The 57,791-nt window shown below is 37.5% G+C and overlaps 4 protein-coding genes, 1 non-coding gene and 1 pseudogene across 11 annotated transcripts; 3 read left to right on the forward strand and 3 right to left on the reverse strand.

Annotated features, from left to right (window-relative positions):
• The first annotated feature begins 6,909 nt into the window (after positions 1-6,909).
• LOC126611652 (two-component response regulator ORR9-like) lies at positions 6,910-8,622 on the forward strand (annotated as a pseudogene).
• Positions 8,623-9,613: 991 nt separating this feature from the next.
• LOC126591414 (PH, RCC1 and FYVE domains-containing protein 1-like) lies at positions 9,614-18,019 on the forward strand. Of its 3 annotated transcripts, none has more exons than XR_007612388.1 (10): positions 9,614-10,213; positions 11,169-11,255; positions 12,546-12,635; positions 12,912-12,992; positions 13,179-13,370; positions 13,452-15,524; positions 15,885-16,031; positions 16,730-17,094; positions 17,541-17,761; positions 17,847-18,019. XR_007612388.1 is itself a non-coding variant. In XM_050257092.1 (9 exons), the coding sequence occupies exons 1-9, from the start codon at positions 10,145-10,147 to the stop codon at positions 17,671-17,673; spliced, it is 3,237 nt and encodes a 1,078-aa protein (XP_050113049.1). In that variant the 5' UTR covers positions 9,614-10,144; the 3' UTR covers positions 17,674-18,019. The 3 variants fall into 3 exon arrangements, 1 of the variants encoding a protein (XP_050113049.1); XR_007612387.1 differs by having other exon boundaries at positions 17,541-17,752; XM_050257092.1 differs by having other exon boundaries at positions 17,541-18,019.
• A 283-nt stretch (positions 18,020-18,302) lies between these two features.
• Positions 18,303-24,599, reverse strand: LOC126591404 (F-box protein At3g54460-like). Of its 2 annotated transcripts, XM_050257081.1 has the most exons (9): positions 23,889-24,597; positions 20,698-23,214; positions 20,400-20,613; positions 20,024-20,305; positions 19,877-19,936; positions 19,644-19,774; positions 19,257-19,371; positions 18,924-19,073; positions 18,303-18,565 (listed from the first exon to the last, which is right to left on the reverse strand). In XM_050257081.1, the coding sequence occupies exons 1-8, from the start codon at positions 24,377-24,379 to the stop codon at positions 18,927-18,929; spliced, it is 3,957 nt and encodes a 1,318-aa protein (XP_050113038.1). In that variant the 5' UTR covers positions 24,380-24,597; the 3' UTR covers positions 18,303-18,565; positions 18,924-18,926. The 2 variants fall into 2 exon arrangements, 1 of the variants encoding a protein (XP_050113038.1); XR_007612383.1 differs by lacking the exons at positions 18,303-18,565; positions 18,924-19,073; positions 19,257-19,371 and having other exon boundaries at positions 19,722-19,774; positions 19,877-19,961; positions 20,069-20,305; positions 23,889-24,599.
• Positions 24,600-27,771: 3,172 nt separating this feature from the next.
• On the forward strand, positions 27,772-32,346 carry LOC126605254 (putative disease resistance RPP13-like protein 1). Of its 3 annotated transcripts, none has more exons than XM_050272639.1 (2): positions 27,772-31,485; positions 31,593-31,813. In XM_050272639.1, the coding sequence occupies exons 1-2, from the start codon at positions 27,918-27,920 to the stop codon at positions 31,676-31,678; spliced, it is 3,654 nt and encodes a 1,217-aa protein (XP_050128596.1). In that variant the 5' UTR covers positions 27,772-27,917; the 3' UTR covers positions 31,679-31,813. The 3 variants fall into 3 exon arrangements, with proteins under 3 accessions (XP_050128596.1, XP_050128585.1, XP_050128590.1); XM_050272633.1 differs by having other exon boundaries at positions 28,091-28,229; positions 28,405-32,346; XM_050272628.1 differs by having other exon boundaries at positions 27,772-32,346.
• A 1,307-nt stretch (positions 32,347-33,653) lies between these two features.
• On the reverse strand, positions 33,654-45,353 carry LOC126605272 (flowering time control protein FY-like). Of its 2 annotated transcripts, XR_007616896.1 has the most exons (20): positions 45,104-45,353; positions 44,317-44,628; positions 43,785-43,876; positions 43,049-43,117; positions 42,805-42,909; positions 41,221-41,316; positions 40,781-40,863; positions 40,615-40,686; positions 40,447-40,544; positions 39,090-39,149; positions 38,939-38,999; positions 38,769-38,856; positions 38,584-38,647; positions 37,297-37,375; positions 36,609-36,698; positions 35,622-35,710; positions 34,717-35,234; positions 34,269-34,505; positions 33,992-34,171; positions 33,654-33,901 (listed from the first exon to the last, which is right to left on the reverse strand). XR_007616896.1 is itself a non-coding variant. In XM_050272648.1 (19 exons), the coding sequence occupies exons 2-19, from the start codon at positions 44,606-44,608 to the stop codon at positions 34,103-34,105; spliced, it is 2,262 nt and encodes a 753-aa protein (XP_050128605.1). In that variant the 5' UTR covers positions 44,609-44,628; positions 45,104-45,353; the 3' UTR covers positions 33,654-34,102. The 2 variants fall into 2 exon arrangements, 1 of the variants encoding a protein (XP_050128605.1); XM_050272648.1 differs by having other exon boundaries at positions 33,654-34,171.
• TRNAM-CAU (transfer RNA methionine (anticodon CAU)) lies at positions 43,537-43,621 on the reverse strand. The gene is given in 2 exon segments: positions 43,537-43,572; positions 43,584-43,621. It is a non-coding gene; the product is annotated as a tRNA-Met (tRNA).
• Positions 45,354-57,791: the final 12,438 nt, after the last annotated feature.

The following is a 57,791-nucleotide window of genomic DNA, read 5'->3' on the forward strand; positions in this document are numbered from 1 at the left end:
TTTTTTAGATAGTTTCCTAGTTGTAATGTATTACTTTTTTTAATAATATTATCTACACTAAGGGGTGAGGAAGTGGGCTATGCCTCACAATGAGCTAGTAATAATGTGGTTCAAATTCTCCTTTGGCGAAAATCAAACCTAAGACCTCTAACTTACAAGTGAAGAGGAATACCACTAGACCATAGTACTAACTGGCAGTTGTAATGTATTTACTTGAAAGACAATTATTTTCTCTTCCTTACTACATTATATAAAGACACAGTGGAGTGAGATAATATACACCACATAATTCACTAATTCTCTCCTTTCTCTTCTGTCACCGGCCTCCTTTTCGTTATAATTCTTCAATAAAATAAGCCTATAACACTCCTTAATTTCTAATTGGATTTCATTCAAATTAATTTCTAATTGGATTTCATTCAAATCCAAATCTACCCAATTAAACTAAACTAAAAAATGATGATGCATTTGATTTGAGCCTCCAAATCCAATCCACATCCCCTCTTATTGAACAACAAACTCCTTTATTTACACATGGTTTTTTTATGTACTTCATTTTTTTATATTGAAAGTCAAAATTTTATGAACTTTAAAACATGGCACAATTGTCCGCCAATTTTTCAATTCCTTCTTGTGGAAGGGGATACAAGAGGTTTGAGATGTTTTGGTGGTATTAGAGGAATATATGGATTTGACTATGTTGATGCACAAAATCAGCGAGGACTTTGGTACAACAGAAAGTGTTAAGTTTGTGACCTTCGCTAGATTGCTCCGGTCACTAGTGTGGATAAGTAAGTAAATGGATAGGGACAGAGAAGCAAACACAAGATGTACGTGGTTCACCCAAATTGGCTACGTCCACGGAATAAAGGAGTTCTCATTAATTGTGAAAGGTTTACACAAGTACATAGGTTCAAGCTCTCATTTAGTGAGTACTAGTGAATGATTTAGTACAAATGACATTATGAAATATTGTGAGAGAATGATCTCTATTTATAGAAGAGAGTTTCTAGTTTCGTTCTGACATTGACACGTGTCGTGTTGTGATTGGCTTTTGATATTGACACGTGTGATTGGCTTCTGATGTCGACACGTGTCGCGCTGTGATTGGCCTCCTGGTTGGAGGGAAACTCTTCTGGGTCCTTGACGGTATAACGTTAACCGGTACTCAGTAGTTTCGGGATTGGTCAAGTATGGTACAAACAGACTACAATACTTATGTGTATTAGAGAAATTTATATACTTATTTGTAAGTCACAACCGGATTTAGTTCTATGAAAGTGAAGAAAGAAATGCAAAGTTGGAAGGGTGGAAAGAAAGGATTCAAGTAATTTAAACAATGGAAAGAGAGGATTCAAGTAATTTAAACAAAGTTCATTGTTTAAGCTTTCCATAGGTCACTATAAAAAGACTCTTGATACAATGGTATAAGCATATCCCAACCAACATTCTCATCAAGCAATAGCTCAGTTAACTCTACCATTATCACTTGTAAAATGGCTAGAGTTCCAACACTCCAAAGTTTTGGTGCTCCAATTCTTCTTTTACTATTGAGTTTTATGTTTCTTGAAATCAATGCCCGACCATTAGGTCCCTTTGAATTGGTTGGAACTAATCATGAGGGGAAAGAAGGCTTATTCGACCAATTGTCACAAGGGATTAAGGATTCGGGACCAATCGATGGTGGTCTAAAAATGCCACTAGTTGGGATTACGAAGGAAGGGCCAAGCAAAGGTGGCGAAGGAAATGAAACTCCACCACTATCCAAATACACTTCACTAATCGGAATTACTGACCAAGGAAGGGCCAAACAATGGTGGCAAAGGACATCAAATTCCACCACCAGCCAAATATTCGACCAATTGTCACAAGGGATTAAGGATTCGGGACCAATCGATGGTGGTCTAAAAATGCCACTAGTTGGGATTACGAAGGAAGGGCCAAGCAAAGGTGGCGAAGGAAATGAAACTCCACCACTAGCCAAATACACTTCACTAATCGGAATTACTGACCAAGGAAGGGCCAAACAATGGTGGCAAAGGACATCAAATTCCACCACCAGCCAAATACAATTCATTAATCGAAATTAGTGAGCAAGGGCCAAGCAATGGTGGCAAAGGACATCAAATTCCATCATCAGCCAAATACGCTTCACTAATCAGGATTATGTCAAAAAGGCAAAGCAATGGTGGCGAAGGACATCAAATTCCACCACTAGCCAAATACACTTCATTAATCAGAATTAGTGAGGAAGGGCCAAGCAATGGTGGCAAAGGACATCAAATTCCACCACCAGCCAAATACAATTCAATAATCGGAATAAGTGATGAAGGGCCAATCAATGGTGGCGGACATCAAATTCCACCACCAGCCAAATACACATCACCAATCATAATTAGTGAGAAAGGGCCAAGCAATGGTGGGAATGGACATCAAATTCCACCACCAACCAAATACAATTCATAAATCGGAATTAGTGAGGAAGGGCCAGGCAATGGTGGCGGACATCAAATTCCATCGCCAGCCAAATACACATCACCAATCGGAGTTAGTGAGGAAGGGCCAAGCAATGGTGGCAAATGACATTACATTCCACCACCAGCCAATTCATTAATCGGAATTAGTGAGGAAGGGCTAAGCAATGCTGGGGGACATCAAATTCCACCACCAGACAAATACACATCACTAATAAGAATTAGTGAGGAAGGGCCAAGCAATGGTGGTGGTGGACATCAAATTCCACCACCAGCCAAATACACATTACTAATTGGAATTAGTGAGGAAGGGCCAAACAATGGTGGCAAAGGACGTCAAATTCCACCACCAACCAAATACAATTCATTAATTGGAATTAGTGAGGAAGGGCCAAGCAATGGTGGAAAAAAGACATCAAATTCCACCACCAGCCAAATACAATTCACTAATCGGGAGTACGGCGGAAGGGCCAAGCGATGGTGATGAATGAAATTAAATCCACCGGCATCAACCAAAGAAAATTTTGGTTTGGTACCTCACGAGTGTGACACCAGTATCTTGGTACTTCGGATTACCTAGTGCAGGTCAAATAAGGGATTAAACCCCATATGTAATAAGTTAAAAAATAACAAAAGCATACATATTTTAGTCTTAATTTCACATAGGAGGTGATTATTAAAAGGCCAAATGCACAAGTTTATTCAAATTTTCACCTTTTTTTCTTGCATTTTCATCTTTGTAGTTTGGTTCCGTTTTTGCTTTATTCAATTTCCTTTTGAACTCGGAGGACAGATGGGTATAAACTTAATACCTTATCTACTAGGATATTGGACCACATGCAAAAGATGATATGGTGTGAATCTATTTGAATAGCCTTAGTCCAATTTCAAATACTTTTAATTTGGGAAAAGCATTTTATCTTAAGGTAGTCTTTGAGATTGCCATTACTCCTAACTTTGATCCCTGACCATGAAAACCGATAACAGTTGTCCATGAGTTTGTCTATCGTGAATCAATTGGTCCCTCAATGAAAAATCTATCAATATCCTCGTCAAATAGAGGAGGTTGGTTTGATAAAAATACCCTTAAAAAGGTGGTTACGTGGTCGTTTAAGTAACAATTTAATGAAGTTATTGACAAATTTTTCATAGAAAGACCAAAATAAATTATGTTAGACAAACTTAGGGATAATTCTATTGTTTTTCTTTGTCAGTTTTGCCAACTTATAATTTTTTTCACCAAACTCCCAAATTTGCCCTCAATTAGTAGCAAAGAAAAAGGCTTATTATATTAACACCCCACAAATTGTTGAATAAACCTCACATACTTAATACACCACACATTTACTTTTTCAATTAAAAGTTATCTTTATACACCTCACATACCTCTCCATAATACCCTCTCACCCCACATTCTCAAAACACACATTATATTTCTATATACACCCCAATTTCTTCAAGTTTTATAATACTCATTTTTAATTTTGATGGATTGAATCTAGATACCCTACTGTTCCCAGGCTAATTACTTCTATAATTGACTTGTTTTTTGTTTCCAGCTTGAGAGCATATTATCATTAACTGATTTGAATGCTAACACTTATCTTAAATTTTTTTATCTTTGTGCAAATTGGAAAATCTTATGTCACTTCTAGACTCAAGAATTATCCAAACTCAAGATCTTATGTAACTTTTCTATAACAAAAGAAATAAAAAATAAAAAAGAATTATCGAAAGTTTCAAGCTGTTGGCATTGCAATTCACAGAGCTGGTTCAAAGGCATAAGTTCTGAAGTTTTTCGACATAGTAAATGCCGGGATGTGATAAAATGTGTGGTTGGAGAGAAAATAATTTCTTGCAGTCACAGTGATCAATAGCATTGGCATATTCATAGACATTTTGTTAGGGTTTTCTCAATCAATGTGTTTGTAGTTTCATTAGTTAGGATTTTGTTCAATAATGGAGGGTGGAAGGGTTTTGATAATTGAAGAAGATAAATAATACGTTAAAAGTGATGTGGGGTGTATTTGGAATTTTTTTTTTAACTTAATAAGGTTGAAATTGTCATTGCATAGTAGAATAAATAAGTAATTTAATATTGAATTTTTTGTGGGGTGCATTCAACAATATGTGGGATGCTAATAAAAAAAACCAAGAAAAATTAGCATTAAACTAAAACCCACGGAAAGAAAAAGCGCCATGACAGTAATTGTACATAGAGAAAATACATAGAGAAAATGTCTATATTTGAAAAATCGAAGCAACTTTGGTATATAACACAACCGTAAACTGGACCGAAATGGTCAATTTTTTCAAAGGTCAAATGAGTATAAAATGAACGATTTCATTTTTTTTTCTTTTTTGAATAAACGATATTATCTACATATTACATGGGTGGAGGAATTGGCTAAACTTTACAATGAGCTAATAATAATATGGTTCAAATTCGCTTTTGGCGAGAATCGTACTTAACCTCTTACTTACAAGTGAAGAGGAATACCATTAGATCGTAATACTAAGTGTTGAATGAGTTCAAATATTAAAAAAGAAAACAAAAATAGCACATTCTTTGCTTGTTCACTAATTCAAAAAGCAACCTATAAGGTCATCTCCAACCGAATGGTCTAGAGGGCCAGATGACCGAAAATAGCCCGAAAATCATCTGTAACCGAGGGCCAGGCCACAGAGCTCGTGTGCCCCATTGAATCTGAAAAGGCCAAAAGGCTGGCCACATGCAGCTAGCCAGCCAGCCCTGGGCTGGTTGGAATTTTTTTATTGGTGTTGGTTATAACCGACAACAATGCTTCTAATAGTGTTGTTTCTATCTGATAAAAATTTAAAAACAAAAATTTGAATCCAACGGCTAGCTGGCGCCAGCTACCGTTGGATTCAAAAAAAAAATTTCCAGTTTTTTGGGCCAATTTTTTTTCTTTAAATTCTTAAAAATTCTAAATTTTTTTCTATAAATACCTAAACCATTCATTCACCATTCCTCACAAAATTTTCACCATTTCAATTCTCATATTTTCTTACCTCTTTCAAAAATATTTCCTTCAATTATTTAAATAATTTTCAAATGGCCTCGTCTGCAATAAAAGGTAGGGCTTGGATCCGAAAAGAAGATGCAGCTCTTTGCAGGGCTTATAGATGGGTGTCAGAAGATAGTGTGAGGGGGAGTTCTCAAACAAGTGAAGGTGTTTGGACTCGTGTATCAAAAAAATACTTAGAGTTCTACGAAAGCACCGTTCCACTGAATGTCCGAAACCACGAGAGTTGTTCTTCAAGATGGAAGAAACATCTTCACCCAAGTTTGAACAAATGGCTTCAAGAACTGTTAACAACTGCAAGTAGACATGAAAGCGGCATTAACTACTACGACGAAGTAAGTGTTTTCATAATTTATTTTAAATATTTAATTATATTACATTTAATTTCATGAATTACTTTCCTTTAATTTTTGTAAATACATTTAATTATATTACATTTAATTTCCTTTAATTTTTGTAATTATATTTTCTAGGTACGCCAAGCGAAGGAATTGTATATGGAGGGCAGCTCGAAACCCTTTCAGTTTCACAGTTGTTGAAAAATTTGTAAAGGATGTGTGTTATTTGAAGATCCACCTCAACATAGAGTATGTCCTATGCCGGTGTTTGGAACTGCATCCTCATCTGCAGATATGGATGAAGATGGATCTCCTACCATTCAACAAATAAGGGTAGAAAATCCGTCTTTGGGTGATACCTAGGGCTATGGGATGAAACAAGGGACGAAAGTTGATGGAAAAGGGTAAGGCAAATGATGATTACGCCGCTCAACTCGAAGTGGTGGCCTCATTGCGCTTAATAGCGGAGCAAACTGCCTTTGAGGTGGAAGAAAGGAACCGTAGGAATGAATTACGGGCCAAACAAATACAAGAAGAGATGGATGACAAGAATATGAAAAGGAACACTTAAAATTACACTCCAATGAGTAAGACCTATTTTGATAGGAAAAAAAAAAGAAATTATGACCCGACGACAGTTGTTTACCTCTGACTATACTTCTACAATGACGGATGATGAAGATGATGTTGATTATGGATATTAAATTTAAGTTGTTATAGTTTTTAAATTTAAGTTAATGTTGTTTTCAAATTTAATTTGTAGTTTTTAAATTTAATTTGTCGTTTTTAAATTTAAATTGTAGTTTTTAAAAATAAGTTGTAGTTTTTAAATTTAAGTTGTTGTTGTTTTTAAATTTAAATAATAAATTATGTTTGGCCCTATGACCCTTTAGCCCTCGGGTTGGAGACAGTTTTTTGTAACAGGGCTAAAACGAGCCCTATGACCCTTTGGTCATAGGTTGGAGATTGAAGCAAATATGATCATGTACCGTTCATTAAAATATTAATTTTTTGGAGGACCAGAGGGCTAAAATGAGCCATCTGGTCAGCCTCGGTTGGAGATGGCCTAAGATCCTCCAGATTTTGAACGAAATCTGTCGCATCTTTCTTTCCAAACTATCAGATTTCCAAGTGGATTTTCTCTATCGCTCTTACTCCGATGGCTTCCCCATTTAAATCCCACCCACGCTTTCTCTCTCTTCACCATCGCCATAACGTTCATCTCGTTCTTCTTCCTTCTGTGTTGCTTTTGAGATTACAAGATTGGAATTATGGGTTTGGCAGCTGCAGAGGTTCATCAGTTTCATGTTCTTGCTGTTGATGATTGGCATTATTGACAGAAAGTTGATTGAGAGACTTCTCAAGACTTCTTCTTACCAAGGTAAACATATAATTAATTTGATCAATAAGCACGATGATATCAAAGTTTGGATGCGTTCCTTTGCTGCTTTGCATGCTCGTCATGCTTATCGATACGTCAGTATGATATGTTATTAGATTGGCCAAACTGGCTTTGTTTTTCGCTTTCGAGTCTTTTTAGTTTGAGAACCTTTTGGATTTTAACCAGGGCACCTTTTTTTAAGTTTGTACCTTATTTTTAAGAAAGTTTGTACTTTTCTTTACATTCTATTAAACCACTATCGTTTTACCTAAAAACAAATAAGATTTTGATTTATTTTATGGAAAATATTGATTATTTTTATTTACTTTTGTTTAATTGATTGCTAAATCTTTAGGGCTTATCTCTTGTTGCATTGTTTTGCAGTTACTGCTGTTGACTCTGGAAGCAAGGCTTTGGAATTTTTACGTTTGCATGAACAAGGTGATCAAAGTGCTGCAGATATTCCCTCTTTTTCTCCAGATAATCATCACTAAGATGTTGATGTAAATTTGATCATTACAGATTACTGCATGCCAGGAATGATGACTGGCTATGATCTCCTCAGAAAGATTAAGGTAAAACACAGGACCGAAATCTTCAGCAAATCATTATGATTTAAATTAAAATCAAAATCCAAATATTTTAGATGAAAATTTTGCTATGCTCCCCCTTTTTGGGAGAATCCTCTCGCTCTGCATGCAAATTCAAAACCCTAATTTAGATCCCACTTTTGGAGAATCTTTAATTTTCTATGATTGAATGATTAAATTTGGTGCATCATATAGTGTAGAGAAATATTGATCTTCAAGGCTTGTAAATTCAATTCCAAATAATTCTTGATTGTTCCAAATCCTAAGGCAATTAGCAGATCCATAGAAGGTGATAGTTTTTCCTCAGAAAACTAATAAAAATTTATTTGATTTGCAGGAATCTAATGTGTTTAAAGACATACCAGTTGTTATAATGTCCTCAGAGAATGAGCCATCAAGGATCAACAGGTAATTAGGAGAATATTTTAGTATACACTTAATTCATTACACACACACACACACACACACACACATATCTGTATATAATTATATATATGATCATGATCTGACTTGTGGGTTGATGGGTTATTATTGATCAGATGCTTGGAGGAAGGAGCAGAAGAGTTTTTTGTTAAACCAATGCAATTATCAGATATGAACAAGCTTAGACCTCACATGTTGAAGGGCAGAAGCAGTATGGATATGGAGGACCAATCCAACTTCAATAAGAGAGAACAAGAACAAAATATAATGACTTGATCACTTCATGAGCATTTCATCAGTTTTTTTTTCCTTGTTTAGTGGAAGTATCACGTAGGAACGATGGTGGATGGATTGTCAAACGTTAATATATGTGGGTTTCACGTTACATGTTATGACATAGATGAGTTACTAACAGCTGAAAGAAAAAAACTTGATCTTTAGAGTTCATTTCTGAGAGATTCTTTTATTTTCTCTACTAACAGCCAAAATAAACTAATAGAGGAAAAAAAATTTAATTTTTTACTTTCAATCTTAACGATGTTTTTTTCAGTATCATTTAGTGCTATTGGAGATTTTGCAAACATGGACAACTTTTGTTTGGAAACTTGAACATGTAGCCATGTAGGGAAATCCATGTTAAGTGGGTTGTTGGAGAAAAAAAATTGTCTATTCTCTTGCCCAAGCCATTTCGTGGCACTAAGACCGAAAACAACACTTGGAGCATATCATGTGTTGAGCCTAGTCGGGCTCTAACTGAGTTTTAACACCAACAATCTATATATGCTTTTATGCCATTAGATTAGATCCCTTGAGGGGATTTGCTTCCCATTTATTGGAGGTTAAGATGTATGTATTTATTTAATCATAGTATAAATAGATTTAATGAGACAATTTCCCCTATCAATTGGTGATCAATTGGTTCGAGAGTGGCCGTTACCACCTCTATGATCGCCGCAATCACCTCTACGATCACCGCCACCACTCTTACTACTGTTGTCACCACCACCACCCACCAGAATCACTATTGCAACCACCACTAGCACATTTGCTAACTAATAACTATTGCCTCATTTATATATTAGCAACTCTACGTTCTTATCAAATTCTTATTTAAATCTCATTGTACTTTTAAATTAAGCAAATAAATTTTTTTTACAAATTCTAAAAAATTAAATCCATAAATTTTCCCATCCAAGCGTCCAAACACAAGGTAATAAAAAAGGTAAAAAGAACCAAAAAAGTGGTGTTCCCCTCTGTCCCATTAAGTCGTGGCAATTTCTGAATGGCTGTTGACCACAATAGTCAGTAGTTGACTTCACAGCTACAAAATAGAAACACCAAAATATGATTATAAATTAAAAAAAAAAAAAAAAAAGAAGCAGCCAAAGCCACAGTCTACGACTCCAGAGTCCCACCGGATCAATCAATCACTTTCGACACCTTCACTCACTCAGATTCTCTCTCTCTCTCTCACTATTTTCCCCGCATATTCGGTCCCTTTCCTTGTGGCGCACTGCCCGAATTAATCTCCCATACAAACACTGTGCCTCGAAGTAAACGACGCCGAGAATCTTGGAAATCACCACCGCTGCCAATACCACTCTTGGCCGCATTGCCTCGTCGTTTAGGGACAAACTTGGTGCTTTTCCGCCGCCGTTCTTGTTATTCGTTCCTCTTCTCCGAGCTCGATTCCGAGCTGCCTCGAATTCGGAAGTGAATGAACTTCAATCCGAATCAGTGATCTCCATCGAGAAGTTCAATCGACGGCTCTGATTGAGTCTCCGGCGAGGGAGAGGGCGAGAGTATTGGAGTTGCGGAAGGAGGCAGTGGGAGGTGCAGTGGTGGCGATGGAGGTTAGGGTTTCGGAAGGGAAAGGGGGATTGAATCGTTGATGCTGCGTATGGACAGGATGACTGCGGATCAGGCAAAGGCGGGCCCACTCGAAAGGGACATTGACTTGGTGAACTTTCATTCGCTTTGGAATTTATTTTATTTTTATTTATTTTGATTAAATTTATTTATTTTTATTTGAAGTTGAAATTGCAGTTGATGAATGAATTAGAAGCGTCATTAGTGACTATTTTTTGTTAATTATTCATTTCATTAGTGTTTCGTGGTTTTGATAAGTTTTTCCAATAATTTGTTATTAAAATTTGCAAGCTCTTATAGTTTGTAAGCTTAGCTGTGTTGATGAGAAAATGCAATGCAAGAAACTTAAATATGACGATACTTATAGTCACCGAAGCAACTGTTATTCCGCAACGTAATCTCATGCCGCATTTGTTGTTGAATTGCCTTATTGCTTATTGAATATGTAAGAAGTTGTGTGTGCACTCAGGAGATCACTCACTGTTCGTGTCTACATTGCCGTGTTACATAGACAGTTGTATTGATTATTTCCTATGCTTATGCGCACATGTTTTTGTGTGTGTGTGTGCGCGCACTTGAAATAAATGAGAAAGGATGAATGAGAACAACGATAGTTTATTGCCGCAACCAATTTGCCACAAATAAAGTTCTTGGTTAATATTTGATGAACTTAAGAGGTGTAGCATGGTGCTTTGACAAAATTAAAGTCGACGAATAGCTGTGTCATATGCCTCGAAACACAGATGCTGTATTAGAAGTGACTTGATAAGTTTTTGCTCAAGAGAATAAATTTTCTGACGTAACATAGATAGATGTGGCAACATATGCCTCTGCAGAAGGAAGTGAATGCTTCTCAGATGTGCTAAATATGTTTAATATTCATACATTTAGTTGGATGTTCTTGTAATTAACTGTGCACTGTTTTCTAATCCACAGTGATTCATCTTGTTCTGCAGTGATATTAATATCGTTCTTTTCCATACAGTTATCAGTTTGGAGAACATCTGTAGTTTTTTTTAATTCATGTTCTGCTTATTCCCAAACAGGCCATCACTGCTCTGAAAAAGGGGGCACAATTGCTCAAGTATGGACGCAGAGGGAAACCCAAATTTTGTCCTTTCAGGCTGTCCAATGTATGTCCAATTGTATTTGAAGAGCAACATACATTCTTTTATCTATTTTGCTTGTTTCTTTTTTCTAAATTGCTTATTGTTCTTTCTTGGAACCGAGCGCAATGGCGTTCAAGGATTCATATAGCCGACCCCACTTAGTGGGAAAAGGCTTTGTTGTTGTTGTTGTTGCTTATTGTTCTTTCTTGGAGTTTTCAAATGTGAATCAGAATTTTTATGAACGACTGGTCTTGCATTCATGCTTGTTTATATTGATTATCTATTTCTTGCTTCACTAAGCTTATGTTACGCCTTTAAGGTATGTCAAAAGGGATTTGCAGTGAAGTATTTGATGGCTTTATAATGTTTTAGACTTGTATATAGACTATAGAGCAATAGTCTCTAGTTATATCATATGTTTGGCATGTTATGCCTCTAGATGGTGAATTAGGTCTGGATTGATAGTCTACAACAACAACAACAACAAAGCCTGTGTCTGGATTGATAGTCTAGCGAGAAAAAATTACTTGGTAGAGTAAAGTAGGCAGGGCACAGTAAGTGAAGCGAAATGTCTACAATATCTGTATGCCTTAGGCATTATCTTTCATATTCCAGAACAATTTGTTAAGAGTAAACTAGGCTGGGCTTATAGGGTGAAACAACTCAAAAAAAATTTCATTTTAAAGAAAAATGGTTACAGTTAACTGGAATGTAGTGAGAAGGATACCCCTATGAGAAGTAACCAAGAAATGGCTATCAGATTTGCTAGTACCTCTCCTTAAAGTAATTTTGCTGGGTTCAGAGAGAGACTGGTCTCCAGTGCATCTATGGCTTACTTTTTAATATGATCCCAAGGCTACATATAGACAAACACCATGAAAACCATCTTATATGCTATTGATATGATTAATAAAGTAAAAAACCTGAACAACTGGTTCACTCAGAGGGTTTAGACAGTGTGGAACATATTCTTCATACTGCTCGGTATTCACATTCTACTAAATCTGCTACGTGGTGCTTGTTTCAGTTGAATATAGGATTAGCATCATTAGTAATAAGGTTTGGGTGCTTGCTCATGTCTAGTTCTAACCTTCTTGATGTTGCAGTAAATTCTTCATCTGAAGTTCTACTGTTACTCAGCCTTAAAAAACTATTATTCCTTTATGATAATTTTGTTAAGCTTTATGAAATCTAATAACATGATTTTTATGAGTCATTTATTGCAGTTTCAAGTGATGTACTGGGCAAAGAATATTGCCGTCTATTCCATTTTTTACTTGGATTTTCAATGTTATTCCATGTTTCTTCTTTCAGGATGAATCTTTTCTAATATGGTACTCAGGGAAAGAGGAGAAATATGTTAAACTAACCCAAGTCTCAAGAATTGTACCTGGTCAGCGCACTGTAAGTTTCTCATGTTGTGGTCTCCTACACCTCTTCAATGGTGAATACTTCAATAGTATGCCAGATATAGATGACAAGAACATACAAATAGTATAAATCACTTATTTGTTTTCCTGTAGATTTATCTTTAGTTCTTTCTAGAACTATATTTCCTCCAGATTATATTTGGTTTCCTGTTGATAAGGATTTTAATGTTGTATTGCTTGTTTAATTCTCTTTGTAATTTATTTCTCAGTTATGAATGTAACTGAACATTTTGTTTTGATATTATTGCAGCAAACCTTTCAGAGGTATCCTCGGCCTGAAAAGGAATATCAGTCATTTTCTCTTATATATAATGATAGGTCTTTGGATTTGGTAAGCATCTTCTTCGTTGTTGATTTCTGCTGCATCTGATTCTTAGATATTTTGTTCTTTCTTTTCTTTTATCCAATCCATTTACTTATTTTCTTTTAACTTTCCTATGTATTAGTTATGTATCGTACCCCGTGTGCTCTTCCATAAATTTCATTTACTTTTTTTAATGTCACTTGTTTATGCCAGATATGCAAGGATAAAGATGAAGCTGAAGTTTGGTTTACTGGTCTAAAAGCATTAATATCACGTGGCCTTCACCAGAAGCGGAGAGCAGAATCAAGAAGTGGAGTTACATCTGAGGCAAATAGTCCTAGATCACACACCCAACAAAGTTCTCCATTGAGCTCTCCATTTTGTAGTGGTGATAGTTCGCAGAAGGTGATCTATTTTTGTTTCTCTTGTTATTGCCATCCCTAAACTGTGATATAGAAGTAAATTGTCTTCTTGTCACTGCTGCAGGATGGCGTGGAACCGTTTCATCTTCATGCTGCATTTGAAAGCCCTCCTAAAATTGGTTTAGAGAAGGCTTTGTCGGATGTCATGTTGTATGCCCTGCCTCCAAAAATTCCCTTCCCTTCAGATGCTTCTTGTGGCTCAGTCCCGTCTTCGGGAGGCTCAGATGGAATGAACGGACGAACAAAGGGTGCAGGTGTGGATGCATTTAGAGTAAGTTTATCAAGTGCTGTTAGCTCATCAAGTCAAGGCTCTGGTCATGATGAAGGTGATGCTTTAGCTTTAGGGGATGTTTTCATTTGGGGGGAAGGCGTTGGTGATTGCTTTCTCGGTGGAGGATCACATAGAGTTGGAAGTTCTTCTGGTTGTAAGATGGATTCTTTTGTGCCTAAAGTCTTGGAATCTGCCGTAGTGCTTGATGTCCAAAGCATAGCTTGTGGTGGACGGCATGCTGCTTTTGTAACCAAGCAAGGGGAGGTATTTTCTTGGGGTGAAGAATTAGGAGGCAGACTTGGACAAGGTGTGGATGCTGATGTTTCACATCCAAAACTCATAGATGCTCTGAAAAACATGAATATTGAATTATTAGCATGTGGAGAATACCATTCTTGTGCTGTCACACTTTCCGGTGACATGTACACATGGGGTGGCAGTAATTCCAATTTTGCACTCCTTGGTCATGGGTCTGAATCAAGTCAATGGGTCCCAAAAAAGCTAAATGGACCTTTAGAGGGAATTCATGTCTCATCGGTTTCATGTGGACCATGGCACACAGCTGTTGTGACCTCTGCTGGGCAACTGTTTACTTTTGGCGATGGCACATTTGGTGTTCTAGGTCATGGGGATCGAAAGAGCACTTCGGTGCCCAGGGAGGTTGATTCCCTTAAAGGTCTCCGCACTGTGCGAGTAGCTTGTGGTGTTTGGCACACTGCAGCAGTAATTGAAGTTATGGTGGGGTCATCAAGTTCCAGCAATTGCTCTTCTGGAAAGATTTTTACATGGGGAGATGGAGATAAAGGTCGACTTGGACACGGTGATAAGGAAGCAAGACTTGTGCCCACTTGTGTTGCTGCTTTGGTTGAACCCAACTTCTGTAAAGTTGCCTGCGGACAAAGCATGACTGTTGCACTTACAACTACGGGCCATGTTTACACTATGGGAAGCCCTGTTTTTGGTCAATTAGGGGTCCCTAAAGCTGATGGGAAACTTCCAAGACGTGTCGAGGGAAAGCTAATGAAGAGTTTTGTTGAAGAAATTGCTTGTGGTGCTAATCATGTTGCAGTTTTAACTTCAAGAACTGAAGTTTACACTTGGGGAAAGGGTGCAAATGGTCGATTAGGTCATGGGGATACAGAAGACAAATTTTCACCAACACTAGTTGAAGCTTTAAAAGACAAACAAGTCAAGAGTATTGTCTGTGGCGCTAACTTTACTGCTGCTATCTGTCTTCACAAATGGGTCTCTGGTATTGATCAATCAATGTGTTCTGGCTGTCGCCTTCCCTTTAATTTTAAAAGAAAAAGACACAATTGTTATAATTGTGGACTTGTGCTATGTCATTCATGCAGCAGCAACAAGTGTCTCAAGGCGTCCATGGCACCAAACCCAAACAAACCTTATCGTGTCTGTGATAACTGTTTTGCAAAACTTAGGAAGGCCACTGAAACCAACTCTTCATCTGGGTCTGCTATCAGTAGAAGGGGAAGTATGAATCAGGGATTCAACGAACTGATTGAAAACAATGTTAAAGAAATGGAAAATGGATCTTCCAAAAGCAACAAGAAAATGGATTTCAGCAGCAATTGTGTTACTCCCATTGCAAATGGAGTTTCTGAGCGTCGCGCACTCAATGGGACTAAATCTTTCAACCCTGGATCATCCAAAAAGTTCTTCTCTGCTTCGCTTCCTGGATCCAGAATTGCATCTCGAGCAACATCACCAACATCGAGACGATCTAGTCCACCTCGTTCCACAACACCAACCCCAGCTCTTTCAGGGCTTACTTTTCCAAAAATTGGGGCTGATGCTAAAAGGAAAAATGTCAATCTGAGTGAAGAAGTTCTAAAATTAAAAGCTCAGGTATGTTGCTTGTCTTTTTTTGAATGTCAATAACTGTATGAAAATTCACTTTTCTGTTCAATATCTAGTTTTCCCTGCATTTCGGTCAAAGCAAATTTACTTTCTCCCGAGGATAACTTGCCTTTCTGTTTGAGTAACAATTTGATTCTGTATGCAACTCTGCAATATCTCGATGTCTAAGAGGGACAAAGACTGCTAGATGTCGATGGCATTTTCTCTACTTTGTGTGTCAGTACTATGTATACAATAATTTTAGGGCAATGAGCAGTACTGAAATATTTCTCTTATATTTTCTTCATCTCCTTCATTCTAGTTTACCATGGTGATTACCTTTTTATTCTGTTTTTTTTTATGGTGTAGGTTGAAGATCTTACTCATAAAGCTCAACTTCAAGACATTGAGATGGAAAAAACTACCCAACAGTTGAAGGAGGCTCTGAAAGTAGCAGGGGAAGAAACTCTGAAATGCAAAGCAGCGAAGGAAGTAATTAAGTCACTCACAGCCCAAGTAGGTTTCATTCTTATGTTTATAGTGAGTATGCATTCTGCATTTAAACAGTTAGTGTTTGAAATAAAGATTGTGGTCAGTTTGATTTTTCAAGCACATGCAGTAATTTATCTGGATATTAACATTCTGTGGGAAATGCAAAAGAAAAGAATATAATGATGAAATCAATGCGTTTTTTGTATCAGTGAGGATGTATGGAATTTCGTAACAAACAGCAACCTTACTTAGGTGCTATGTGCATATGATCAAGTTTACAGTTCGTAATCAATAATATGGAAATAATGATAAACAGCTAATAGATATATAACTAACAATTTACACTTTTTGAAGTTTATTTAGGTCCTCTGTAGATTATCCTATTTAGGACTGCTGTACTAAAATTCAAGTTTTGAGGGTGACGTGTCTAATATGGAAATTTTAGTGCGGGATCGGTCATGCAAGTTAGATTTATTATGTCGGTTTCATGTCTACTACTGAAAAAATGCATACTTTATCCCTTTCAGAAGTGCATTACAGTCCTAATCTCATATTATGCATTGATTGTTTCAAACTTGTTTAATCCAAGGATAGACTTTTGACATTTTAAGTTCTTTGTCGTGACATTTCGGAACCCCTTTATGCAAGTAAGCATTACAGTAGCTGAAATAATACTGTTCGATAGAAAGGTCTGAATTAGTACCTTGTTTCATTTATGTTAGTTAAAGGAAATGGCTGAAAGGTTACCAATTGGAACGGCAAGAAACATGGATACCCGTCCGTTAGACTCTTCCAGTCCCACTCATGAAGTTTCTACTACAGCCGTCGAGAAAACAAGCAGTCTATTGAATTTCCATGAACCTTATTCAGTTGTATCGGACAGTGTGATGATTTCTGGTGTGCCACGGGCCACTTCGAATCACACAGAAGTGACACATTCAGAAGCAACAGCTAGGCATAAAAACAGAGGAACAAAGACTGAAATAGCACAAGGGGACGAGTGGGTTGAGCAAGATGAGCCTGGTGTATATATTTCCCTTGTTTCCTTGCCTGGAGGTGTCAAAGATCTCAAGCGTGTTCGTTTCAGGTATGCCCCTTTTTCCAGATTACTTCATGCACCCAAATTCAAAAAAAAGGTCCTCAGGTATCGAAAATGAATGTGTTTGTGTTTTCAAAGGTGGATTGAATGGTGTCATCACGTGCATCTTAGTTGCATATCACAAATTAGGAGGAGCTGTCTAATCTAGTCCAGGAAACTAATGAAAGGGTTCCCATATTGCACATATTATGTCCAAATTTTAGTACGGATTCGTGCTGATATCTAAAGTCTGAATGTCGATACGTATTTCACATGTCAATGTTAATCTTTTATTCATTTTTCTACTTTTCCTAATAGTAACGTTACTTTCAAGGGATCCTAAATGTTATGTCCTTCGCTTACGAGGCCTGCATGTTCCAAACTATAATTTAACGTACACTGTCAATCATATTTAATTGACGATGACTAACTTTCAAGTGCCTCAATTCTTTCAGTCGAAAGCGGTTCAGCGAGAAACAAGCAGAACAGTGGTGGGCGGCAAATAGGGGTAGAGTATATCAGCAGTACAATGTTCCGGTGGTTGAAAAATCCAGTATTCCGATGGGGAGAGAAGGGTTAGCTCATTGAGCTGCTAATGTCAGTCAAGACACAAGCGGAGAGAAGGGTTTTTACCCTCATTGACCCTTTAGTTTTTCATTTTATGGAGGTAAATGTGGTAATTTCTTCTCTTCCCTTGAAATTTGGCTCTTATCCTTGTTATTCTTTTTCCCCCTGAGAAATGTATCGTCATCTCATCGCAGGTATTTGTTTTCCGGAGGGGAAGCGGTCAGAGTAGGCTTGTGTAAATTCTTTGTAAGTACGTTGATTGCTGGATTCAAATTCCGAAATAGCTTTCCTTGTAAATACCCTCACTCAAGAACTATTTACATAAAAAGCTCAGAAAATTCAGTTACAGTTTAACAGGTTACGGCAATCTCCTTCTTGTGCCTGGTTACTCGTGAATTGAAACGAAGAAAGTTTCCGATCGCCGACTCGTCTTTGAACTATCGCGGTCGCTTAATCTTTATGTTCGTATAACTTGATTTCTGTTCATATGAAAAATGCACTTTTCTGTTGATATGCCCTATTTTATCACCGCAGTTTTTTGTCATGTGACGCCACTAAAACAATGAATTGGTTACAAGAGAATCACTTCATTGCGTGACAAGCTATATGCGATTCAGGAAAGAGAAAAAACGTAGTCGAGCTACAAAGTATTTGTTAGGGCGATAAAATAAATTTAAATCTAATTATTAGAAATAATATACTTTTTCTGGGACATATTAATTATACAATGCTCCAATTGAAATAAAAAATGATAGGATGCTCCCAAGCCAATTCGGCATTTGTTGCACCTGGTCCTAAGATCAGTGAGTTCCAAGTTTTGTACTGCTCCAAAGAACCAGCAAAAATGGTAGCACAATTCAAATGCTAAAATTGTCAAAATATCATTGATGGCATGTACAAGATGGTCACATTCCTGCACGCAAAAAACGAAATGTATGAGAAAACCAAACCATTAAAAAGAAAAAAAATCAGGAAAACAAAACATTCTGCATTGATGAAACACATTTCACTCGAGAGTTAATAGTTCATATGTGAAAGAGGAATCGCAAAGACTACAACATAAACAACAAAGCCTTTTCAAACTAAGTGGTGGAATTGCAAAGACTATCGAGGGAATTTTTTTTTTTGGTGGGGGAATGAAATGCATACTTTAATAAAAGAGAGTGCAAGTACGGTTGGTAAAAATCCCATATCCAGATTAACACCCTTGGCAAAATGAAAAATTAAGTTCAAGTCAAAACTACCCTGATCGAGATAAATCATGCACCAACCTTTTACGTCCTAGAATTTGTCCGCACAAAGCTAAGGTGGGACAGATAATTGCTCTCAGCAAAATCGTGTAATGAACGCTGAGTTCGTGCCCCTGTAGGCTCAGATTTTCCAGCCTCTTCCTTTAAAAATCTTCTGCACTCATCAGCATCCTGAAGCAACATGAAGGAAGCATATTACAAGTGAACTATCCACGAAGAGAGAGAGAGAGAGAGAGAGAGAGAGAGAGAGACTGTTTCCTCACAAATACAATCATATGAGAATTAATCAAACACCTGTTAAGTCTTCTAAACGACTGCTAGAACACTGAACTGAAACCACTGCTATAAGTTTACCTGTAAGAATTCCAGCATTTGCTCTTCAATTGTACCACGCATTGCTAGAGTTTCCACATGTATTGGACGAGTAGCACCCATCCGATGGGCACGACTAACAACTTGTTCCTCCATGCTAATGACATTTAAACGTACAGAAAAGATTAAATATCATTTGGAAACATAAATGTATTGACAATTGTATTGTGACTTATTGAAGCCAATATGTAACAAAAAGCTTTGATTTTTGAAAAACACAGGTTAGAACAGAAAGTGAAATTTCTTTTGTCCAAAACAGAGTTGAGTAAAGCAGTCAGACTTTTTCTTTTTATTTTCATATATTTAACGCATATGATATTTTCGGTTTAAAAAAAAAAAAAGAGATGATAATAGGGATTCAAGAATAACCTCCTGTCCCATATTGGTTCCATTAAAAATACATGGGTCACAAAGCTCAAATCAAGACCCAATGCAGCACTTCCATCCATCAAAAGAACTGTGTAACTTGGATCATGCTGGAACCTGGCCAATGACTTCATCTGAACAAGGAAAGTATATTAACTTCACACACAAAAAGAAAAGCAACTTAACTAAGAGCACACAACAAAACAAGAAAAATATATATATCATAGAATATGTACCTTGTTACTAGCGTGCATTGGACTATACATGCCAGCATAATTAATACCAGCAATCGCCAACTGACCAAAAAGAATTTTCCCATTACTTGTACCGCCAGAATCATATAGCAGCAAAAATCATGAAATAATTTAGTATTTAATAATCACCTGCTGTTCAATGACATGTATATGCTCAAGAAATTGAGAAAATACCAAAACTTTTTCCAAGTTTGTATCATGGGTCTTGGTGCTCATTTTAAAGTCATGGACTTGCATCGATCCTTTTGAATCGGTTATCTCAGACAGTAAATTTTCAGTGTGCAAGGAATTATTGTTGCCATCTGGAGGGCAATGAACTTTGCTGTTAGCTTCCTGCAATGCTTTCAATTTCTCTATAATATAGGCGACTTTACTGCTAGATGTTGATTGCCAATCAGGATCCCAGTTATCCTGCATAAAAACCAAAAGCCCTACATAAGTAAAATGGTAAACACATGAAACAAAAACTGAAAATAGTTCAACTTGTCTTGAGAGCCATGCTTGCCTGTTTATATGAGGGTTGTAGCTCAATAAGATCTTTGGGAACAGGCCATTTAGGATTGGGATTTTCTGGTCGGGCTAATTCATCAGGAGTTTGCATCTCATATAAATTGCCACAACCAGGAAACGTACACCGTTCACTGTCCAAAGCAACACAATCGAGGCACAAAAGATGCCTACATGGTGTAATGACTGGTAACCGACACCATTCCTTGCACCTGATAAAATAAAAACACAATCTTTAATCAGTAATCATATTTTATCTCCCAAAGGTGGGGGTGGGTGTCAACAACTAATATTACCTAACACAGTTGCCACCGTAAACGAGGTAATGTTTTATATAAGCATACTCCTCCGACACGGGATCTAGACCATTCTGAACTAAAATATCCATTGTTTCCTGAATATCTTCACCAGCTTCTGTTACTTTTATATGCCCAGCCACGCAGCACGATAGCCTGACATTTCCAATAGTTGCACTTCTAGACTTCCACTGCTTTGGATTCAAAAGACTCTCAACATGAGAAGGATCATTCCAGTCAGCCATTAATATATTGCGCTGCACTGTAACTACCAATTCGTTGTAACTTCTTGCATGTTCCTCTGTAAAATCAAGATAAGTAACTTTCTTGATGCAGGGTGGAATAGCCTGCAAATCTACCTTCCTTGCACTAATCATACACCTATGCAGTAAATGCAACAAACGCGATCGTCCTTCTTCCATCTTTGCTTCAAAAGGCCTAAGAATCCCAGCTTCCCATGATTTATGATTCTGCCCATAAGCTTCCTCGTGAAGGAACTTGAGCAATGGTTGGAGATGTGAGACTTGACTGTTGGGTGTATTAGGAGTTGGAGTTCCAGTCAATATCCAACGGTTTGAAGCCATCAATGAAACTGCCATCTGCATTTTGTTGGTCAAGCTAAGACTTGAGCCAAGGGTGTGCCCCTCATCTAGCATGACTCTAAGCCAATGCACTTGCATCATCGCACTTTTCTTCCGAGGACCCCACTCTGCACTTAAACGGTTGAATGTGGTTATGACAACATCATAGTCCCAAGCCAGACTGTGTGCCTTAGGCTTCCTATGATCATTCCAAATGTAAACCCGTAGCTGACCAGGCCTTACATGCTTCTGGATTTGAGTGTTCCAATGATCAATTAAATTTGATGGAACAACAATTAGGGTTGCCCTAGAAAGATACAGCCTGACTGAATCCAATGGTGAACAAAGAGCAATTCTGAGAGCAGCAACGTCAAAACTCATATTGTCAAGATTTCGTGGGTAAAACCACCTACTAACACCCTTTTCTAGTCTTCTTTTGAGACCAAATGCTTGAAATATTTTTTGAAACCCATGAGCATTTTCACCAGGAGCCGTGCAAGTGCTTATGAAAGGACTTCGCAAACCATTTGTCTCCATTGCTGAAAGCTTGTCAGAAGAAAGATTAGTCAACCAAATTAGGGATTTCTTTGTTATGGAATTTATCAAGGAATAATGCTCTTTAAGCACACTGATGAAGAAACGAACGTTTTGTTCCTCTCCTCCAAAGGTTCCTTTTGTGCAAAATCCCAGTAAATGTGTTATTTGAAGACAATTATCCCAGGCTTCTTCAGGAACGCTACAACTCTGGTAGAAAGGATCAGCATTCATGCTACAAAACCATGCTTCACTAGCATCAGCAATACTAGCTGGAAGCTTCCGCCACTTGTGGCAAGCATCACACTGAACCCAGGAGTCGTTATAATCATACTTATCTGCATTAACCTTCATAGGCCTCCTTTTACTAGAGCTTTTGCTCGCCTCGTTAGATGCACCTTCAAATGTGGGAAAAAGATTTTTACTGATGCAGCTCAAGCTCCCGGTGCATCGGACCCCACCCACTGTTAAATCAGAATATGCAGCTGCTGGTGTTTCCATTCCTTTACCAGAAGGTCCAGGACATGAATTAATAAATCCTGTCATTTTCTCATCATGAAGAACTAGCCTAGCTCTTTTGGATCGTTGGTAGTTGGAATCCCAAATATAATTTTGAGAATTCTGACCAGTGTCTCTCTTTTCCATGAGCATTCTCCTGTCAGCAACATAATCACCATTAAGCTCATAATAACCACTTCTTTTCTCTCCATTATGTGTACACCAATTAACACGTACCCCGTCTGGTGCATTTGCCAGTGTTCCTTGAGTCTTTAGAATAAGGGAAAGAGCAGTTATAGTCTTGCCTAATCCAGGCTCATCACAGAACATTCCCCCACGAAAATCATTCACAGTGGGAGCTACCCCAGTGACTATTTTCCCAGAGATGGTATTTATGTAGAAAGAAAATCCCTCTTCAGTTGAGAAAGACAAGTATAAAGGATGTGGCAGGATGTCAGCATTTCTCTCACGCTGTAGCATCCACTCTACTGCTGCCTGCTGATGAGGAAAAAGTTTAAGTTTCATGCATGGCATGATTGAGATGGCTAACAGTCTAAGATGGCGGCAGGTTGCAGACACCATAACGAGGTCACTTGGGTTAAGTGCAGCTAGAATATTAAGTAAAATGTCATCAGATATCTCCCAAATACCAGAGCTGCCAGAGTTGTCACATGGTTGTATTCTAGAAGAAACAGGTTTTCCTGTCTTTGCAACACAAGGTAAGCTCTTAAAAATTTCATGAAGCTCAAAAAGCCTTTTCTTCGAAGAATCAGTGAAGTCATGATGCAGCTTGCAACCAAAAACATGACAATCGGAAAGATTCCATATGCTTCTGTCTGCTCCTAGAGTACTTTCAAGATAATCTCCATTGATGAGCATTGCACTTCTCTCTCCCCAGTCAGAACTGCAATTGATGTTGTTGAACATGTTAGGGTGAGAAGGAGGATAGATGCCTGTTTATCCACACAGATAAATAACAAGAAAGAAGGCAAAATTCAAAGCGGCAACAACCATTTTCTTAGTTAAGAAAATGAAAGTGTACCCTGGGATACTGCAACACACAAGAATAACCAGGATTCATAACAAGGCATAACATGAATTTTTTTAATTCTACACATACCAGCCAGTGTTCTGTACCAGCATCTAAATATCAGAAAAGACAAAACATAGAAACCGGAGAACAGAAAAGTGGAAATCTTTAAAAAAGAATGATGACATTTATACGCTTTTTATTTACAAGTGATAGTTTTGTTGAAGCGGGAGCCTTGTGCACTGGGTACGACGACGATAGTTTTGTTGAAAGAAGCATGAGAGGGTGCATATGAATCCACAAAGATGTGTGTGTAATCATGCTGCGTATAAAAAGTCAAAATATTTGCTGCATAGCGTTGGAACCAGAACCTACATTGTAGAAATGCAAGCGATTTCTATACCAGCAGATGACATTACTACCAAACAAAAATGTAGAACTTGATACGATAATGTTCATTTCTACCCTTCTCAGTTCTCAGCCCTCTCCCTCTTCGGTTTAACAATTGGGAAATAGCTAATTGAAACCTAATGGATATACACATTTACCTCAAATGTCGAAACAGAGCTCCGGCAACGGAGCCCGATCTCGGGAACTGCCAACCAGCCAGCATTGCAATAGGGAGATAAACATCGACCACCAATCGAGCATCGATCCTCAAGCACTTGTTCACAACCAATGCGTGGAGCTGGTGCACCACGCTAATGCTCCCGTGCACCAGCCCTATGCTCCTCCTGCTCCTCCTCATCCCAATATTCCTCCCAGCCACCACCGGGACCTTCCTCTTCCTCCCAAATTCCCGCACCGGAACCTCGCATTGCTTGGGCTCCTCAGCCGAGACATCGGCGCTGGGAACTGGGTCAACGGGGGTAAGGACGACGCCGTTTTGGGAAGTGAAATTGACGTCGCATTGGGAAATTCGGAAGCGGGTGCCGAAGGGTGGGATTTGGCGGTGGTCCGGGGAGGAAGTGACAGTGAGAACGGCGTAGAGGAAGCCGCAGAGCTTGTGGTCGGAGAAGGACGGCGTATCGTCCTCCATGGAACTGAATTGGGGATCGCAGTGAGAAAAAAAATTAAAAAAGAGGATTAGGGCATGGAATTAAGGGGACATTGAGTGATAAATTAGGGTTTTGAACTTCGAATTGGAAGGGAATTAGGACACGAAGAGGAGGGGGATGCGATGATTTGATGAGGGACTGGAGCTGCGGGCGGAGGTTTGGTTTTGGTTTTCCTGGGGGCCCGCTTTGGAGGTTTGTTCAGTTACTTGGCGGACTTTTTACTCCCAGAAAATAAAATCGCACGTGGTTTCGATTTTTACTTGGCACTTACGACTCCGTGCTGCGCTGTAGTTACTCTTTTTTTTATTTATTATTATATTTTTTTTGCCTTTTATTGGCACCCAAATTTTTATTATATGTATCCATTTAATAATAAAAAACAATCGATATTATATTTTTAATTAAATTAAAACGAAGGATAAATAATTTAAATTTGAAACACAGTAAATTAAAGAAGAAGATTTTAACTCTAGATGAATTGCCAATTAGTACTATGACCTTGTAAAAAACGAATTTGAACTAAATTATTGCTAGTTATTGTGACTCGTGAGGTCCTTCTTAGTGCAGATAATATCGTTTATTAAAAAATAAAAATAAAATAAAAAGTCTAGATCAATTAAAGAAAAATTTGGTCCGTGTTATAAACATTGTATTTAAGTGTGATTGTGTAAATCCTATATTAGATTTAAAAATATTTATGTTTCCTTATTAGGACTTGTATTCCTTAGACGAGAATGATTATTCCCTCCTTATTACTATAAATAAAGATACTGGGTAGGGAATAACATTATCTACACAACCCTACAAATACATCTCTCTCTAGTCTCTCTGTTGTGCCCCTCTCTCCCATGTCAGATTAAAATAAGTCACAACAGTCCCTGCATTTTGGTTCCAAATGTGTGGATAAATTTTAGGATTTGCCATTTTCAAAGACCCAAGAAGCCTTTTGGTTTCGACCAAAAAAAAAGAAGAAGCCTTTTTGTTATAAATAGACAAAAGGATTGCAAGTAAAAAGAGTAAGTGAGGGATACCGAGACATATAAGACAAGGTGGGCTCCGTGCACGCAGGATGAGGCGAACTCCCACGTGCTCAAAAGACGAGTCGGGCTCCACACACGGAAGTATATATTTTGAAGAACAAGAATATGATAGTTTGTTGCTCAATAAATTGTAAATCCGCTTCCAAATGCATTATGAAAATTCATATATATATATATATATTGGCCCTGTTTCATAAATAGTGCTACACTATTTATTGGCCCAGTTTCATATATAGTGCCTAGTTCTTGATCATATTTCATAAATAGTGCCTAATTATTGGGCCAAGTTTCATAAATAGTGAATAATAATTGGTACAGTTTCATAAATAATGTCTCTTTTTTGGTCCGGTTTCATAAATAGTGTCTAGTCATTGATCCACTTTCATAAATAATGCCTAGTTCTTGGTCGTGTTTCATAAATAGCTTCTAATGCTTGGTCCAATTTCATAAATAGTGTATAGTCTAGTTTCATAAATAGTTTCCACCTATTAGTTTAGTTTTAGAAATGGTGCCTAATTCTTTGGTTTCGTTTCATAAATAGTGTCTACTTATTGGTCTAGTTTCATAAATAGTGTCTACTTGTTGATCAAGTTTAATAAATAGTGTCTACTTATTGGTCAAGTTTTATAAATAGTGTCTAATTTTTAGTTCAGTTTCATAAGGTTTGAAATTTAGACCATTTTTGGTCCTGTAAAAGCACCCATTGTGCCTAAAAGATGAACCCGTAAGTGATCCTTTAGATCAAAATCTTGAGAAGATTATGTCTTCAGTAATTATATTTAAAAAGTTGTTTTCAATTACCAAATTAAAATTCCCTCACATTTTTTACATACCTACAATAATTAAGTGTAGCTCTCCATCCAATTTCTTTAGCTTGGGTGTCATTTTGGAGACACGTGGTGTACCATCCCGTGTTCCGAGCACGTTGAAAAATCTCTCGTCATCTTGATTACTATTGGGAAAAACCACAACAAAAATAAAACTAGGAAATGTAATCAATTTGAAGTCTTTCTCATATTCTAAAAAGAAAAGAAAAAGAAAAAAACAAACAAACAAACTCTCTATAGAGTGGAAAAAAAAAGAGTGGGAAGGAGTGTAAGATCTCACATCGCCCAGGGGAGAGAAGGTGATGTGTTTTATATGTACATGCCCACCTCTCTATAGTGAGACGCGTTTTGGGTGGAAGCCCAAGAACAAATCTGTGAAGGTGTGACCCAAAGCGGACAATATATATCTTACTATATGAACTGGGATGTGACAAGGAGGACATGGGGAGGTCGGGGGGAGGTGGGTGGAAGTTAGTAAATGATTTTTTATTTGATCAATCGATATTATCTATATTAAGGGGAGGAGGGTGAGTTTAGCCTTATAACGGACTAGTAATAATATAGTTCAAATTCGTCTTTAGCAGTAATTATTAAATAAAGTTAGTTGATGATTTTTTTTTTTAATAAAATGCAAAGATTTGAAGTTCTTTTCATTAGTTTTCTTTTTTAAATTTCTTCTTAAACTCATTATTTTTCTGGAAACCACTGTTCATATTCCCGTTATCATAAAGAAATTATTAATATTTGAATTTTTTTTACCAAATTTAATTCTCTGGGTTAATTTGATTTTTTTTTTCTTGAACAAATTGTGATTCTCTATATGTAATCTTTGTAATTCGTGTACAAAGAACAATAAGGTGTGATGGTTTGCCAGTGTGCAATGGTAATGTCAAACCCCAGTTTTGTGCTCGTCAAATTAAAACATGAAGCGTTAATGGAGTCAAACTACAAACATTAAAACTCAATCCATGCAGGGTGACTCTATCCATTAGAACTCAACCCCCCATCAAAATGTCATCGGAAAGTTTCATATCATTGTAAATTTGATCGTCGACTACAAACACAAAATCTTCGGTACAGTTAACTTTCGAAATTCAAATAATAGAAAATCACTAGAAATGTAAAGGATGCCAAGAGAAACTCATTCGTTACGATATAGTATGTTCATTTATACAGTAAATATCGTTATACACAGAATGTTACAATCTGACTGCGTCCATTTGATTACGATCACACTTCCTAACTCTTTACCAGTTCTTTTAATTGCACATCTGCTTCCATTAGTGTTTGGCATGCCCCACTAGAAGAGAAAAAGACAGCTGCAAACGGATAGGATGATGAACGTTAAGAGGGAAATAAATCAAAGAAATAGGGATACTCTGGGAATTTAATTTAATGACCCTGTAACAATTTGTGTTGTATTGACTCTTTGCCGGCAGACTTGACCACCTAGAAAAAACATCAGGACATAAAAGTATTGTATTGACTTGGCCTGGCCTGGCAGCTGCAAACGCAACTTCCAGGAAGTTAAAAAAAGAAGAAGCATTTCTTATGAAGTTGCATAAGCATAAGCCAAAAGTATTCACTGTTAGAAATCAACCTCTAGAAGTGCTTTTTGTTTCTCTTCACTTTTCTTACCTGGAAAAGGAACAATGGCTATCGGAGAGGCCTTTCTTTCTGCCTTTCTTCAAGTTCTGTTTGACAGATTGGCTTCCAATGAGGTTGTAGGTTTACTGTGTGGGAGGAAGTACGATGATTTGCTGGACAAGTTGAAGGTCACTCTTCTGACTGTTACGACGCTGCTTAATGATGCTGAGGAGAAGCAGTTTTACAACGTTGCTGTGAAGAAGTGGTTGCACATGACTAAAAATGCGCTCTATGATGCCGAGGACTTACTAGATGATCTCGCTAGCGAAGCCTTGGCTTGTAAGGCGGCAGCTGAATCTCCGGCCACCACTAAACAGGTATGGAATTGGAACCGTATTTCTACTTCTCTCAGTCCATCTAGTAGAGGGATCGAACATAAGTTGTTAAAGATAATTGAGAGGTTGGAATTGATTGCCCAATATAAAAATGTTCTAGGGTTGAAAGACAATGTTCTAGCCTTTAGACATAGATCACCAACAACTTCGTTGGTAGACGAATCATGTGTTTACGGCAGGAGCTGTGACAAAGAGGAGATAATTCGAGTTTTGTTATGTGATGAACCAACTAGTAGTAAGGTTGGTGTAGTTCCTGTCATTGGCATGGCTGGAATTGGAAAGACGACTCTTGCACAACTGATTTACAATGATGAAAGAGTGGACAAGCATTTCGACTTAAAAATTTGGATGTTTGTGTCTGATCATTTTGATGCAGTGAGGGTGACGAAAACAATTCTCGAGTCAGTCAATATGCAGAATGTTGATCTTGATGACTTGAATCTACTTCAAGTTTGTTTGAAAGAAAAATTGGCTGGTAAGAGATTCTTGATTGTTTTGGATGATGTTTGGAACAAGAGGAATGATGATTGGGATCTCTCGTGGATTCCGTTCAGAGCAGGGAGAAGCGGAAGCAAGATAATTGTAACAACGCAAAACAGCGATGTTGCATCAAGCATGGGTACGGTTCCAGCTTATCACTTGAGAGGTTTGTCATTTGAAGATTCTTGGTTATTGTTCAAGAGCCAAGCATTTGAGAATCGAACCATTGATGCTAATCTCGAAGCCACTGGTAAGGAGATTGTCAACAGGTGTGATGGTTTGCCCTTGGCAGTGAAAAGATTTGGAATCCTATTGCACTCTAGAATGGAAGAAGATGAATGGAAAGATATGTTGAGTAGGAAAATTTGGGATCTACCAGATGATGAAAGTAACATCCTTCAGACTTTAAGATTAAGCTACCATCACCTTCCTGCACATTTGAAGCCGTGTTTCGCATACTGTTCCTTGTTCCCTACGGAATTTGAATTTGACAAAGATTCACTTGTTCTGTTGTGGATGGCAGAAGGTTTGCTTGAGCAACCAAAAGGAAATAAAACTTTGGAAGATGTTGGTGGTGAGTATTTTCAGGAGCTGGTATCCAGATCATTCTTTCAACAATCACTTCACAATAGATCAAGATTTATAATGCACAACCTCATGAAAGAGCTAGCTCAATTTGTTTCTGGAGAGTTCTGTTTCAGATTGGAGGATAAAGTCGACGACAGCAATCAATATAAAGCATATGAGAAGGCTCGTCATTCTTCATATATTCGCCGTCAGCGCGAGTTAACTACAAGGTTTGACTCCTTCAGCAGACTTGAGTGCTTACGCACCTTCCTTCCATTGGATGATTTGGATCCAACAGACGGAACTGGATTTAGCTATTTGGCTAACAAAGTCCCTCGTGATCTACTTCCAAAGTTGCGATATCTACGAGTGCTATCTTTCAATGCTTGTCGTATTACTGAACTGCCAGATACAATAGGCAATTTAAAGCATCTACGCTATCTGGACCTCTCTCGCACTGCAATTAAAAGGTTGCCTGATTCTATGAGTATGCTTTGCAATTTACAAACATTGTTATTAGTTGAATGTCGCTCTCTCACTAAGTTGCCAGCAGAAATGGGGAACCTGACAAGCCTACGCCATCTTCATATTGACGGAAGCAGATTAAAGGAGATGCCACTGCAAATGTGTAGACTGAAGAATCTCCAATCCTTGTCTAATTTTATGGTAGGTAGGGAGAATGGTTGTGGAATTAAAGACTTGAGCGACATGCTGCAACTTAAGGGATCCCTTATCATTTCAGGACTGCAGAATGTTGTGAATTTTGTAGATGCAATGGAGGCTAATCTGAAGGGAAAGGAAGGACTTGATCACTTGGTGTTCCAATGGAGTGACAGTTCTGATGATTCACTCGCTGATACAGATGAAGAGGATGTTTCTGACATGCCACAAGTTCACAGAATCCTAGACGATCTCAACATCAGAGGTCATAGTGTTACGAGATTTCCGAGTTTTAAGGAAACCATGGATGCTTATGAACAAGAGGCCAATGAGTTAAGGTTGAAAAGGAGAAACAGTATGGATGGTTCAAGAAATGAAAGAACTGAGATGGTTGTATTCGAGATGCTGCAACCTCATAAAAATCTAAAAAAAGTTACGATTGAAGACTATGGAGGCACAAAATTCCCTAGTTGGATTGCGTCCCCATTGTTCTCCAATATTCTATATTTAAAGCTCATCAACTGCAGGAAGTGTACACTACTGCCGGCACTCGGGCAACTTCCTTCACTAAAAGAACTCATTGTTGAAGGGATGGAGGGCATAACAAGTATAGGCGCTGAGTTCTATGGGGATTACCATTCGTCTGTCCTTCCATTTCCGTCGTTGGAAACCCTAAAATTTGACTACATGATAAACTGGGAGGAGTGGTCTTCTTCTGGGGTTGAAGGACGGGAATATTTCTGTTGCCTGAAAAAGATTGAAATTCTAAACTGTCCAAAGCTCAAAAAGTTCTCTCAGAACTTCTCAGCCTTGAGAAAAATGAGAATTAAGTGGTGTGAGGAATTGATTGCTCTTCCAAGCCTTTCAAAGACAGATAATCGTTTAGAGCAACTCGGAGAATTCCCTAACCTCCTTGAGCTTTCTATATGGACATGTCCCAACCTAAGGGAATTACCTAGCATCTTTCCGTCTATGCAAGTCCTCGAGATAAATGGATGTCAAGAACTAACAGAGCTGCCCAAGCTCCCTTTGATCAGGGAGTTGGAACTTAAAAAGTGCAATGAGGGGATACTACAAAACATAGTTGGACTTTCCTCGCTGACCTACTTGCATTTGCATCAAATTCCCGGGCTGACACGTCTACTTGAAGGGTTTCTACAACACTTGACAGCTCTTGAAGACTTGAAGATTGTGCATCTCAGCGAGGTTGTCACTTTGTCTAATGAGATTGGATTGCAAAATCTTATGCACCTCCAACGCTTGGAAATTTCAGGATGTCCATTCTTACAGGAGTTGCCACAATGCTTGCACCAACTCTCATCTCTTAAGGAGTTTAAAGTTTGGAGATGTCCTTCACTAGTATGCTTCCCGGAAACAGGTTTTCCTTCCACGCTTAGAGGCCTTGAGATCAAGGGTTGTGATGCTCTCCAACTCCTACCAGAATGGAAGATGCAGAACAGCAATGACTTGTGTTTTCCGCTCGAGTACTTGGTAATTGAAGGCTGTTCTTCTCTGAAGTCGTTTCCAAAAGGTAAGCTTCCCAGCACACTCAAAGAACTTGAAATCCAAAACTGCAAAAATTTGGAATCCCTTCCAAAGGACATGATTCACAATAATAGTTCTCTTGAATTTCTTAAGATTTCCGGGTGTCCTTCTGTTACATCCTTTCCGAGAGGTACTTTTGGTCTCCCTGCAGTAACATCCAGCGTAGTCATGAACCTTAAACAGTTCATCATCAACGACTGCGCCAACCTCCAGTTCCTACCTGAAGGCCTGCACAACCTTATACATCTCAATAATTTGGAAATTACTGAGTGTCCACTTGTCGAGTCTATCACGGAATTTGGCCTGCCAACCTCCATGCTGAAAGCAATTAAAGTTTCCGATTGTAGAAACCTCAAGTCTCTACCAAAACGTATGCACGGCCTCACATCTCTTCAAGAACTATGCATCGAAAGTTGCTCTAGTCTCGTCTCATTTCCAGAGGGTGGATTGCCAACCAATCTATCTTCGTTGTCGATCATGGATTGTGAAAACTTCAAGCCTTCGTTCGAGTGGGGGCTGCACAGACTCACTTGTCTCACCAACCTCACCTTTGGTGGTTGTCAAGGACTGGTATCATTCCCAGAGGATTGGCTGTTGCCTACCAGTTTATCCTCTCTTCAGCTTCAGCGACTGCCAAATCTCAAGTTCCTACCCAACAGACTTAACAATCTCACCTCTCTCGATAATCTGGAAATATCGGAATGTGACATACTTGAAACCTTGTTTGAAGAGGAGCAACCGAAGATGCTTCAAAATTTTGAAATTCTGGGATCTACTCTCACTAGTGGTTTTGTGTAAATTGATTATAATTCTGTGCTCATCAATGCAAAAGATCCATTCACTTCAATTTCTTACTAGTCGATACATGTCGTTTAAAAATCTAGGATGTGAACTGTATTTCTTTCTCTTTCTCTTTCTCTCTCTCTTCCCCCCCAATCTGTGTTACATATGTGACACACAGCATTCTGGTCAATGGGAACCTTCAGGACTTATTCAACCAAGTCGGGGATTAAGAAAAGGTGATCCAGTCTCTCCAGTCTTGTTTTTATTATGTGCGGAGGAGGAAGGAAGATGGTTGTCTACATGGCTTTCAAATCTCGGCGAATAGTCTGACTATGTGGAGAGCACACAAAAAGACCTAAGAAGCAATTGATGGAAGTGATGAAGATCATCTTGGATTGCAGGCGGACGGTGCTTCAAAGAAGAAAGTACTGACGATGTCTGGAATGGTGGAGGTGAGGGTTCATGGCTAGGCGGAACATTTCTCATCTCCGGCGGGTAAAGAGGTTCTACTGAAAGCTGTGGCCTCGGCATTACCCGATTCTGCAATGCCAAGCTTGAAACTGCCGGTCAATCTATGCAAGGAAATAGAAAGACTACCATCAAGGTTTTGGTGGAGGGACAAAAAAGCACTCAGAAAGGAGTTCATTGGGGTACTTGGAGCAAGGTCACAACATAGCAAATGCTTGCCAAATTTTGGATGGCACATTCTACAGTGTCCGGAATCCCTCTTAGCGCCGCCACTTAAGGCCAAATATTGCCCGGACCACTCCTATTTTATGTCCGGAATCTCTCTACTCCGTTAAGTCGGGTTATAAAATAGCAAATGTTTTGAGTTGCAGTGGAGAGCTAGCTAGGAAGGAAGGGAGAAGGTGTGGTCTAGTATTTGGCGGACGGAGGTGCAAACTAAACATCGACTTTTTATGTGAAACGTCAGTGGAGGTAGTGGAACGTTTTAAGTAGGGAGCAAAGTGAAATTATGATTAAGTTAAAGGGGTTTTCTTTACAAATAAGCCTCATTAGAATAATTCGAGCAGAGACTGAAATGCATGAGGTTCTGGAATGCCTGATATCTGATATACGACGGTTAGCACAAGATTCAAGGTCAGTGTCGTTTTATTCGTTCCAAGACGCGTAAAGAAGCCATACTTGATAACTTATTTTTAGGTTCAAATCTCGTAAATAACAAATTTGAATTAATTTATTCCTCCACCCCTATAGTTGGTAAAATAAAAAGAAAGAAAAGATCATCGAGAGGCATACATGTCGCCATTTTGAGCCTATTTGGCTTTTAAATATCTTAGTTGCTGATGCAAACATTTCTATTTGTATTTAATCAAATTTCTATTTTCTGAAAACAAAAATCTCTACTGATTTCATTTTCTGGTCTAAATTTCTCATTCAAGGAAAAAAATGACAATACAAAAGCCAAAACGAGCATAAGACAATTTAAATAAAATCTCTTGTTTCCTCAAGCAAAGCGATCTCGATTGAGTCGATTCTAGGCCGCAGTACATCAACAAAAAAACGAACAGAAGACGTATATCCATACTCCAGCTTAGGAGGAGCTTCCCCTCTGTCCGGGGTTAACCTCGAATTTGATGGCAGACTAGAAAAGCCACCTGCAGACGCACAACGCTAAGTGCAACATTTCTGTTTGCTCGACCAAAGCTATCCGAATGATTCAATTCTATGCTGAAGTAAAAACCTACCAAGCCGAATGACAGGATTTACATGTAAACAAGCTGGCCCGAAGAGAGGGTGGTGAGAGAGGAGAGAGGAGATCGGGAGGATTAAAGAAGTCAAGGCCGATATAAAATGGTCTACTGAGGTGTTTGCCCGTGCGGTGGTGGCCCTGGTGGAGGTTGGGGCATACCAGACTGACCCCTAGACTGCAGTATGCAAGACAAGGACAAATTAGCTTTTCCCGAGTTAATGTTGAGATGTATGAAAATTTCTGTACCACCGAGGTACAAATTATTGTCTTACCTGATAAGGATTATACCCCGGATGCATGGGAATTTGCCCAGGCTGACTCCGATTGAAGGCACCACCCTGAGGATACATTTGAGCTCCACTTGCATTTGTTTGGCCCTGCATGTTTGGCATACCATTTGGAAAACCTCCACCGCTTGTAGGTAGAGATCCCGAGTGCATTGGGTTCATGCCCATAAAATGACCTTGTGGCAATGGGTGACCCATCTGATTCATTGTACCTTGAATTCCCTAAAGAACCAAACTAATGTTAATTACCACCAACTATGAGATTTTCCAGGAGTACCAAGTCAATAAGGATCGTTCTAAAACCGAATGCAATCTTCACTATTTCTTGAAGTAAGAATATCTAACTTATAAAACAATATTCCAGGGGGTTCCAATTTATAAAAATAAGACGTGAATAATGTAATAAATAATTCTGTGAAAAAAGAAGGCATACCATTGGCATTGAATGTGAGGTAGGAACAGATGAAGGCATAGATCCAGGCCCTGAAGATGGCATACCAAGTGGGGGCATTTGGGGTGGCGGTCGATGTAAATGAGGATGCGGCAGCAAGGGTAAATGGGATGGAGGCTGCAGATGTGGCATATTTGGAGGTGCCATAGGCATAGGGGGCATTTGTTGCGGGTGACCTTGGTGTTGGTGTTGCTGTTGCTGTTGTGGCATCTGTTGAGGATTTTGTTGATATTGCTGCTGCTGATTCGCAGCAAGAAGAGAGGGGTGTGGACCAGGCGGGAGAGGAGGAGCACCTAACCCCATCGATAGTGCATGAGGCTGCTGTTGCTCCCCCTGATTTGATGCATCAAGAGATAACGGCATAGCAACTCCAACACCTGGAATAGTTCCTTCATTTCGAGTCAACCCAGGAACAAATGGTCCAGGAGTTGGTGGTCCTTCAGGTACTGGAAAATTACCAGTCATGCGACCACCAAAAGCAGGGTTTTGCTCACCATAACCTGAGAGAAATAAAAATAACATGATGCGCTGATCAATTCAGGACACATATACCTTAATTAAACTACAAATTCATATGCAGGGTGTGGGTGGGTGGGCTTTTGTGTGTGAGCACACACTTATATGTGCATTTTGCTCTATAATATCACCCCCTGTATGTAGCATATCGAGTATCAAGACCATGACACACCCAAACTTGAAAACAAGTATCCTAAACGCTGACAACATTAGTTATTTTTTAAATAAAAATATATACCCTTAAGGGGAAATGTTGAGTCATGCTTGGTGTTGCACAAGTCAAATGTAAAATGCTTAAAATATGACTTCTATTTGATAAGATAATGGGCTATATAGTTTACCATTTTGATTTTGGGGTGGCAAAGTACTACCTTGATTTTGGCCGGTGTTAGATTTATCATGACCAGTATCTCCTGGCCTATTTCTGCACCAAAACTTCGTAGTGTGATCATTGCTACCACTGCAGAAGAACAATAAAAGTAAATGAAGCCACTGCCAAACCAAAACAGTGTTTCAGATAATTGTGACACTAGCTTGTTGAAAGCACACCAATATTATTCCATAACAAAAAAATCCAAAACATCAAGATCCATATGCTCATTGATCCTTGGCCGAACATTAGACACATCTAAACGAAGTCCAATCACTACAGAATTTGGATTTTGGTAAAGGTAGGAGACAAATACACAACTCATATTAAACAAATAAGATCCAATCCATAAGTTAGGGGAAACAACTCAGGGCACAAAGAATGTTCTTATACCAGAGACATGCATCCTCTGACAAATCACCAGGTTCTAAAATAGGTGGTTCCCGTTGATCTAAACTTCTAGCAATTTTTGTACGAAATTGCATTACTGTCAAGAAGCAAACTCACGTTATGACGTGTTATGCTCCACTTTCACATAAAAAATTATAACAGCAACCTCCCAGCCAGCAAAGTGATCAAGGACAAACCCAATATAGTTTCTATTCTTCATCTGGTTTCCTATATGTTAGTTCCCTTGAGATTCATTAACACAGAAAAAGAAAAAAAGAAAAAAAAATCATCAGAGCATCTTGGAATTGCCACTAAATCCTAGGACAAAGTGCTCTGTCAAAAATTGAATGCTTTAATGAAATAGCTTTTGAGGCATCTGAATTCACAAATGGAAAATCAAAGGTAGGCCATCTTAGGAGATCATTTTACAAGTAAAAAACCCTTATTGATGAAGTGAATTGGTTTTGGGAACATTCCAGTTTTGGCAATTTTCACAATTCACATCTATAACATAAAAAGTTTGAAAGGGGGAAGATCTTAATAAAAAAAAAAAAAAAAAAAGAACAGAAAACACGTTATGAAGACAAGTAATACATACCTGCAGAGAAGATAACCAATAGGATGCCATGCAAGATCCCACACACTGTGATCATGTGCATTGGGAATTTCAACCTGGGGAGTTTCATGCCTGTGCATGAGGATATTTTAGCTTTCAGAAACTTCCAAGTTATAATGATGATCCATATGAACATAATAATAGTAATTCGTACTGAAAACTTGAAGATATCGTCATTTTCTCCAGTCATCTAAAAGGACATAAATTGTAAATATGTATGACGTCATTTTTTTTTTGGTCAATAATACATCTTTGCAATAAAGCAATTTATATTTCACTATTAATAATTCATAAGATATCTTACTATTATTTTTCCTCAATTATTTCCAGCATTTTCTGTGATACTTAAGTTCCAAGAAACACTGATACTGTCCTTTCTCCCCTCAAGATGGATCAGTTACATATATGCTTCCTGATAACAGATTACAGTTTCCATATATATATGACTAATTTGGTTCAAGGGTTACCTTATAAATCTAATAGAATTAAAATACGGGTTTCCTTACTTTCTAAACCATTCATTTCTTTCTAGAAAATACATACGTGTTGCAACAAAGACAAGTATGTAAAATTAAGAGGTTTAGAAAATACATACGTTGTCTTAATTAAGAGTAAATCATAAAGGAAACTGAAGATCATAGGAGGTAATAGGATTGAGAATAGAATTTACCCAACAAGCCAATGGTAAATGGATCCATCAAAACTCCCACTAACAAAATATTCTTCATGAAACGGATGCCAAGCCAGAGCTGACAAAATTTCAAAGAATGACAACCATAAATATTATATATTATACACGTATAAAACGTTGATTAATAACTTGAGCACATTAACTTTGGCCCTCCATCGATGAGGCATGTGCATAATAAAGATGCAAGGAAATGGGAGGAAGTTTTCCAGACAGAAATATTTTGCAATACTAATAATACAAGTTACAACTGACAATAATCATAATGACATTCATCCATGAGAAATTTAGCAAGAGTCAACAATAATGACAAACAGTACCAGAAATAATAAAAACAAACCAACAGGGATGAACAAAATGGGATACTTGGGACCAATAAGGCAAAATTTCGAGAAAATAGATGATAAGAGTTTGATGGACGAAATGAAGGTAATCCTTTTGTGATAGAAAAAACACAAAATCATTTGAAAAGAACTGCCATTAGGTTAGCTATTCTTTATGGGGTCAATGTTACTTCTAATAAAAGCAAGGGTAATGTATGGATGTAGCAGAGACTATGGTTCTGGTTAAAGGTGTTCAGCGAGGCCATCTAAGTTGGGTTATCAAACATGAGAGAGGCTTTATTTTGGGAGATGCATTAGCTTTATGGCAAGAGGAAGAAGGCTATGATTCTAGGAAGATGCGCCGCGATGGCTGCGTTTCATGTAATATGAGCGGAGAGTTAATTGACAATGTGAGTGGGTGGGGGGGGGGGGGTGGAGTATTTGTCGGAAAGGGTTCTCTTTTGAGCAATTCTATCAGGGTTTGCTCAGAGATATTCTACGAGTGGAGAGTCAAAGAAGGGTATTTGACAATGTGAGCGGGTGGGCAGGTAGAGTATTTTTGGGAGAGAGTTCTTTCTTTGCAAGCTTTCAAATAGGAATGCAGCTGTAATAAATGTCCATTGTTTCTTTGCTAATTTTTTATTTATTTATTTATTTTATTTTAGAGCTCTCCAAATCTTTGATTTGGTGAACATCTTTTCCACTGTTTTATGCTAATTCTTTCTCTTTATTTTTTGTGAAAACTATTCCTTTCTCTTTAATGTCATTGTGTTTCCTATCCAAAAAAAAAAATGTACACAGAGATAAGAATATTAAGATGGATTGATCAGGATAACTAAAAAAGGTAAGTCAAAACACCAAGGCATTAAGGAAACATCGAAAGTGGCACCTATTGGTGACAAGATAAGAGAAATACTAAGGTGATATGAGAAGAAACTTCACTGACCAGTCACATCCTTTCGATGCCCGCGGAAGGATGCAAGTTCCTTCATGGCCCTTATGTCGTAAACCTGACAGTATGGGGTGCAACAAAATCATCAGCCACAGGAGGAAACTATAAATTTTCAATGAACAAAGAGATCCATTATCAATTTAAGTGACAGTGCGAAGAAAAAAAAAATGGCCACCAACCTTGATGATTTGATCCTTCGAAGCAGTTAGCACCCAGTTACCATTTTGGTTCCATTTAACCGAGAGCACCATATTTTTATGGCCATGACTGCAAAGACATGCATAACATTTTAATAGAAATTTAAATAATAAACAACTTACAGGTTTAACTGCAATATCTCTCTACTTACAATGAACAGAGTTCTCGCCCTGACTTAGCATCCCAAAGTTTAACAAGACTGTCTTTCCCACCTACAGTGTAACCCAACCATATTGAATTAATCAAACATTGACATACAATAAAATCTCGATATCAACTCGGAAGAGAATTTTTGCAAATACCTGAAACTAGTAGAGATTTAGTAGGGTGCCAGTCAACACTCTTTACATCCCAACCATGGCCTGCCTGAGTCCAAACCACAGAGAAATTCTAAGGTTACTCCATGCACTTCTTAAGCAAGCAAATCCCAAGAACATGACATCAAAAACTTGATAAAGAAAGAAACTTAATGCAGTTATGAATCTAAGATAATCTGTTCATAGATTTTCTGCTTTGAACACAATAAAGTATTCCAACAATAGATCAACAACATATCCCGAGTACTGAGAACGCTACATGCTTTATGCATTTAGATGAAGCATCAAAGCAGTCCCAAACTTACGGAATAGGAATTGCTTTTTAAACAAGATTTTGTGCCATTCGAAGTTAAATTTTAGTTAAAACCCCTTTTGGTCTTATGGTCTAGCTAACCCAACTTTACACCCTAGTAATACTTCCTGACATTTAAGGAGGGAGGGAAACAACTATATTGGCCGTTCAAACAGCTAGGGGTCCTGCAATGCGAGATCCAACTTAGAAGCTTTTCTCATACGCACACTCAAAACACATGCTGAAATGGGTAAACATACTCTTCATTAACAAACATTTGAGGAAATGGACTCTTCATTTCATGAACTTGTGATTTTCAACCAGCCATAGTATATGTTTAACTTGGTTGATGTGATGTATCTCAAGTCATACCAACCCAAATTAACTAAATATATAGCAACTCCCACTTCTCAATACAACAAAATGTAAATAAACAAACAGGTCCCAATAAACATCAGTTTACTGGGTGTCAAAATGCGTAATGCAGAAAACAAGAAATTGGAGTATTTGGAAAGAGAGCTTGAAAGAGACTTTAAGAAAAGATATGGAGTACTTGGAACTAATGGAAAACTTGGTGCTAAACCGAGCGCAGTAGCATTCTAGGATTCATACAGAGGCTTCGTGGTGGTGGTGGTGGTTGTTGTAGAAAACAAGAAATTCCCAGAAACAATCTAACACTTCGAAATAAAGTATATTTCTGTCACAACATTCCAATCCATTGCCAAAACCAGAAAATTTCTGGTAGACAACCGGGGTTACCAATTATGAAAGCTGTAGGTTGAAAAGGAATCTAGATCCTAAGGTTTTCCTTTACTAATCTGAATGGGAAACGTATTTAAATAAAGAGAGAAAATATAATATTAAGATGAATTCAATTTCACATAGAAAATGGATGTCTATGTGTTCAGAGCTTTGGATGAAGGGTTTGCATTTGTTTTATTGTACAGATAACAACATATCAATAACATCGTACAGAAGTACTTGGATTGAACTCGCAACCCATGCTCAACAAGCTCAGTCTATATCCATTGTGTAGTCAAAGCACTTTACCAGTCAATGTGCGCTCTTCTTGGCACCGTGCAAAGTCCCAAACTTTAACAGTATTATCATCGGAGCAGGAACAGAATTTCAAGTCAGTCTTGCAGAAGCTGTTAAAACGGCCCAGTAAACAAATGTCTGAAGCAGAATGAATAATATTATGCAAATGGGAGAATTTACCTTAAGTCGCGAACAGATTCTTTGTGAGCAGATTTATTTGCCTTTACATTATTCATGTTGTTCTGCCAATACCTAACAAATACACCCATATGTATGAACACATTAAACTATCATAATTTTTCATTTAATGGAACTTATTAAAAATTAAAATCATATCGGTAATTACTTTATTGCACCGCCATCATCACCAGAGACCATCCAATTGTCATTATGACTCCATACCATAGACCTGATTGCTTGATCATGAGCCTAGAAATTGACGAAAAAATAATTAGCTCTCATTCTGATATCCATTGGACAGTAATTAAAAGAAACTGGACATCTAATCTTTTTTTTAAGAAGAAACTATAGAATTTTATTATAACAGCAGAAGAAATTACAACAAGTGGATAAGAAATCCACCAACTAGCTAATACCTCTCCAGTAGGACTACTTTACAAGTAACTAAAGCTGTATCAAATTCATTTTACAGCTGCTAACACATCCATCACTATATAAGAAAGATAATAATCACTACACTCATTCGAAACTGATGCCCAGTATCTTACTCTACCCATAGTTCCTCTATTCCTACTCCCTTATAATCCTCAAAATTCTTCTATTAACCTGAAGAATCATTTCAAAGTTAAATGATTGTCCATTCCAAAGAGTGAATTCCCCACTTTGAGAGCCAGTAATAAGACGTCTTCCTGTAGGAGTCCACTGTAAAAAAGAAAAAGAGAGAGGATGAGGTCAGCGAAGATTAGAATGATAGCTCACCAACAAAACCAATAAAATGACATAAAAAAAATTCTATTATCTTCCAACCAAGTTATATAATTTAAACCCGTTATCTTCGAAATATGAGAACTAACGCTTTTTTTTTCCTTTCTGGTTCATGGCCCAATACAGAAGCCAGGTCTAGTTCTTGTACATAGGAAAAATAACTGGATGAACCACCACCCATTTTTAAAACCTTCACCCACTAATTTTAATATTCCTAGCATTGTAACAGTAGATAGCACTGTGATAGATAGACTTGAAGCCTAGCGAATTAGCAAAACAAGTAATGTTACTATGTTAGTTTTTTTCTACATAGCCAATACAGTAACCGTCCAACATGTAAATAGTCAGAAATTAGTACCAAGCCTTTTCAATCAAGTGGGGTCCGTTGGAAAATTAATCCCCATCGTTGCGGAAAGGAAACCCGATGGAAGAAATAAAATGGAAGCGAGATGACAAATGAGTAAAACGCAGCAAGAAAGAACACCAAGAGTTATATGGTTCGGCGAGAAAACCAGCTATGTCCATGGAGAGTGTTTCGATCTTCAGTATAACCAGAGAGAAAATACAACCATAAAAGTAAAACCACTCTAGTGTATAACACCAGAGCTCGTATCCAATAGGATACACCCCTTGTACACCCTCTCTAAAACCGTGTGGATCACTCTCTCAACCTAGAGAAATATCCTCTTTAGTAACCCAAGAGTAAACCCACTTTGTAACACACCCAAGAGTAAATCCACTTTTGTATCCCATGCACTCAGATAATTCCCATCTGAGTCATACTTCAAATGACCAAGGCCTCCACTTTTATATAGGGCTTACGAGAAGCATCTAGAAATCACTAGCCACTTCCTTGCACAATGCACCGACTTGCATTAAATATACAAAATTTAACCTAGTTGTTCCACTAATAGAACTCTCTTGAGCCAGCCATCATTATCCACCAATACACCAATAATCAGCCAAATGACCACTGTATTAATTACAATACAATACCAAGAACCCAGTATGCAAATAATGCATGTCTTTTTGTTAATACACGTCCAACCACATCCGTTTATCACGTGTAAATTCATGGGAATTTCAAAAGCCATGCACCTCCACTAAGGAGGGAGGTTATTCCCAACAGGGTCTACATGTCATTGATGTCAAATGTCAATCAAACAACAATACTACAGAAGTGATAGTTGAACAATAAGATTATTCATTATTGAAAAATGGTTGGAAATATCCCAGCCGGTAGTCACACCTCCCTCCAAAATAGGGATCCCCAAGTTCAAATCTCCCTCCAAACAACATAACTCCAAACTCAAAAAGAAAACATCAACACGCACAATGAAGGATGCACAGAGAAACATAAAAAACACATAGAGAAAGAGGATTTAGATTTTCTTTTGACCAAATCTGAATTGTAGTGAAACTTACCAAAACCCGATTAATCGGACAACGATTCTTGTTTAAAGAAGTGTGTACAAACTTTGCAGCAAAGCTAGTGGATGGATTATCTGAGTAGGCAACTGACGGCAACATCTACATCGAAAACACAATATTCATGCAAAATGAACATATAAACCAAGTTCAGACAAAAATTGGACTACCATCATGCTTCCAATTAAGAATTTCTTAAACACAAAGAAAAAATGAAATAGAAATAACAAGGACAACTGACATCAATTGCTGCTGCAGGTGTGGGTTGCAATACTGTTCTATCCCTTGCATTGCGCTGCCACATTCGAATCTGAACACAATAATAAATGATTTTAGGATACTTGATCACTAATATAAATTTGCAAGTTTACGAGACAATGACAACCAGAATCCTTAAAGGCTATGTACACCTGAAAATGAAATAGAAATATCCAAAGGACATAACATAGTGATCTTTTGTGAGTTTAACATCTGGGTGGGAGTTTATTTTTAATTTTAGTGAGGTGTTTTCTGTTCTGATCTGCGCTTCGTAGGGGTTGTGGTTGGGTCGTTGCAGGGAGGTCTGTTGAACTGTTTTCTGGCCCGGAACAGATGCCAAACCATGGTCCCTTCCTTAAGCATAGATCAGACCATATCGCAGGACATAACTTTTAAGATACATAGGTTCAAATACAACAACAACAACAACAACAACAAAGCCTTTTCCCACTAAGTGGGGTCGGCTAAGAATGGGGTGAGAGAGGCTCGAACTCTCGACCTCAGGATCACTCAGAAGCTATGAGACCTACGCGCTAGCCAACTGCGCCACCACCCCAACGATACATAGGTTCAAATAACATAAAAAAATTAACAAATAAATGCACATCCAAATTACATGCACCCATTAAGTTAGAGGATGACTTCTTGCTGAAATGATGACTGTAGGAAAGTCAAAGAGACATGAACAAAAGCATAATGCAAAAAAATGAAAACTTTACCTGCATATATCGCACAACAGTGCTAGTATAATCAACTGCCCTCCTGTGTGTAAGCTTTTTCATCCTTTTTCCAGGAAAACTGTCAGCATGAGCTGCAACAAACAAACCATTTGTCACTCATTATAAAAAAAAATATATATATATATATATATATATAAAAAAATAAAAAGGGAAAATTCATTAAATTCTGCACTAAACCTCTTAAAAAAATTAAACCACTATTTTCGGATATTGTTTACACCTTCCGCCTCACTGGCACACCCTTTTAAATTGCAAATCTAAAGAACTTCAAGATCCAAAACCAGTTCTAAGTGTTTTATTTACAGATTCTTTATTCAAAGCCGTGGCGCTTTAAAACTGTAAATCCAAAGTTGAAAATCCCAGTAAAAGAAAAAGAAGTAAATTGCAACCAAATTCTTGTGTAGGTACCTCCCTACACTTAAAATTCTTTTATTTTTATTTTTTCCATTAATTTCCAACCCAAAAGAACCAGAACAAAATAGCAAAGACAAAGGCATAATTTGGTACGAACCATCATAAGGAGGAGCGAGCCCAGGTTGGTTGTGATACTCTGGGGGCATATTAGTTGAAGATGCCGACGGCTGACGCATCATTGGGGCCGGTGGTGGCGGGCCCCTATGAAATTCTCCACCTTGCTGCTGATGTTGCTGGTGTAGTTGCAAATGCTGTTGCTGGTGTTGTTGCAAATGCTGCTGCTGCTGTTGTTGCAAATGCTGCTGCTGCTGATGTTGTTGCAAATGCTGCTGCTGATGTTGCGGGTGCTGCTGTTGGTGGTGTTGCTGTTGTGGATCAGGGTACATCATTGTAGCCCCAAATCAAAGTACTAAGGGGAAAAGAAAACAAAAACCAAAACCCCAGGATTAGAGAACAGAGAAGAGGAAAGTTGCACCAATTTAAACGCCTTCCGGTGAGCTGAAATCGAATTCAATTGGGATTAGCAGTCAGATTGGCTATGAATTCAAGGCAATGAAGGCCTAAGGGGTGGAAATTTAGAGTTTTAACACAGCATGGCCTTCTCATAGATATGGTTTCTTTTCATGAATTGAGAGAAAACCCATCAATCAATCGACAGACTTGAACAATTAGAGCGTAATAAAGCATGTAAAGAGCGAAAATTTAATCTGTTTAAAATAAATTAACAAATAAAAAAACTACAAATACAGCAAAAAGACATAAAAAGGGGTTCTTTTTCACAACCCATAAATTGAATAATGGAGTTGAACCAGAATATCATACTGAATAGTGGAATTTAATAAAAAATAATAAATAAAAACCAAACAATTAAAAAAGAGACTTACCGGGATTTGATAACTTTCTCAACCCAGAATTTAGTTCTGAGAACTGCAGTAGGATATATGCAGAATGCTAGAAGCGGTTTCGTTTCTTGAGGAAGAAGAGTGGAGACGGAAGGTATGAATCCGAGAGGGATTAAATTTGAAGTAGGAACCTGAGAAATTTGAGCATTCCGGAATCCGATTACGAAAGCGAGAGCTTGTGCTCTTCAAGCGGGGTAAGGGCAGTCCCTGAGTTTTCAGTTGGGTCTCTCTCTCTTCGAGCGGGTTCATGTTCAGTCAAATTCGGCTGCGTTTTGCACTTACTTACATCTACGCCGTTGGTTCCATCCAACGGTGGAAATTACAACTCCGCAACTAATAATTAACATAGTAAATTCGCCCGTTTACGAATTTTTAAAAAGAATAATACACGGACCAAATTTTGATAACACATTATTATGTTTAAAATTTTGATCTTTCTAATATTACCATTTTAAATATTACTTCTGTATATTTTACACTTCTTAATCATTTAAATTGCACTTTGTTTAAGGGTGGTACTATTCACACGCTTTTGTTTTACATCCACACATTTTCTTCAAATTATCACTATTGAATCGAATAAATTGAAGAACATAAAAAGATAGAAATTAACAGATAATGTGTAGAAAGTAAAACATACGGATGTACATTGAGATAGTCCCATGACCACTAGAGGCCCAAAAGTATGTATGTGAAAATCCTTTGAGACCCTCGTGTAGATCTGTTTTGTATAACATAATCCAAATCGTACTTTACTAAGGTGCCTAGGGGTATTTATAATGGTTTTTTATAAGTATTTTGTTGCACTAAATGTTGGCCAATCTGGAGGCCTTTGCCTACTTTGGAACTCTAATGTTATTTTTGTTAATGTTATTGCTTTTTAGTCTACATTCATTCATTGTACCTTGAAAGACTTAAAGTTGGATGTAGAGTGGTATGTTACTTCTGTTTATTCTTACCCACAAAAATAACTACAATTGTGGCTTGAATTCCTTTTTTACTCCCATTGACAAACCTTGGATGCTAATTGGTGACTTCAATGCAATATTTTCTTTAGAGGAAAAGATTGGCAGAACTCAAAGTACGAATAAATTGTATGATTAATTTTTCAAATTTTCTTAGAGATGAAAATTCAGTTTCTTTGCATGCTTCTGGTGTCCCTTTTACTTGGTCTAATTGTCATAAGAATCATATAGTGATCTTTGAAAGACTTGATAGATCTCTTGCTAATCCTAATTGGTTAAATCTATTTCCTAATTTTAATTTGCATAACCTCCCTATTTTTGGGTCGGATCACAACCCTATTTGCTTAACCTTGTATAAAACTTGCCCTAAAAGAAAGTTCTCTTTTTAAGTTTGAGGCTATGTGGCTTCAACACTCTGAGTTTCAGGATACGGTTAAAAAGACTTTGGTCTGTCATTTGATGGCAATCCTAATGATCAATTCAGAGTTTGTGCTGGTACATTTAATCATTTGATTAGTGTTTGGAACAAAGTAACATTAGTTTGAAATTAAGAAACTTGTAGGACAGCTTGGTTGATACTAAATCTAAAAGAATGGTCGACAACCCTAACCCTTAACATCTGAGGAAGAAAAGAATACTTCTAATAAGGTTATAAAAGACACTAGGCGTTAGTCAAGTGGCGGGCTAGGGCCTAGTACCTATGCGGACTAGGCATATTTAAGTAGATTTATTATATATTGTATAAATAAATGTCTATTTATACTTCAAAGAACACATAGATTGCAAATAAAATGACATATGAATTATATAGTATTAAAACATAATGAAAACATGAGGAACAATGATGTAATAAGTGTTTATTCGAGTTCAACAATTCTCTTTCATTTTATTGAAAAATTAAATTGCGAAAGGAAAGTTATCTATTTTTTGTATAAGTGAGAATTGTGACCTAGGCGGATCTAAGTGTGCTAGGCAAGTGCCTAAGCGGCCTAGGCAGATGCCTAAGCAGGCCTAGGTGTGTTTTCAAGATTTTCAAATGCCTAAAGATCAATCAGAGCGGTGACCAACAACCTAGCGCCTAGGCGGAGCTAGGCGGGGATTTTTATAACAGTGCTTCTAAACGGCTCATTCAATCCCTAAGGAATGAGGAAATCATGTGGGCTCAAGATGCTAAGGCTAAGTGGCTATGGTTACGGAATAAAAACCCTAAATTTTTTCAAACTCATGCTACTATGCAATAGAAATTAAACAAATGAGTTCGGACATGTTCTAAACCTTGTCGGGCTCAAGTCCTTGCCTCTTAGGCACTCATTCTACAAATTTACAGAGTATGGATAATCTTTGGGATGAAAAAGAGTTCAATAATGACTACAATTTAAATCGGTATGCGGGAAGGATATAACAGAGTTATAACTAAAGTGAATGGATGGGGGTGCAAATAGAACGTAAAGGAAATGACAAAGCTTTTAAGTGTTTTTCTGAGAGTTGAGTTGAGTGTCCATTTCTTTATGTTCTTTTGTAGCTTTTATAGCACCTCATTCCTTCTAAGTTAAGTCCGCTTGCTTGATATGACAAACAAGTGGTAATTTCACACTTAACCTCCTTGAAATTACAGGGTTTTAGCCTTAAAAATGTGTTTTTGCCCTCTACAAAACCTATCGTAATAACCCCTATGCTTGTCCAGTTGCATAGGTTTGGCGCCCAATCTTGTCACGTTGCTTAATATCTTGATTCATGGTTTGAGTTTCCGTCTTTAGATTTCCTTGCTTTGAAGGTCTAGTGCCTTCCTGGGGCATCACTCACACTTGGGCCGCGCTCCAGACCCAATGTCTAGTTTGGGTCTAAACACACCCCATACATCGACCTCTCTATCCTTTTCGTCGTACCTGTTTGATTTTACAGCAAGATCATTTCATCCCTTATGCAGTTGAGTCGTTTATGGTCGATTATGGGCATATCAAGGATAATCTATAATAATAACTCTTGTTTAAATAAATGATAAATCAAGCTATATGTCGTGCCAAATTTCATATATCAAATATTGTGTAAAAAATGTGGTGATTCGCTGCAAAAAGATTGTACAAATTAAGAAAAGCATTTGTTTATTTACAAAACTAAGGATCATGTGCAATGGCGTCGATATAGGGCATGGGGTTAAGTTTTGTGTTGAATATATGGCCAAATTGTCGTGGGCCTTTATTTATGAGCCCAACAGCCCATTTAAAAGGCCTTTCTTCTTTGGCCCATGTGAAAAGCCACGGGTGACTAGGGTTTTAATTGGCAGCAGCAACTGCCTTTGTTTTTTAGTAGCAGAAAAAGAAAAGAAAAAAAAAAGAGTGCCGCAACCCCTTTTTGGAGAGAAGAAGAAAGTGTGCTCCTCTCACTTGGTTAGTACTCACTCAATCAAAGTTGTATTTGTGTATTAGCTTTGAGCTTTGTATAGAGATGAAATTATTCACTATATTTCCTTATCTATTTGTTTCTTTGGAGAGTGAGAGTTATTGGGTGTATTGGGGTTTTGGGGTTTTGGGTTGTGAGATTGCCAACACTTTGTAAACTTCCATTTGGTTGATAATGGATTATTGGGTGAGCTCCTACTGCTCCGAGGACGTACTCCAGTTACACTGACTTGGTGTTTTTTATATTTTGTTCTTGCATTTCATTTGATATATTATCTATGGGTTAGCTTGAGTTGGTTCCAATTGGTTTGGTGCTATCCTAGCACAACAATTGGTATCAGAGCACTGGTAGCTATTGGGTACCGTCTAGTTGCTAAAGATGTTAAACGGGCAAGATGAGAATCATTTTGGAAGCAACTCTGGATTTGCAAGAACTACGGTGCAAAATGCAAAGTTTGAAGTGGAAAAAGTTGATGGCACAAACAACTTCAGGATGTGGCAATGTGAGGTCAAGGATGTGTTGGCTCAACAAGATCTACTTGCCGCTTTGGGAGATAAGCCAGAAGCTATGTCGAAGTTGAAATGGGAGAAATTAAATATGTGGGCTTGCTCCACAATTCGGTTGTGCCTTGCAAAAACTCAGAAATATATTGTGATGCAAGAGACATTGGCAAATGTGTTGTGACAAAAATTAGAAGACAAGTACATGATGAAGAGTGTGGAGAATCGGCTACACTAGAAGAAAAAGCTCTACCGCTTCCAATATAAAGAAGGTACAAAAATGATTAGACACCTTGATGCTTTTAATAAGTTGATTGCCGATTTGATGAATTTCTATAAGGATATTAAGGATGAAGATAAGGCCTTAATATTGTTGAATTCGTTGCCGGACTCTCATGAACATTTTGTTACCACTATTATGTATGGTAAAGAAACTATGAAATTTGAAGATGTGTCAAATGCCTTGATGAATTATGAAATGAGGCATAGAGATAAAAATCATGATAGTACATTTGAAGCTTTATTTGTTAGAGGTAGATCATCAGAGAGGAGATCTTTCTCTAGTAAGAAAAAATCACTTTCTCAACCTAGAGGAACTTCTAAAGGTAGAAAAAATTTGGAAAGGGATGAATGTGCTTTTTGTCATAATAAAGGCCATTGGAAGAAAGACTGTCATAGGTTGAAGACCGAAGGCAAAGTGAGTTCTGAAGCTAATGTTGCTAAGCTTGAAAATGATTTTTCTGATTTTGCTTTAACCGTTTCCTCATCATTTGATTGTGCTACCAAGTGGGTATTGGATAGGGGTACTCCTCACAATGATTGGTTTTCAAGCTTGAAAATCTAGAGTGAAGTTTAGTACTGCAGTACATCAAAATGAGTGGTAGACATTGGTTCGTGACCTTTGTTGATGATTATTCTAGAAGGTCTTGGGTCTACACTATAAAGCACAAGAATGAGGTGTTGAACATTTTATTGAGTTGGAAGAAAATGGTTGAGAACCAGACTGAGAGAAGGATTAAGATTTTGAGATCGGATAATGGTGGTGAATACACATTTGACCCTTTCTGTCATATCCCAGCCCAGGGTCCATCACATCCCAGGCCCACTCCACCACCGTAGCACGATATTGTCCGTTTTGGGCCCTGACTACGCCCTCACGGTTTTGTTTATAGGAACTCACATGAGAACTTCCCAGTGGGTCACCCATCATGGGATTGCTCTCGCACGAACTCGCTTAACTTCGGAGTTCCGATGGAACCCGAAGCTAGTGAGCTCCCAAAATGCCTCATGTTAGGTAGAGATGGGAATATACATATAAAGCTTACATGATCCACTTCCCTGGGCGATGTGAGATGTTACACTTTCTTTAAAGTTCGCAAAGAGGAAGGAATTGTGAGGCATTTCAATGTTTGGGGAACTCCACAACAAAATGGAGTTGCATAAAGATTAAATCGAACCTTGCTTGAGAAGGTTAGATGTATGTTGTCTCAGTCGGGTTTGAGCAAGTCATTTTGGGTAGAGGCAGTTGCTTATGCATGTCACATAATCAATTGGTTACCCTTAACTACTGTTCAGGGCAAGACACCAATGGAGGTATGGACTAGAAAACCTTCTTCTGATTATGACTATATCCGTATTTTTGGTTCACCTGCTTATTTTCATGTAACTAGAAATAAACTTGATCCTATAGCCAAAAAGGCTATCTTTCTTGGTTTTAGTAGTGGTGTCAAAGGTTACAGGTTGTGGTGCTCAAAGATGAAGAAACGTGTAATCAGTAGAGATGTGACATTTAATGAAGAAAGTATATTCAAAAACTCTGAGAAGAATGTGATAGATGTCCAACAGGTGGAGCTTGAGAAAATTGCCTTTTGTGCTTCAAATCATATTTCCACTGATGTCGAAGCCACTACAAGTGAAGAAGTGGAAGACCAAGAAGATGTTGAAGAAGTTGAATTTGAAGATTCTATTCTAGATGAAATGCAAGCTTTACCTCAAGAGTCTATTGCAAAGAATAAAGGAAAGAGAAATATTACAAAGCCAGCTCGGTATAGTGATTCTGTTTCTTTTGCTCTTCCTATTATCACTGATGAGATTCCATCCAATCTTGAGGAAGCTATTGAGAGTGAAGAAAATGAGAAATGGTGCAATGCCATGAGTGATGAGATGAATTCTTTCTTGAAGAACAAGATTTGGGAGTTAGCTAAATTGCCTAAGGGTAAGAAAGCTATCAGTTACAAATGGGTGTATGTCAAGAAGGAAGGTATCGATGAGAAAAGCAATGTGAGATTCAAAGCAAGATTAGTTGCTAAAGGGTATGCACAAAAGTAGGGCATTGACTATAATTAAATCTTTTCTCCGGTTGTGAAGCACTCCTCAAGTCGTATTATGTTAGCTCTTGTTGCACAGTATGGTGATTTGAATGAAGAGATCTATATGTGTCAACCAAATGGGTATAAAGTGAAAGGAAAAGAGAATTTGTTTTGCAAGTTGAAGAAATCACTTTATGGCTTGAAGCAATCTCCAAGACAATGGTATTTGAGGTTTAATAAATTTATGAGAGGCCAAAATTATTCTAGAAGTCAATATGATCATTGTGTGTACTCCAAGTAGTTGCAAGATGAGTCTTTCATTTATTTGTTGATATATGTTGATTGCCTTAAATGATGTCGAAGAGATTGAGAAATTGAATAAACAAATGAAGAACAAGTTCGAGATGAAAGATCTTGGTGAAGTGAAGAAGATCCTTGGCATGGAGATCATTAGAGATAGAGAGAAGGGTTTAGTATGCTTGAATCAAATACAATACCTTGAGAAGTTGATTCGGAAGTTTGGAGTTCATAATTCAACCAAACCGGTTAGTACCCTTTTGGCTCCTCATTTTAAATTGAGTTATCTACAATGTCCTAAAACTGATAAAGAAAAGCTGCAAATGAAAAATATACCATATGCAAATTTGGTTGGTAGTTTGATGTATGTAATGGTATGCTCTAGACCGGATTTGCTCATGCAGTTGATATGGTGAGTCGATATATGCATAATCCTGGTAAATAGCATTGACATGCTGCTAAGTGGATATTGAGGTATCTCCATGGTACTTGAGATGTTGGTTTATGCTTTGAGGGGGATGACTTTGGTATTGGTCACTTTGCAGTTGGTTATGTTGATTCAGATTATACAGGTGATTTGGATAAAAGGAAGTCTACTATAGGCTGTGTGTTTACTATGGCTAAAGGGCCAGTTTGTTGGGAGTCTATTTTGCGGTCTTCTGTTGCCTTGTCCTCTACAGAGGCTGAATATATGGCTGTTGCTGAAGCTATAAAGGAGGCCATTTGGATACATGGACTTATTAAAGATTTGGAGGTTGATCAGAAGCAGGTGGAGTTGCATTGTGATAGTCAGAGTGCCATTTATTTGGCTACGTATTAGCATTAGCGGAGCTAGGAATTATTTGGTGAGTGAGCTAAACTAAAATTATTACTAGGAGATCAAATGGTTAATTTTTTTTTGTTATTTACATAAAGTTACACAATAAAAAGCCTGAAAGTAATAATTTAAAGTAAGAAATTTAACTATGAATAAAGCAAGTTTCAACTAGATTTAACAAAGAAAACATTTGAAGTTGCAACTTATAGTAGAAAGAAACATACATCATCAATCTTGTCATAACAACTTAACAAATAAATGAAAGGTACCTATTCAAGTTGTGCCCTTCGATCCTTAATGGAATTGAAATCCTTTGTTATTTATTCTGAATCAATCTTTTCGGCAAGCTCTTTTTCAATGTACATAACCATTGAATCAGCTAGAAATTCACTCTCCATCTTGTTGTGAAGTCTTGTTTTAATAAGATTCATTGCTGAAAAAGCTCATTCAGTAGTTGATGTAGAAATGGGAAGAGTCAATACAAGTCGAATTAACCTATCAATCAAATAGTACCTTTCGGATCTCTTTGTTTCAACTAATCCCCGACATAATTTCGAAGTAGTACACATTTTTTTTTAAAACAAAAGATGATGTGGTACGTCTGATTCATAGATTTTCAACTCACATCTCAACGTATGTAGCTCTTTTTAAGTGAAATCCAGAGGATAAAATTTATCTGCAAGCTTGCAAATGTGATCAATGTTGAACGCCTTAAAAGCTTCTCTTGGTTCTAAAGCTGAACTGAAAATAAGAAGTTCCATTGCCACCTCACTAAACCTGCTATTTAGCTCTGCCAGCTGAAAATCTATTGCATTATTGAAGATATCAATGTGATAATGATGCTCAAATGTAATATTATCTGTTTGCTGACAAGAATGACCAGTTCCTACTTTGTATTGAGCATTCATATCAGACATATCAACGTCATGTTTCTTGCAAAATAAACTCACTTTATCAATAAAGGTAGCCCAACCATCCAATCGCAACTTCTGAAGGACATTTTTTGTAGTAGTGACTAGGTTCATAGCATTCAAAATGTCTTGTGACTTATTTTGTAGTTCGCGACAAAGGATATTAGTGATTCCCATGATCTCTTTTAATAGATGCAAGATGAAAGTAAATTCAAAAGATCTAATTGCATTATAAGCACCACTAGCTTCCCCACGCAAAGAGTGTGTAGCATATTTATCATTCTTTATGTTCTCAAGTACTGTACAAGACGCATCATACATATGTATCAAGTCACACACTGAATCATAATGAGAACTCCAACGAGTAGCTTCAGGTCGATGTATAGTATCGATTTGATTAGCTCATCTTCTCGTATCAAGTTCACCAGCACCCACCAACTCTTCAATGTTCACTGTGTGTGCAACTTGCAGCTGAGTATGACACTTTGGAGAAGTAGTAATAACATTTACAATTGAACCTAATGCTGAAAAGAATAACCAGATAACAACTACTTCTTTTGATGCTGCAACTAATGCTAATTGCAGTTGATAAGCAAAACAATGCACATAATAAGCAAAACAATGCACCAGTAGCTTCCCCACGCAAATAGTGTGTAGCATATTTATCATTTTTTATGTTCTTAAGTACTGTACAAGACGCGTCATACATATGTATCAAGTCACACATTGAATCATAATGAGAACCCCAACGAATGGCTTCAGGTCGATGTATAGTACCTATTTGATTAGCTCATTTTCTAGTCTCAAGTTCACCAGCACCCACCAACTCTTCAATGTTCATTGTGTGTTCAACTTGCAGCTGAGTATGACACTTTGGAGAAGTAGTAATAACATTTACAATTGAACCTAATGCTGAAAAGAATAACCAAATAACAACTACTTCTTTTGATGCTGCAAATGGTATAAAATATCCATAATATCCCGATATTTCCATCGAAATTTCCGTGTTTTTGGACTACCGATATCATCGATATTTTAGACCTTGCTAAGTCACTCATGTATCTTATCATGCAATGTATAAAGTGTAAAATATTGTACTGATTCATTATATATAAATGATTATGGTGTGTTTAAACTTCTTTAATTAATTACTACATATTTTCTACACTCAAAATGTTTGACAGCTCGCTATATAATCAACTTAAATCAGTTATATCTATCATGCAATGCATTTCTTTCTAATTTTTTGTAATAAACTAATAGATAATTGACTAAATAAACATCCTGCAAAGTTTCAATAAAAATTTCCAAGTTTTTCTTACAATTTCCGTGGTTTTTATTCAATTTTTATCGATATCAATAATATCCCGATATTTCCATCGAAATTTCCGTGTTTTTAGATTACCGATATTTCCGATATCATCGATATTTAATACCTTGCTGCAACTAATGCTAATTGCAGTTGATAAGCAAAACAATGCACATAATAAGCAGATGAAAACTCTTTAATAAATAAAGATTGTAGCCCATTCCACTGACCTCGCATATTACTCGCACCATCATAGCCTTGACCTCGTAACTTGTTTATAGGCAACTCATGGAAAGCAAGGACTTTTTTTTATCTCCCTGTGAAGTGTTGGTGTAGTAGTGTCTTCAACCCACACAATATCTAAAAACCGTTCTCGTAGAAAACCATCATTATCAACAAATCTTAAAATAATGGTCATTTGCTCTCTGTGAGTAGTATCATGTGCTTCATCAACAAGAATACAAAAAACACCATCCCCGACTTCTTCACGAATTTTTCTTCGTACTATGTTGGCGAGAATATTCAAAACCTCATTTTGGATCATGGGTGAGGAATATTTGGCATTTTTTGGTGCATTTTCTAAAACAACTGCAGCCACCTTATCATTAAACTTGGCTGTATGCTTTACCAATTCAAAAAAATTCCCACGATTTTTTGAACCCACTGATTCATCATGTCCTCTAAAAGGACATGCTTGAAATGTAAGCCATCGAACACATTCAATTGTAGCCTTGAGTCGCAACCGATTCTTCAAAATTTCTTCTTTTGATTGTCGATTAATAACCTTGTCAACATGCTGAGATGGATTTATCAATTCCTCTACACGCGAAACAAAAATATTATGTAATGAAGATGGACCTCCAATATGAGAAAGAAATATACAATTCTTTCCGTCGTTAACTCTTTTCCAATTGTTAAACCCATCAACAGTTAGTGCCGGACGACTTGCTGGACCAGTCCGAAAAAGTAAGCATGGGAAACAATATACTCTATCTGTTGTCGGATAATATTCTAACCATGGAAATTGTGAAAACCAAGAATACTGAAATCGACGATATTGTGATCCAAACCGAGACCTAGGATACTCAAGAAGTTTCGGTCAGTAAGGCCCATCTTTGACATAAGCACGTCGAACTTCATCTTGTTGATTAATAGGATACTCATGTATTTGAATCCGTTTCCCTGGGTCTCGTTCCAATTCCAAAGAAGCATCATCAAAATCTTTTTCTTGAGGTTCAATTGTATTAGATGTTTGGTGAGAATCATGAGACTGCTTAGTTGATATTGGTGCGTTATCATTAGATGCAGAAGGTATACCACTCTCTAATTTATCACCATGACGATCATCTTTTTTTTTAAAAGAATGAATCAATAGTTCTTAACCTCTTCATTGAACGTTAACCTAACACATTGAACAACAATAATACAAGTTTATATAATAAATTATATTTCTAAGAAACCTATCAGACTATCACAAAAAATATATTAAACTTGAAATTGAATTTTTAAAGTACGATTGTACGAATTCTTAAAATTAAAGCAATAAACAAATAAAATCATCAAGACATAAGAATAAAGTGGTTAAAAACTTACCTATTGATGAGAAAAATCAATAAACTTTCTCACTTGTATGCTTGGTTTGTGTGAACTGGAATTGCATACGAGACATAACAAAGGCTTTCTGAATTGAAAAGTGAAATAGGGTCACTTTTATACCCCAAAAGTTGAAAAAAAAAAATAAACTACTCCTAGGAAACCTAAAATAATAAAATATTAAATCTACTTTTTAAAACCGAATGACTACTCCTAGGAAACCTAAACTAATCACTATAGACTACTCCTTATAAACTAATCAAATAAAAAGACTTATTGAGACGTGTGTGTCAATGTGTGTACAATTTGAAATATAATAATAATAAATTTTGATATTGATTAAAGTAAATAATTTATTTAATATTTATTAACTCTTACTTTTTCTAAAAGTAGTCCTATTTTTCAGAACTTTTACTTATTGGGTGGGCTATAGCAATTAAAAATGATATAATAGTCTAAATTATCAGTATTTTTAACCTTAAACAACTAAAACTCTCCCTATGCTAGAGCCCACCCTAGCCTTGTTACTGCCTCCGCTGTTGAGTATCAGGTTCATCATGCGAGGACCAAGCACATATATGTGTGTTATCACTTTGTTCGTGAAGTTGTTGGTGAAGGGGATATCATTCTTCAGAAGATTCCAACTAAAGAAAACCCTGCTGATATGTTGACTAAGGTTGTTGGTGTAGCCAAGTTTGTTCGTTGCTTAAACTTGGCTCACATTTTGCCTATATAAAGCAGGCATTGTGTAGTAGGAGCTTTGGCGCATTTTGGCTTGGCTTGAGTTATTCTCTTGCTACTTTCGGGAGTGGTTTTGTTTGATTGTTGATTAAGTTTGTTTGGCTAATCATGGTGCTTTCGGGAATTTGGTCAAGGTAGAGATTGTTGAATATATGGCCAAATTGTAGTGGGCCTTTATTTGTAAGCCTAGCAGCCCATTTAAAGGGCCTTTCTTCTTTGGCCCATGTGAAAAGCCACAAGTGTGGCTAGGGTTTTAATTGGCAGCAGCAGCTGCCTTTGTTTTTTAACAGCAGAAATAGAAAAGAAAAAAAGAGTCCCGCAACCCCTTTTTGGAGAGAAGAAGAAAGTGTGCTTTCCTCTCATTTGGTTAGTACTCACTCAATCAAAGTTGTATCTGTGTATTAGCTTTGAGTTTTGTATAGAGAGGAAATTATTCACTATATTTTCTTATCTATTTGTTTCTTTGGAGAGTGAGAGTTATTGAGTGTATTGGGGTTTTGGGTTGTGAGATTGCCAACACTTTGTAAACTTCCATTTGGTTGATAGTGGATTATTGGGTGAGCTCATACTGCTCCAAGGACGTACTCCTGTTACACTGACTGTTGAGGAACATCGTTAAAATCTTGGTGTCTTTTATATTTTGTTCTTTCATTTCATTTGATATATTATCTGTGGGTTAACTTGAGTTGGTTCCAATTGGTTTGGTGCTATCCTAGCACAACATTTTGCAAGTCTAGGGTTATGCGTCTTTTGATTAAATTGCAGTGTTTAAGATTTCTAGTGAAAAAATAATTGCATGTATAGAAGCGGGGAATGTCGGGGCGCGAA

The sequence above is a fragment of the Malus sylvestris genome, chromosome 2, assembly GCF_916048215.2.
Source record: "Malus sylvestris chromosome 2, drMalSylv7.2, whole genome shotgun sequence".
NCBI lineage: Eukaryota > Viridiplantae > Streptophyta > Magnoliopsida > Rosales > Rosaceae > Malus > Malus sylvestris.

Coding starts and splice junctions, on each gene's coding strand:
- LOC126591404 (XM_050257081.1), bottom strand. CDS start 24,379: ATGGAGGACGATACGCCGTCCTTCTCCGACCACAAGCTCTGCGGCTTC. Junction 23,215..23,888: donor GCTCTGTTTCGACATTTGAG/GTAAATGTGTAT, acceptor CATCAATTGCAG/TTCTGACTGGGGAGAGAGAA. Junction 19,937..20,023: donor TACATGTCATTGAACAGCAG/GTGATTATTAAA, acceptor CTTTTTGGTCAG/TTGGCGATTGCTGGTATTAA.
- LOC126605254 (XM_050272628.1), top strand. CDS start 27,918: ATGGCTATCGGAGAGGCCTTTCTTTCTGCCTTTCTTCAAGTTCTGTTT.
- LOC126605272 (XM_050272648.1), bottom strand. CDS start 44,608: ATGATGTACCCTGATCCACAACAGCAACACCACCAACAGCAGCACCCG. Junction 39,150..40,446: donor AGAAGAGCGCACATTGACTG/GTAAAGTGCTTT, acceptor GGACTCAGGCAG/GCCATGGTTGGGATGTAAAG. Junction 34,172..34,268: donor CGGGGTATAATCCTTATCAG/GTAAGACAATAA, acceptor TGCATACTGCAG/TCTAGGGGTCAGTCTGGTAT.
- LOC126591414 (XM_050257092.1), top strand. CDS start 10,145: ATGCTGCGTATGGACAGGATGACTGCGGATCAGGCAAAGGCGGGCCCA. Junction 12,993..13,178: donor ATGATAGGTCTTTGGATTTG/GTAAGCATCTTC, acceptor TGTTTATGCCAG/ATATGCAAGGATAAAGATGA. Junction 15,525..15,884: donor TTCTAAAATTAAAAGCTCAG/GTATGTTGCTTG, acceptor TTTATGGTGTAG/GTTGAAGATCTTACTCATAA.